We start from the raw sequence: 72,089 nt of genomic DNA on the forward strand, positions 1-72,089 counted from the left end.
GAAAACATGATGCATGCTAGTGATAAGTGGAAATCACAGGATAACGATGATAATACTGATGGAAAATTAACACAAGCCAATACCAAACAAACATCCCTTATCTTTCATTTAAAGAAAATTTGATCCATTACATCGTCTAAGGAACAAAACACGCAATTCTGATGTACATCAATCCCGCACCCGGGCAATGAAAGATTTCATCTCTCCCACCAACCATTTACAATGATTAATAAACAATTCTATTTCCGCTGGTGAGTTACGAAAATGAGTACTTGCTTCAGCATTCGACACCATCCTGGGGATGTCTTTAATTACCCCATTTGCCAAAGCAGCCAAATGAGAAAAGCTTTCCTTCCAGTGCTTTACAGCCATTTCTTGCTCTGCGATGTGCTCTTTCATTCGCTTTATCAAGGCCTGATGCCTTTCTTCAAATTCCATCGACCTCCATCGCTCCTCATGCTCCTCGATGTAATCCTCCATTTTCTTTAACATGGCCCGATACTCCTTTTCAGCCTCCGCCAACTTCCAGTGCTCCTGATTCAACTCTACCTCAAATGATGTAGCCATCTCCTTCATTTGATGCCCCGCTTCTTGTACTTGGACCTGCGCTTCTCTTAATCTTTTTTTAGAGCTTCCCTTTTATCCCTCTTGACTTCCTCATAGAGCTGTTTCCACTGCCTGCCCTCTTCTAAAGCCACCCTCTTCTCATTTACCCTCATGGATAATTCCTTACTCGCGGCCGCTAGATCCTGTTTCACTCGAAATGTATAATCCCTCTCAGCCTTCTGGCTTTTGACAATGTTTTCATAAGCACGCGACTTTTCTTCATTATCATTTCTCATATCCACAAGATCATTACGCGCCCTTTGTAATTCGTTTTCCAACCTAGCATTCCTCACCCTCAATTTCTCCATCTCAGCCTTCAATTGTCGCACCTCTTCACTTTCTGGGGCTTGGGATGGTCCTTCACTAGCTGATTGATCCTTGATTGGCTTGAAAGGCAACTTGACGACTTCCACTCTCTCCAGAATCCAGGTGTGATAACTAACCCCACTATCCACTACTCCATCCCTCAAGTCCTTCTCTGCTCGAACAACATTTTCCCAGGCGCTTTTAACCTTTCTTAACAGTTCGATGAAATGCCCGTCTTCGTAATAAATGAATAGGGTAGCAAGGTAATCTGATGAAGGTGCCCCTCTCATGGGATGCCCGAATTGTCTTTGCACCAAAAGGGGGTTGTAATTGATACAGTATCGGGCACCTATGAGAGGCACATTAGGAAAACTACCACAATGCTGTATAGCCAGTTTATTTCCGAGCCAAGGAAGGCGCCATTTTATACTTCTTTCGCTCAAGCCAGCAAGGAATCGGGCCCAATCGTTTCCTCCTTTACCTTTAAGCCCTTGGTGTGACAAAGTCTCCGATAGACTCTTAACGTCGACCATTTCCTTAAACACGCGCGCTGTCATCCATGTATACAACGCCAGTAAACAACAAAGAATCTTCTTTCCCTTTCTCTCACGGCAAAAACTCAAGGTCCCATAAACATCCGCAAGGACTGCTGTTACAGGATTCTCTGATCTGGTTTTACTCACCACGAAGACGTCTATTGCGGTGTAATCCACGAATTCTTCTATTTTGGGAAACAAGACAATGCCATATATGGTGAGGGCTAATACATCCATGAAAGTTTCCCAATCCTCTTTATCAGCCAGGTGATGTAAATACTGCTCTAGATATCCCTGTGATAACCCATGCAATTGATTCCTCATCATCATCCTGTCTTCAAGCTCCTTGGGATGTAATTTCATAATGGCAGCAATGGTGGGTATAGAGGCATGATGCTCTAAATGTTGATAGGGAGAGGTGCCTTCCAGTGGCAAACCCAAGATATGCTCGAACTCCTCTATGGTTGGCGCCAACTGAAAGTCTTGAAATGTGAAACATCGAAATGGAGAATCATAATATTGTGCCAAGGCTGTGATAGCGGGTATTTGTACTTCAACCTCCATTAAATTCAACAAATTTCCATATCTTCTCTGAAAGGTTTCTCTCTTTATAGTCTTAAGCCTTTTGCCCAAGTTTATCAGCCCGGTCAAATTTCCAACATGGGTCCTTGATGGACAAATTTGTAAGCACCAAAATATGATGTCACAAACTTGTTTCACAATCGGCAAGTATGACCGAATCGTTCAAGTAATAAAACTTGGTAAGACCAAGTATCGTTCTTCCCAAAGGACTCACGGCCTAGTTTAGTTATGTGATTTCTTGATTAGCTAAGACTTAAGAAAACAATGATTGAAATTTTAATATGCAAGACGAAAATAAACATGTATGCATGAATTTGATCAATGGCAAAGACATAAGATAAACACTTTCAATGGATTAAATGAATGAATATGTTGTTGGGGGTCAATTTCATCTCATCCACTCTCATATATTTTAGGAATTCCTCTTTCAAATCATCATTGTTAATGCCACTCTCTAATGTACCATTCTAGATGGCTTCTCCCTAATCAAATAGTTCATACAATTCCTAGCATTCCTAATGATTAGTTCATGAGTGCAGGAGCTTAAGGCAACCAATATAATGTTGTCAGTAAAATATTGGGAGAAATTCCCCGGATCTAGATTTCCCCGTACGTGTCCGTATCAACAAAACCAATAATCATGCATTAGAATGAGTTAAACAATGCAAGCATTGAGCAAAGAGGAAAAACCCTAACTAATGATGAAAAGAAAGCATATGTCTTAATTCAAAGATGTATTCAACAAATCCATATATGAGAGCTTCAAGAGATTACATTGATTCCCCAACAAACATACAAGGTTTAGTTCACCATATTCATGGTGAACCTAGATGAATAACAATGAAAGTATGAAAGAATAAACCCAATAAAGGTGAAGAGGTAGCCTGAGCATCCAAGATCCTCCTTCAAAGGGGTGAAAGAGAGAGTGTTTGCCTCGTTTCTGCCAAAGATACTAACTATAGGACGTGCAAGCCCTTATATACTAATTTAGAGTTACAAAAGATTATAAAAGCCCAAGCCCAAAAAGTGCCGCTCAGCGGTATTTACCGCTCAGCGGTGGTTGCGCGTCTTCTTTCTTCCCCTCAGCGGCCATTTGCCCCTCAGCGGTTCCAACGCCACCTCCTGAGTGCCGCTCAGCGGTAGTTTGCCGCTGAGCGGTGCCTTCGACTTCTCCTTTTTGCACTCTTTCTTGTCTTTTCTAATGTCCTCTCTCTCATTCTTCACTTCTTTCACCAAATTCACCTTAAAACCTGCACAAAAACACTTAAATCAAGTGTAAACCTGTCCAGCTCTCTTATTTATGAAAATATAACTAAAAGCATTGATTTCAAGCTAGTTTCTAAGTCTAAAGGTTGCTTTTAATATCAATTTTAAGCATGAAAATAACAGTTTTTCAACTGTTATCACAACCCCAAACTTAGAACTTTGCTTGTCCTCAAGCAAACAAAATGTAACTCCATCTCCAACTAATTCATATGATGGTTCACTCATTCAAAATCCTCTTTTCAAGATAAGTAATAACTTCACTCAAACTTAAGACCAAGAGTTCAATCAAGATGTGCACATGCTTTAGTGTTCACAAAGTCATTTAAATTCCAACAAATGCTATTTTTCATGAATGATCAATCAATTAAGCATGGATGTTCATGTGCTTATGGAATCTTTCCTCACTAGGTAAAGTGTTTCACTCAACACACAAGTGTATAAGAGGTAAAGTGTTTCACTCATTCACTCCACTATCACAATGTCACATGAATCAACTTTGCCTTTCATTTAACCACAATCAAATACATTCACAAGCATGCATCATCACAAGGACTTTTCAATGGCTTATAATGTGGCTGGGCTAACAAGAAAATTGGTTTTTCTGGATCACAAAATCCTTGAGTTAAGAGAATCATAACAACACAATTATTCTTATTCATTCCCAACTTTCTTTTGCCTCTTTTTTTTTTTTTTTTTTTTTTTTTTGCATTTGCATTGAGCTTTGCTTCTTTTTCTTTTCTTTGCTTTTTCTTTGCATATTTTTACTTTTAGCTCTTAGCTCAATGCTTTTCCTTTTTCATGTTTCCCCAACAACCCCAAACTTGAACATTTAACAATACCACACAAGATCTTCTACTTAACTCAAGGTAAAGATTTTCAATCAAGGGTGTTCAGTGTATGTTTAAGGCTAAGGGTTCAAAGGATAGAACACAACGTGTTCTCTTTTAGTAGGCTAACTTTATGAATTTGGCCAATAAAATGGGTTTCAACAACACGGCCTTGATCATATGATGCAAAACAAGCAATTGATTCAATCATAGAAAACCTGGGCAAAATCATTCATGCTTTCAAAGTAATAGCATTCAACAATAATAACTCTGGAGCTCAAAACCTCACATATAAGCCCATTCACATTTGACATGCACATCCTGCTTAATTTCACAATCACAATCATGATATTATGCATTTGTTCACAAAGCTTGTGAATCACCTGTATAAGCATTTTAATGTGCACATCATCTCAACATCAATCAATCAATAAGCATCATCAAGCATTACTTATCAAACAATCACAGTTAATAGCAAACCATCATAAGAAACCAGATGTTCAATAGAGTACATCAAACCCTAATCTAAAACAGAAGTAAATAAGTTCAGAAAACTTAAACCAAACAAAAGCATAAGTCCTGCTCTAGTTATGATAGCATTCATCAGTAAATGCTATCTCAACTCCTCCTCAATCTGAGCTGTCCTCTGTATCCTCCTTCTTCTTGGATCTTATAGTCTTGATTCTTTTTGCCCGATGAGGAGGCCATCCCTGCATCAAACATAATTCACAAAACCAAAAGATACATTGTTAAGCATTAGTAAACCATAATGAAGAAATCAGCCCCTTCAATGATGCTCTCTCCCAACCCCAAACTTAGATGGAAAACTAGTGAGCAAGTGAGTGGAAGGGAGATTTTCTAAAGAGGGATGAGGGAAAAGTTGTAGAGAACCTTTGAAAAGGTATGTAAGAGTGTGTGTGCAGAGAAGAGTCTGAAAAGAGAAACCAAAACGCAGCTTAGGGTATAAAAATACCCTAATGGGCTCGGATCCCGCTAAGGGGAAACTAAAGTCCATCTGCGAGAGTACCGCTCAGCGGTAAGTTGCCGCTCAGCGGCACTTTCGTGAAGTGCTCTTCTCCTTCTTTTCTTAACCTACGTACCTCCTAGACATGCTCCTCACTGGTTCCCTACAATTCAATGTTAAAAATGCTTATGCAAACCCTAACTAAAATAAACAAACAGAAAACAATCAATCAACTGGGTTGCCTCCCAGGTAGCGCTTGTTTAACGTCACGAGTCTGACCCAAAATCCACCAACACCCATCTGTCGCAACCGGAATCGCGACGGGACGACGATCCAAAAAGAAACGGGTTTCGAAAAGAGATTTTGGAGTCGCCACCATAGTTTATTATGGAAAACTATGGAAAAACCTCAAAATGATAAAGCACGGTCCACGAAAACCATATTCTGGGTTCGGGAGTCGGTTACGTATAGGGAAGGTGTTAGCACCCTACAACGCCTGCCCTAAGGCAGTACCTTTAACTAAATGCGCGAATATGATGTGGTTTTCAAAATGTTTAACTATCCCCTAAAATAAAATTATAAATAAACAAAATATATTTTCTTAGTTTTTTTGGGCCCGACAAGGATTGACCTTGCTCCTACGTATTCTCATTCAAAATGAGAAATCAGGGTTACGTAGTTCTAGCGGAAAGACTGTTTGTTTGTTTGAAAAAGCAGATGTTTTTAATTTTTGGAGATTTTTATGTTTTTAATATTTTCGAGAAAAAGAAGGTAATGAGTACTAGGCCGACGCGAACGGTCGCACGAGTACTCATACCTTTAAAATGATATTTAAATATTTTTAATTATTTTTGAAAAGAGAGATAACGATATTAAGCACTAGGCCGATGCGAACGATCACACGAGCACTCATACCGTTATTTACTTATTTAGGAAGACTTGAGAGTATTGAGTGCTAGGCTGATGCGGACGATCGCACGAGCACACATACCCTCGTTTAATATTACGTAAATAAGAGAGAAAAGTATTGAACACTAGGACGATGCGAACGATCACACGAGTGTTCAACCTTTAAACGTATTTTTGAAATTTTATTTAAGAAAAGAAAAGGTTTTTAGCACAAGGACGACGCGAGCGGCCACACGTGTGCTTAACCTTCAAAACGTATTTCTTTTGTAAATTTATTTAAGGAAGAAGAAAAAGGTTTTTAGCACAAGGACGACGCGAGCGGTCACACGTGTGCTTAAACCTTTAAAACATATTTTTGTAAATTTATTTAAGAAAAGAAGAAGAGGTTTTTAGCACAAGGACGACGCGAGCGGTCACACGTGTGCTTAAACCTTTAAAACGTATTTTTGTAAATTTATTTAAGAAAAGAAGAAGAGGTTTTTAGCACAAGGACGACGCGAGCGGTCACACGTGTGCTTAAACCTTTAAAACGTATTTTTGTAAATTTATTTAAGAAAAGAAGAAGAGGTTTTTAGCACAAGGACGACGCGAGCGGTCACACGTGTGCTTAAACCTTTAAAACGTATTTTTGAAATTTTATTTAAGAAAATAAGAAGAGGTTTTTAGCACAAGGACGACGCGAGCGGTCACACGTGTGCTTAAACCTTTAAAACGTATTTTTGAAATTTTATTTAAGAAAAGAAGAAGAGGTTTTTAGCACAAGGACGACGCGAGCGGTCACACGTGCGCTTTAAACCTTTAAAACTTTTCTTATAAATTCTTTTTATTTAAACTATCAATATTGTATTATATATTTTAGGATAAGTGAATGTCTAAAATAAATAAATAGAACAAAATAAAATAAGACAATAAAGAAAGATAAATAAACAAAAAAAGAAATGGGAAAGGCTGGACGAACGTTGGGGACAGTATTCAGAATGACGAGCGTTCGTTGGGGAGAGGACGAACGTTGGGAAATTAAGGCTGAGTAACGAGCGTTCTTTGGTTCGGAAACGAACGCTCGTTCGTTTGGATAACGAGCGCTCTTCAGGGAGAAGATTTGAACGAACGGTCAAGAATGCTTAAGGTAACGAGCGTTCGCTAGTTTGGATAACGAGCGCTCGTTGGTGAGAAGGTTGAGCGAACGGTCAACAAGTCTTAAAGATAACGAGCGTTCGCTCGTTTGGATAACGAGCGTTCGCTCGTTTGGATAACGAGCGTTCGCTCGTTTGGATAACGAGCGTTCGCTCGTTTGGATAACGAGCGCTCGTTCGTTTGGAATGTTGAACGAACGGTCAAAAAGTCTTATGGATAACGAGCGTTCGCTCGTTTGGATAACGAGCGCTCGTTGGTGAGAGTGCCGAGCGAACGGACGTTTTGAACGAAAGCAAAATAACGAACGCTTGGATCGAAAGCAAAATAACGAGCGCTCATTGGTAAAGATAGTGAACGGACGTTCAAAAATGCAAGCTTAAGGACGAACGCTCGTTGTATGAAAAGACGAACGGACGTTCAAAAATTGAAGCCTAAGAACGAACGTTCGTTATTGAAATGGCGAACGGACGTTCAAAAATGGATGCTTAAGGACGAACGTTCGTTATTGTCATGACGAACGGACGTTCAAATGTGGAAGCTTAAGGACGAACGGTCGTTCGTTTGTATAACGAACGCTCGTTAGGTAGAAGCTGACCGAACGGTCAGAAAAAAGCTTAAGTTTTAACGAACGCTCGTTTGTTTGGATAACGAGCGTTCGTTGTGGGGGAATGGTGAACCGACGCCAACTAACGAGCGCCCCACAAAAGGCCCAATGCACAAGACGTACGCCCATTTCTGGGCTTGGCCCAGTCCAATGCTTTCTAACCTAGCATTTTCCAGGGGTTCAGGAGGTTCATCCTCATTCCCACTCCCCAGCTCACGTCTTCTCTGACCCAAGGTCCCCAGCTCTGCACCACGAACTCACCACCGCCTCTACCATAACCGGCCACCGTCACTTCAAACAGAACGCGCCTTAGCCTCGCCGGCGACACCTCGCGCCACCAGAACCACCACCAGCCACGACGTCACCGTCTCCGCCTTTCTCCTTTCGACAACAGCGATTCTCAGGGAGGGTCCTCCTCCGCGTTCATCTCCACGGCCACCAGATTCCCTTTCAACAGCTCGGGCTGCCGGGACTCAACGCCGTCGCGCCCCTAACCTCACCGGTGCCATCAACGCCACTCTTCTTCTTCCCCATTCGAGGATTTTCTCGAATGCCAAATGCTCCCCGCAACACCACTTTTCCTCTCTGCCCCTCCTAATCTTTATTGTTTATTGATTGATTTTAATGTTGATTGAATCTTGTCCATTTGGTATCGGAAACGATGAGTGCGTAGTGTGCATATGAGCATGAGTGAGATGGATGATTCTGTGACAATGGTATATGGGCTGGCTAGACAGGGGTGCATGGAGTTTATGCAGTAAGCATACATGACGAATCTGGATGCACAGGTGAAACAGAGACTTACCTGTAGTTATGGCCGCCGCTATCGCTCTGTATCCGGTGACCTTCTCTAGCTTTTCGTCTTCTCTGCCTGTGTCAATGGTGAGTCTGAATGATGATTCCCCAATGATGGTCCTCGTGTGCCCTTTTTCCTTTTTTCTCTCTCTGATCCAACCAAATCCTCTGCTCCCAAAATCTTGGAAAAATATTCTTTTCTAACAACCTGTCCCCCCTCCTTCAGACACGCATCCCATATACCCATTTCCCACGTTTTTTCTCTTTTTCCATTTCCCTTTTTTTTATTTTTATTTTATTTATTATTTATTTTCAGTTTTAATTTCATTTTTTAATTTTTTAATTATTAACTCTATTAAAACAAAATTGGAGATAAGAAAAGTAAAAATTGAATTAAAAGCAAAAATCTAAATACATAAAAATAGAATAAAACAAAAAGGTAAAATAAAATAAAAAAAAAACCAATAAAAACACTTCTTTTTTTCAACCCGGACAAAATTGAGTGTTGACAGCTGCCCCTCTTTACTTAGATATTACTAAATAATATGAAAATTTAATCTTTTCTTATTATTTAAGTAAAGCTAAGTAAAGATAAAGACACTAATTTTGTCCGGGTTTCAATCATGAAAGAAAACGAACAAAATAATTCAAATCACAATGCCAAATGACCAATGTCAAGTAGAGTATCAGTAACAAAAACTAAAACCTGGATTTGACCATTGCCTCGCAGAGGGCCAAAATCACAGCACAGAAATTTAAACCCGACCATTGCCATGCAGAGGGTCGATAACAGAAAACTAAAACCTGGATTTGACCATTGCCTCGCAGAGGGCCAAACTCACAGAACAGAAACTTAAATCCGACCATTGCCGTGCAGAGGGCCGATAACAGAAAACTAAAACCTGGATTTGACCATTGCCTCGCAGAGGGCCAAACTCACAGAACAGAAACTTAAATCCGACCATTGCCGTGCAGAGGGTCGATAACAGAAAATTAAAACCTGGATTTGACCATTGCCTTGCAGAGGGTCAAACTCACAGAACGGAAATTTAAATCCGACCATTGCCATGCAGAGGGTCGATAACAGAAAATTAAAACCTGGATTTGACCATTGCCTCGCAGAGGGTCAAACTCACAGAACGGAAATTTAAATCCGACCATTGCCATGCAAAGGGTCGATAACAGAAAACTAAAACCTGGATTTGACCATTGCATCGCAGAGGGCCAAACTCACAGAACAGAAATTTAAATCCGACCATTGCCATGCAGAGGGTTGATAACAGAAAATTAAAACCTGGATTTGACCATTGCCTCGCAGAGGGCCAAACTCACAGAACGGAAATTTAAATCCGACCATTGCCATGCAGAGGGCCGATAACAGAGGAGAAAAACTTGAATTCGACCATTGCCACGCAGAGGGTCAATATCGTAGGAGAAAAACTTGAATTTGACCATTGCCACGCAGAGGGTCAATATCGTAGGAGAAAAACCTGAATTCGACCATTGCCACGCAGAGGGTCAATATCGTAGGAGAAAAACTTGAATTCGACCATTGCCACGCAGAGGGTCAACAATACAGAGCAACGAGCTGAAATTGACCATTGCCGAGCAGATGGCCAGTAATACAACAACGAGATGGGATTAGACCATTGCTTAGCAGAGGGCCATAAAGCAAAAACTGGATTCGAAACTTTCTGAAACGTTGGTAAACACTTAGCAAAACATTGAATAAACTTAAAAGCAAATGTTGTATTAACCTTTTCACAACTTCTCTTGTGCCTAAAGGATTTTTCCAAACAAAATACCTTGCTTATTATGAAATGTATGATGTAATGTCATGAGGGTGCATGAATGAATAAACACATGAAACCTTTGCTTTGTTTTTTTTTTTTTTTTTTTTTTTTTTTTTTTTTTTTTTTTTTTTTTTTTTTTTTTTTTTTTTGCCACTCTCTCTTAATTAGACTGCCCATGTTTGAAACTCATTGTCAACATTGTCATCAAACCTAATGTACGTTCAAAACGTAATCATAAAATGTCAGGAGACAGTGAGCCCTCTAATGAGAAAGAGAAGGGCGTAACCATGAGTTCAAGTTCTCTTTATCGCTTCCTGCAATCCAATTTGGCCTGAACCCGAGAAAATAGGGACGAGAAGTAGATAGCTGAATGATTGTATGTGGAGCTAACATTTGTGTTCTCCTCATCTGGGGAGATATGGTTAACATAGAAACATGTAGGGCCCACAAGACTGCCCCAATTTTGTTGTGCACAAAAAGTATGATTTGGGGAGGTGAAAAGGTTTGGGTAGGAAGGATTGCCCCAGTTGAGGGTTCCTTCTTGACATGACGATTGACGGGGAGACTTTACATTGTATTTTCACTTTTCATTTTCAATGTCCTTTCTTTTCTTCTAGTGATGATATCAGTCACCACATCATTCCTTCCCAGAGTTAAGTTCGTAAGAAAGACCAGGACGAACAATCTTCAGTCGGTGTGGACTTTAATCGGCTTGTAACGTGGCTAAAAGGCAAACGGGTTATGAAAGAAATGGATAATGAAGGCCCAAATAAGTGTTTGACGGTTAAAGTTTTTAAACAAGAATCATTTGCAAGGTGCCCAGTCAACTGTCTTTAGAGATTTGAACTTCAGGCATCCTTTATTGTTGTTTTTTTCTTTCTTTTTGGATCATTCTTTTTGTTGCCCCTGCTGTGGTCCTTTATGATACTTTCCTTTTCATTTTTATTTTTTTTTTTTTTTAGAGATTTCCTCCTCAACTTTGGATGCTTATGATGTATGTTTTTGAGTTGACGTCGATATGCTAATGATTCTTGTCTAGGGTAATGAAAAATGATTACGACTTACGGCTCAAAGTGGGTGCAATTGATTAAACCTCTTTTATCATTTGGATAAAGAAAACGGCCACACGTCATCCTGAAGCTTGCTTGACTTGCTTTCCACAACCTTAACCATGAGACGAAATTCTGTAGCGGTTGACACATCGACTTCATTTTTTTCGGTTTTTTTTTTTTTTTTTTTTTTTTTATTTTTTGCTCCCCGATCGCGGATCATTGGGCATGGGTACAATGATGACAACTGCCCCAGTGTTCTATCCACGACAATCCTTTGTTTTGAAGGGAAATGAAAAGGTTAGGGGTTCACGCAATAAGAAAGCGGATGCTTTAACGAGAAATGAACACCGGTTACCCCCGAAACTCTGAATCAGGAGAAGACTCTGCATCTTTGCCATTTCCAGTTATTGTTGTTTTTTTTTTTTTTTTTTTTTTTGAACGTACTATGCCCTAGACAACCTAATTGACAAGGAATTCAACATGTGCATTTTTATTCCCTCCTTTTTTAGTCTTTCACGACATCCCTCAGGAACGAGCTGGTGCCAACCGAATATACCCGTGATGCTTTTACTCATGTGTGCTTGATTATCATTACCTTTATTTTCCTTTATTTACCTAAAAGCTCAGCGCGACATGCAATATTTCAAGAAGCGTGCAAACAAAAATTATGAATGAAACCATGCAGTATTTATTGAATGAAATAACACAGAGTACAACAAACTAGATTATCACGCTGAGCCAAAAACTAAACGTCAACCCGTAAGTCATGAATCCTAAAGCCCCGGGTGAAGCTATAGGATTACTTAAAACTATTACATTTTACTCAAATTAAGCATCACGGGTAAACTCGGAGTTCCAATTGTTGAGTGGTGCATCTGGGGAGCCGGCCCGCACGAAACTTGAGCATTCAAAGCTATCTTCATCCTCCATGGCTGTTATATAGCCCGTGTTGATCCAACCAGCACTACGAAATTTCTCCCTGATGTCACGAATACGAATCTTTTCCACCCTGGGCTCACGCCTTTCTACACGAGCTAGACCGCGCTCTCTCCTTTCTTCCATCAGCCTTCTCGTTTTGTAAGGAAAGGGAGACGGCGCCCGGATGATGACAGACAACTTTTCTTCAGCCTCTGGCACAGGGGTGGTTCTAGTGAAATGGATCACCAACGGCTCAGGCAGAGTTACGTCGGATTCTCCACCAATCTGTGTAAACACTTTCCCCTCCTTATCCTTGTAGCATACTTGCATCAAACCCCGATCCAGCAGGTCTTGCAAAACATACTCAAATTCACCACATTCCTCAATAGAGTGCCCATCATCCGGATGAAGCGCGCATGTTACATCCTCGTCATAATCACCTTTTAAAAGGCCCACCTTTATTAGCGCCTTGAAGATAAACTTTCTGGAACTTCGGATTCCACCCGCATCCCTTATCAACTCATATTTTTCATCCTCGATGGCATTCGTCGAGGCACTCTCATGCCCAGAAAGTGGGTTAGTCTCAATGCTGGGTTTATCTTCTTGAAACTTTAACCACCCAGAGTCGATTAGAGTCTGTACTTTGTGTTTAAAAGCCAGACATCTCTCAGTTGAATGACCAACACCTCCCCCATGATAACTACATTTGGCCTCTGCATCATAACCCCTGGGATACGGAGGTTGCATGGGCTTCATTGGACAAATAGCAACCAAACCCCTTTGGACGAGTTGGGGTAACAATTCTGTGTAAGTTGTAGGGATAGGGGTGAAATTAACAAATTGGTTCCTTCTTGGGTAAGTATTTTGGCCCGCATTCTGATTTGGACCTGCAATTGCCCCAGCCCTCCAAGTATCAGTTGGGAGCAATGGCGGTTGATAATACCCTTGTTGTTGTTGAGGCCTGGCCTGATGAGCAAATGCAGTATTAGCTGTAAGAGGGGGTTGCCCCAAGTATGGTCGGAAGCTATGAGCGGGAGCTTGACCTCTCCATACAGGCATTGCCGATGCCGCATGCACATCCCCTTCCTTCTTCTTTCCCGCATTGAAATTGGTTTTTTTGTAATTTGCAGTTGCGGGCGAACTGTATGCAATTTTCCCACTTTTAACCCCAATTTCTATCCTTTCGCCTATTATAATGATATCAGCGAAATTGGCAGACACGTTCCCGACCATGTGCTCGTAAAATGGTGGCTGTAGAGTGTTCACAAACATTGCCACCATTTCTCTATCATACAAAGGTGGTTCGACTTGTGCAGCTAACTCTCTCCACCGTTGGGCATATTCTTTGAAAGTTTCGTTGTCCTTCTTTGACATATTTTGCAGCTGTAAACGATCTGGTGCAACATGGGTATTGTATATGTACTGCTTCACAAAAGCATCAGCCAAGTCTGCCCAACAACGAATACGAGTCGGCTCCAAATGGGTATACCAGTTTAACGCCACTCCAGCCAAACTATCTTGAAAAACATGGATGAGCAGCTGCTCATCATAAGCATATGCAGCCATCTTTCTACAAAACATGGTTAGATGGTTCTTTGGGCATGTATTTCCCTTATACTTCTCAAAATCTGGCGCCTTGAACTTATGTGGAATTTTGACGCCAGGAACCAAGCTCAATCTGGCAACATCTCCGAATCCATAACTTTCATACCCCTCCACAGCCCTCAATCTTGCCTCTAGGCTCTCCAGTTTATCTTTCGCCCCATCAACATTACTAATTACCCCCTGAAACGAAGTATGTGGTGCAGCCCCTGTAGAAAAGCCCTCTCCGGTAATCACAGGCGGCACCGGAGTTACTCGTATTCCATCAGACATGCTTGCATGCATTCCTTCATTTATCATGGGTGCGGACATTACAACAGGTCCCTGAATACTGATTGGCGGAATGTTGACAGTGGTAGGGAAAGAGAATGAAGCCTGCTCCCCTTCTGTGTATTCTCCCACAGGTGGGGTGTAACCTGGAGGTAATCCATACATTGGGAACGGAACAGATTGACTCCCAGAACTGAACACCGGAGGGTAATATTGAGCACTTCCCTCGACTTGCGCAGGCGTCGCCCCTCCCGTAGTCTTCAGGGCTTCGAGAGCCGCCAAAATTTGGGCCATCTGATCCTTCAACTGGTTGACATCAGCCTTAATAGATTCGTGTGACTGCTCCCAATTCTCCATGACCTTTGAGTTAGCTCTGGTCCTGTACGGATGTCGTGGAAAATTTGCCGTTGTTTTCTCACTTGTACTGCTGATTATTATTATTATTTTTTTTATTAAATTAAATTAAATAAGGATGAAAAATGCAAAACAAAAGAAAACATGATGCATGCTAGTGATAAGTGGAAATCACAGGATAACGATGACAATACTGATGGAAAATTAACACAAGCCGATACCAACAAACATCCCTTATCTTTCATTTAAAGGAAATTTGATCCATTACATAGTCTAAGGAACAAAACACATAATTCCGATGTACATCAATCCCGCGCCCGGGCAATGAAAGATTTCATCTCTCCCACCAACCATTTACAATGATTAATAAACAATTCTATTTCCGCTGGTGAGTTACAAAAATGAGTGCTTGCTTCAGCATTCGACACCATCCTGGGGATGTCTTCAATTGCCCCGTTTGCCAAAGCAGCCAATTGAGAGAATCTTTCCTTCCACTGCTTTACAGCCATTTCTTGCTCGGCGATGTGCTCTTCCATTCGCTTTATCAAGGCCTGATGCCTTTCTTCAAAATCTATCGACCTCCATCGCTCCTCCTGTTCCTCGATATATTCCTCCATTTGTTTTATCAGAGTTCGATGCTCTTCCTCTGCTTCTGTTAGCTTCCAACGTTCCCTATTCATATCCGCCTCAAACGACATAGCCATCTCTTTCATCTCATGCCCCGCTTTTTCTATCTGAATTTGCGCTTCTCTTAATCTCTTCAGGGCTTCTCGTTTATCTCTTTTGGCTTCTTCGTAGAGGTGCTTCCACTCCTTTCCCTCTTCTAAAGCCACCTTCTTCTCATTTACCCTCATGGATAATTCCTTACTCGCGGCGGCTAGATCCTGTTTCACTCGAAATGTGTAATCCCTCTCAGCCTTCTGGCTTTTGACAAGGTTTTCATAAGCCCGCGACTTTTCTTCATTATCATTTTTCATATCCACAAGATCATTACACGCCCTTTGTAATTCGTTTTCCAACCTAGCATTCCTAATTTTCAATTTCTCCATCTCAGCTTTCAATTGCTGCACCTCTTCACTTTCTGGAGCTTGGGATGGTCCTTCACTAGCTGATTGATCCTTGATTGGCTTGAAAGGCAGCTTGACTACTTTCACTCTCTCCAGAATCCAGGTGTGATAACTAACACTGCTATCCACTACTCCATCCCTCAAGTCCTTCTCTGCTCGAACAACATTTTCCCAGGCGCTTTTAACCTTTCTTAACAATTCGATGAAATGCCCGTCTTCATAATAAATGAATAGGGTAGCAAGGTAATCTGATGAAGGTGCCCCTTTTATAGGATGCCCAAATTGTCTTTGCACCAAAAGGGGGTTGTAATTGATACAGTACCGGGCACCTATGAGAGGTACATTAGGAAAACTACCACAATGTTGGATAGCCAGTTTATTTCCAAGCCAAGGAAGGCGCCATTTTATACTTCTTTCGCTCAAGCCGGCAAGGAATCGGGCCCAATCGTTTCCTACTTTACCTTTAAGCCCTTGGTGTGACAAATTCTCCGATAGACTCTTAACGTCGACCATCTCTTTAAACACGCGCGTTGTCATCCATGTATACAACGCCGGTAAGCAACAAAGAATCTTCTTTCCCTTTCTCTCATGGCAAAAACTTAAAGTCCCATAAACATCTGCAAGAACTGCTGTTACAGGATTCTCTGACCTGGTTTTACTCGCCACGAAGACGTCTATCGCGGTGCAATCCACAAATTCTTCTATTTTTGGAAACAAGACGATGCCATATATGGCAAGGGCTAATACATCTATGAAAGTTTCCCAATCCTCTTTATCAGCCAGGTGATGTAAATACTGCTCTAGATATCCCTGTGATAACCCATGCACTTGATTCCTCATCATCATCCTGTCTTCAAGCTCTTTGGGATGTAATTTCATGATGGTAGCAATAGTGGGTATAGAGGCATGATGCTCTAAATGTTGATAGGGAGTGGTGCCCTCCAATGGTAAACCCAAGATATGCTCGAACTCCTCTATGGTTGGTGCCAATTGAAAGTCTTGAAATGTGAAACATCGAAGCGGAGAATCATAATATTGTGCCAAGGCTGTGATAGCGGGTATTTGTACTTCAACCTCCATTAAATTCAACAAATTTCCATATCTTCTCTGAAAGGTTTCTCTCTTTATCGTCTTAAGCCTTTTGCCCAAGTTTATCAGCCCGGTCAAATTTCCAACATGAGTCCTTAGACTATACTTCTTTCTTAAATCGGAAGAGTCGGCATGCCGTGTAGCATCGGATCTTGTGTTAACATCCATCTCGTATGAAGTCAAGTAGGTACCTGTGATTTCCCTTAAAATTAACATGTTACTAAATGATGTATGAATATGATGCATGATAATAAAATAACATGACAAAACAAAACACATGCATGGTATGAAATGTAATATCATAAAGAAAACGAACAGCGTGAGGGTTACAGAAGCATATATTCCTCCCATCGTGCCCTACCAAAGGTTCACTGCTTTGAGTTCAAGGTCAAGTATATGCAATCTCACAAGGATGATTTCCTGAACCTAAAGGTCAAAGGTCACTAGAGCTATGGCCCCCTTCATAGCATTTCCACAACAGTCGAGTAATCAACTAGGTGTGAAAACACATATGAAGAGAACAGACTCTAGCTGGAGTTCTCACGATAGCCAAACAGGAAGTACATCCCAGAGTGACACCGCTACACAACTCCTCTAATTCTAAGCTACGCTCAGACCCGGGTATAGGGCCCCACTCATGATATGCCAAAAGTGTGTGTGTGAAGGGAGGAAATTATGCACACCCAAACCCTCACCTGCAAAACAACCAGAAAAATTCCCAGGCAGATATAAACATATTGTCTACCCTAGGGTTCAATATTCCACAGTTATTGCAGTTATTCCAAATATCAAACACAGATAGAGAAAGGGGAAAAAAAACACAAAGCAAAACCACACCAAATTCGCGCATCTAATTAAATGGCTCGACTCTCTAGACCTCCCCAGTGGAGTCGCCATCTGTCGCAACCGGAATCGCGACGGGACGACGATCCAAAAAGAAACGGGTTTCGAAAAGAGATTTTGGAGTCGCCACCATAGTTTATTATGGAAAACTATGGAAAAACCTCAAAATGATAAAGCACGGTCCACGAAAACCATATTCTGGGTTCGGGAGTCGGTTACGTATAGGGAAGGTGTTAGCACCCTACAACGCCTGCCCTAAGGCAGTACCTTTAACTAAATGCGCGAATATGATGTGGTTTTCAAAATGTTTAACTATCCCCTAAAATAAAATTATAAATAAACAAAATATATTTTCTTAGTTTTTTTGGGCCCGACAAGGATTGACCTTGCTCCTACGTATTCTCATTCAAAATGAGAAATCAGGGTTACGTAGTTCTAGCGGAAAGACTGTTTGTTTGTTTGAAAAAGCAGATGTTTTTAATTTTTGGAGATTTTTATGTTTTTAATATTTTCGAGAAAAAGAAGGTAATGAATACTAGGCCGACGCGAACGGTCGCACGAGTACTCATACCTTTAAAATGATATTTAAATATTTTTAATTATTTTTGAAAAGAGAGATAACGATATTAAGCACTAGGCCGATGCGAACGATCACACGAGCACTCATACCGTTATTTACTTATTTAGGAAGACTTGAGAGTATTGAGTGCTAGGCTGATGCGGACGATCGCACGAGCACACATACCCTCGTTTAATATTACGTAAATAAGAGAGAAAAGTATTGAACACTAGGACGATGCGAACGATCACACGAGTGTTCAACCTTTAAACGTATTTTTGAAATTTTATTTAAGAAAAGAAAAGGTTTTTAGCACAAGGACGACGCGAGCGGCCACACGTGTGCTTAACCTTCAAAACGTATTTCTTTTGTAAATTTATTTAAGGAAGAAGAAAAAGGTTTTTAGCACAAGGACGACGCGAGCGGTCACACGTGTGCTTAAACCTTTAAAACATATTTTTGTAAATTTATTTAAGAAAAGAAGAAGAGGTTTTTAGCACAAGGACGACGCGAGCGGTCACACGTGTGCTTAAACCTTTAAAACGTATTTTTGTAAATTTATTTAAGAAAAGAAGAAGAGGTTTTTAGCACAAGGACGACGCGAGCGGTCACACGTGTGCTTAAACCTTTAAAACGTATTTTTGTAAATTTATTTAAGAAAAGAAGAAGAGGTTTTTAGCACAAGGACGACGCGAGCGGTCACACGTGTGCTTAAACCTTTAAAACGTATTTTTGAAATTTTATTTAAGAAAAGAAGAAGAGGTTTTTAGCACAAGGACGACGCGAGCGGTCACACGTGTGCTTAAACCTTTAAAACGTATTTTTGAAATTTTATTTAAGAAAAGAAGAAGAGGTTTTTAGCACAAGGACGACGCGAGCGGTCACACGTGCGCTTTAAACCTTTAAAACTTTTCTTATAAATTCTTTTTATTTAAACTATCAATATTGTATTATATATTTTAGGATAAGTGAATGTCTAAAATAAATAAATAGAACAAAATAAAATAAGACAATAAAGAAAGATAAATAAACAAAAAAAGAAATGGGAAAGGCTGGACGAACGTTGGGGACAGTATTCAGAATGACGAGCGTTCGTTGGGGAGAGGACGAACGTTGGGAAATTAAGGCTGAGTAACGAGCGTTCTTTGGTTCGGAAACGAACGCTCGTTCGTTTGGATAACGAGCGCTCTTCAGGGAGAAGATTTGAACGAACGGTCAAGAATGCTTAAGGTAACGAGCGTTCGCTAGTTTGGATAACGAGCGCTCGTTGGTGAGAAGGTTGAGCGAACGGTCAAAAAGTCTTAAAGATAACGAGCGTTCGCTCGTTTGGATAACGAGCGTTCGCTCGTTTGGATAACGAGCGCTCGTTCGTTTGGAATGTTGAACGAACGGTCAAAAAGTCTTATGGATAACGAGCGTTCGCTCGTTTGGATAACGAGCGCTCGTTGGTGAGAGTGCCGAGCGAACGGACGTTTTGAACGAAAGCAAAATAACGAACGCTTGGATCGAAAGCAAAATAACGAGCGCTCATTGGTAAAGATAGTGAACGGACGTTCAAAAATGCAAGCTTAAGGACGAACGCTCGTTGTATGAAAAGACGAACGGACGTTCAAAAATTGAAGCCTAAGAACGAACGTTCGTTATTGAAATGGCGAACGGACGTTCAAAAATGGATGCTTAAGGACGAACGTTCGTTATTGTCATGACGAACGGACGTTCAAATGTGGAAGCTTAAGGACGAACGGTCGTTCGTTTGTATAACGAACGCTCGTTAGGTAGAAGCTGACCGAACGGTCAGAAAAAAGCTTAAGTTTTAACGAACGCTCGTTTGTTTGGATAACGAGCGTTCGTTGTGGGGGAATGGTGAACCGACGCCAACTAACGAGCGCCCCACAAAAGGCCCAATGCACAAGACGTACGCCCATTTCTGGGCTTGGCCCAGTCCAATGCTTTCTAACCTAGCATTTTCCAGGGGTTCAGGAGGTTCATCCTCATTCCCACTCCCCAGCTCACGTCTTCTCTGACCCAAGGTCCCCAGCTCTGCACCACGAACTCACCACCGCCTCTACCATAACCGGCCACCGTCACTTCAAACAGAACGCGCCTTAGCCTCGCCGGCGACACCTCGCGCCACCAGAACCACCACCAGCCACGACGTCACCGTCTCCGCCTTTCTCCTTTCGACAACAGCGATTCTCAGGGAGGGTCCTCCTCCGCGTTCATCTCCACGGCCACCAGATTCCCTTTCAACAGCTCGGGCTGCCGGGACTCAACGCCGTCGCGCCCCTAACCTCACCGGTGCCATCAACGCCACTCTTCTTCTTCCCCATTCGAGGATTTTCTCGAATGCCAAATGCTCCCCGCAACACCACTTTTCCTCTCTGCCCCTCCTAATCTTTATTGTTTATTGATTGATTTTAATGTTGATTGAATCTTGTCCATTTGGTATCGGAAACGATGAGTGCGTAGTGTGCATATGAGCATGAGTGAGATGGATGATTCTGTGACAATGGTATATGGGCTGGCTAGACAGGGGTGCATGGAGTTTATGCAGTAAGCATACATGACGAATCTGGATGCACAGGTGAAACAGAGACTTACCTGTAGTTATGGCCGCCGCTATCGCTCTGTATCCGGTGACCTTCTCTAGCTTTTCGTCTTCTCTGCCTGTGTCAATGGTGAGTCTGAATGATGATTCCCCAATGATGGTCCTCGTGTGCCCTTTTTCCTTTTTTCTCTCTCTGATCCAACCAAATCCTCTGCTCCCAAAATCTTGGAAAAATATTCTTTTCTAACAACCTGTCCCCCCTCCTTCAGACACGCATCCCATATACCCCTTTCCCACGTTTTTTCTCTTTTTCCATTTCCCTTTTTTTTTATTTTTATTTTATTTATTATTTATTTTCAGTTTTAATTTCATTTTTTAATTTTTTAATTATTAACTCTATTAAAACAAAATTGGAGATAAGAAAAGTAAAAATTGAATTAAAAGCAAAAATCTAAATACATAAAAATAGAATAAAACAAAAAGGTAAAATAAAATAAAAAAAAAACCAATAAAAACACTTCTTTTTTTCAACCCGGACAAAATTGAGTGTTGACACCATCAGTAGGTGTTTCCAACTTACCAACACCCATCAGTAGGTGCAAAATCTTCTCACCAACACCCATCAGTAGGTGTTACAAACCTAGTATCCTTCAGTAGATACTTGTCCACATAGCATCCTTCAGTAGATGCTAAATCCAACAAAATAATGTCCACAATAATGTTCATAAATTACAAGTTACACAACCAAAATAAAACAAATCAAAAGTTTGTAAATCCATTGGGTTGCCTCCCAGCAAGCGCTTCTTTAACGTCACTAGCTTGACCCTGTTAAAGCTCACGTTCCATCTTCTTTATAGTTGATATAGTCCTTCCACCAACCTTTCAACTGCTTCCTTTGGACTGTTTTGGACTCTCTAGAATATGGAGACTCTATCTCTATCATCTCCTTCTCTTTAAAGCCTTTTATAACCCACAACTTGTTCTTGAGTCTTACAGGTGTGCCAAGTTGGAGTCTTAATTTTTTCCAGTCTCTAGGAACTTCTTCTCCTTTTCCAATCTCTTCTACCTTGGGTGCCTGAAAATACAAACAATGGTTATCAGAAACCTTAAGATTTTTATTTTTACCTCTAGTTATGGGTGCATCTCGAAATGCAGCTTTATAACTGGCTTCTTCCTCCTTTGCTTGTATCTCATCTTTGAACACATCCACCACCACTCTCTCCTCTCTGTCTTGGAGAACCACTATACCTTCATTCACATCAATGATAGCCCTAGTCGTTTTCATAAACGGCCTTCCAAGTATGAAAGGTATTTTCTCAGTTTCCATCTTCATCACCACAAAGTCTGCCAAGAACTGAAGTTTGCCAACACAAACTACAATGTCTTCTACAATCCCACATGGCTCCTTTGAAGATCCATCAGCCATTACAAGATTAACCTTTACAGGTTTTATTTCAACATGGCCAATTTGCTCCAATAGAGAATAAGGCATCAAGTTAACACTTGAGCCTAAATCAAGGAGAGCTTTCTTTACCTTTTTCTTCCCTATAATGCAAGGGATAGAAAAACTGCCTGGATCTGCTGCTTTTGGTGGGAATGATTCTTTCTTAACAGTTATACACTTTTCTTCCTCATCCTCTCTACGTCTTCTTTTTGTAGAGGTTCCTTCATCTGATTTGGTGTAAACTGCTATTTTCTGTAGAATTTGTTCCCAAGGAGCTTCATTATCAACCATTTTGAATAAATCTGTGAAATCCATTGGTTTCTCCTGATTTGTTAGAAAAGGAAAAGTTTCCTTTCTTTCTTCTTCTCTTCTCTCTTCTGTTTCATCTTCTTCCAACTCAATGATCTCTTCATTTACACTCTTGACCACTTTGCACTCTTCTCTGGGGTTAACCTCAGTATTAGCCCCAAAGTTTCTGTTGGGTCTTTCTTCCAATTGCTTGGTGATCTGACCCATCTGAATCTCCAGATTCTTTATAGCAGCTTCAGTGCTCTTTTGAGAAGATTCAGTTTTCTGGATGAATTGCTGAAGAGTTTCTTCCAACTTTCTTGATCTGTCATTAAGCATAGATAATTGTTGCCACAAGGTTGGTTGCTGCTGCTGCTTATTAAACTGATTAGCCTGCCCAGTTTGTCCTTGGCCAATGCTTGGATGTGGTTTCCAACCCTGATTATAATTCCCTTGACGGTATGGAAACTGATTAGCCATGAAGTTAACATCCTCCAAGGCCTCCACTGGAAAAGCACACTGGCCATTTATGTGATCACCTCCACATAGTTCGCACAACTGGGTTTGTATCTGGGCAGCAGACTTCAACTCTTTAGGTAATTGAGCCAAAGTTTTTGTCAGAGTCTCTAGCTGTTGAGTTAGAATTTTATTCTGTGCTAGCAGAGCATCATGCGTTTGTAATTGTAGAACCCCTTTCTGTTGCATAGGGGCGCCTCTTTCATTGTGAAGCTCATTATCACTTGTAGCCATATTTTCAATAATTTCAGTTGCTTCCTCTGGAGTCTTCCATTTGATATTGCCTCCAGCTGAGGCATCCAACATCATCTTGGTTTGTGAACCAAGCCCTCCAAGGAAAGTTAGGACTACTTCTTGATCTTCAAAGCCATGCGTGGGAGTTTTACGTAACAAGCTTTTATACCTGTCCCATGCATGTCCCAGTGATTCCTCCATGCCCTGCTTGAATGAAGATATCTCTTGCTTTCCTTTAGTCACTTTAGATTGTGGGAAGTATTTGCTTAGAAACTTTGTAACCACTGCTTCCCACTCCGTGAAACTTTCTTCTGGAAAAGAGTTCCACCAAAGCTTAGCATTGCCCCCCAATGAGAAAGGAAACAAGCTAAGTTTGATAGCTTCGTCTGGCACCCCATTGATCTTGACCGTGTTACAAATCTCATTAAATGTTGTAAGGTGCTCATATGGGCTTTCATGTGATAACCCATTAAATTGATTACTCTTTACCAATTGAATTAATGCTGGTTTGACCTCCATGTTGGCTGCATTGACTCTAGGCCGAGCTATGCTATTGAAGTGCTGAGGTCCAGCAAGATTAGTGTAATCTGCAAGAGTTCTTCTAGCATTATTATTGTTCTCCATACTCCCTGTGCTGTGAACAGAACCTTGTGGTGATGATTGTAGGAGAGTTTCAGGAGAAGGGAAAAGTTCTCTGGACGTTCTGATTCTTCTCCTCCTTCTACTCTCGTCTAGTCCTTCAAGTAGTGGTTCTGTTGTTTTCTTACTTCTAGTTCGAATTGCCTTCTGCATGCACAAGAAAACAAAACCCTAGAAAAGATTTGTTAGCACAAAAAGATATAGAAGAAAATAAAGATTGAAAAGATATAAGAAGATAAAAGATTTAGAAGATAGAATCAAATAAAATAGAATAAAACCTAATCTAAAAAATAAAATCTAATCTAAAAGATAAAATAAAATAAAATCTAACCTAACCTAAAAGATAGAATAAGAATAAAATAAAATCTAACCTAAAAAGATAAAAAGATAAAATCTAATAAAATAAAATAAAATCTAATCTAAAAAGATAAAAATAAAATCTAACCTAAAAAAAAAAAATCTAATCTAATCTAACCTAAAATAAAATCAAATCAAATAAAAACCGAAAAATAAAAAACAGAAAATAAAAATAGAAAACAGAAAAACAGAAAACAGAAAAACAGAAAACAGAAAAATAAAATAAAATCAAATAAAATACAAACTGAAAAATATAAACAGAAAAATAAAATAAAATTAAAAAAAATTCGAAATTTAAATTAAAAATAAAAAAAATAAGTCAAAGATAATCAATAATCACACAAATTAACCAGTTAAACCACGAATCCCCGGCAACGGCGCCAAAAACTTGATGGACAAATTTGTAAGCACCAAAATATGATGTCACAAACTTGTTTCACAATCGGCAAGTATGACCGAATCGTTCAAGTAATAAAACTTGGTAAGACCAAGTATCGTTCTTCCCAAAGGACTCACGGCCTAGTTTAGTTATGTGATTTCTTGATTAGCTAAGACTTAAGAAAACAATGATTGAAATTTTAATATGCAAGACGAAAATAAACATGTATGCATGAATTTGATCAATGGCAAAGACATAAGATAAACACTTTCAATGGATTAAATGAATGAATATGTTGTTGGGGGTCAATTTCATCTCATCCACTCTCATATATTTTAGGAATTCCTCTTTCAAATCATCATTGTTAATGCCACTCTCTAATGTACCATTCTAGATGGCTTCTCCCTAATCAAATAGTTCATACAATTCCTAGCATTCCTAATGATTAGTTCATGAGTGCAGGAGCTTAAGGCAACCAATATAATGTTGTCAGTAAAATATTGGGAGAAATTCCCCGGATCTAGATTTCCCCGTACGTGTCCGTATCAACAAAACCAATAATCATGCATTAGAATGAGTTAAACAATGCAAGCATTGAGCAAAGAGGAAAAACCCTAACTAATGATGAAAAGAAAGCATATGTCTTAATTCAAAGATGTATTCAACAAATCCATATATGAGAGCTTCAAGAGATTACATTGATTCCCCAACAAACATACAAGGTTTAGTTCACCATATTCATGGTGAACCTAGATGAATAACAATGAAAGTATGAAAGAATAAACCCAATAAAGGTGAAGAGGTAGCCTGAGCATCCAAGATCCTCCTTCAAAGGGGTGAAAGAGAGAGTGTTTGCCTCGTTTCTGCCAAAGATACTAACTATAGGACGTGCAAGCCCTTATATACTAATTTAGAGTTACAAAAGATTATAAAAGCCCAAGCCCAAAAAGTGCCGCTCAGCGGTATTTACCGCTCAGCGGTGGTTGCGCGTCTTCTTTCTTCCCCTCAGCGGCCATTTGCCCCTCAGCGGTTCCAACGCCACCTCCTGAGTGCCGCTCAGCGGTAGTTTGCCGCTGAGCGGTGCCTTCGACTTCTCCTTTTTGCACTCTTTCTTGTCTTTTCTAATGTCCTCTCTCTCATTCTTCACTTCTTTCACCAAATTCACCTTAAAACCTGCACAAAAACACTTAAATCAAGTGTAAACCTGTCCAGCTCTCTTATTTATGAAAATATAACTAAAAGCATTGATTTCAAGCTAGTTTCTAAGTCTAAAGGTTGCTTTTAATATCAATTTTAAGCATGAAAATAACAGTTTTTCAACTGTTATCAGTCCTTAGACTATACTTCTTTCTTAAATCGGAAGAGTCGGTGTGCCGTGTGGCATCGGATCTTGTGTTAACATCCATCTCGTATGAAGTCAAGTAGGTACCTGTGATTTCCTTTAAAATTAACATGTTACTAAATGATGTATGAATATGATGCATGATAATAAAACAACATGACGAAACAAAGCACATGCATGGTATGAAATGTAATATCATAAAAAAACATGAACAGCGTGAGGGTTACAGAAGTACATATTCCTCCCATCGTGCCCTACCAAAGGTTCACTGGTTTGAGTTCAAGGTCAAGTATATGCAATCTCACAAGGATGATTCCCTGAACCTAAAGGTCAAAGGTTACTAGAGCTATGGCCCCCTTCATAGCATCTCCACAACAGTCGAGTAATCAACTAGGTATGGAAACACATATGAAGAGAACAGACTCTAGTTGGAGTTCTCACGATAGCCAAACAGGAAGTACATCCCAGAGTGACACCGCTACACAACTCCTCTAATTCTAAGCTACGCTCAGACCCGGGTATAGGGCCCCACTCATGATATGCCGAAAGTGTGTGTGTGAAGGGAGAACATTATGCACATCCAAACCCTCACCATGAGTACTAGGCCGACGCGGACGGTCGCACGAGTACTCATACCTTTAAAATGATATTTAATTATTTTTAATTATTTTTTAAAAGAGAAATAACGATATTAAGCACTAGGACGATGCGAACGATCACACGAGTACTCATACCGTTATCTACTTATTTAGGAAGACTTGAGAGTATTGAGTGCTAGGCTGATGCGGACGATCGCACGAGCACTCATACCCTCGTTTAATATTACGTAAATAAGAGAGAAAAGTATTGAACACTAGGACGATGCGGGCGATCACACGAGTGTTCAACCTTTAAACGTATTTTTGAAATTTTATTTAAGAAAAGAAGAAAAGGTTTTTAGCACAAGGACGACGCGAGCGGTCACACATGTGCTTAACCTTCGAAACGTATTTTTTGTAAATTTATTTAAGGAAGAAGAAAAAGGTTTTTAGCACAAGGACGACGCGAGCGGTCACACGTGCGCTTAAACCTTTAAATATTTTTGTAATAATTTTTATAAGAAAGAAGAAAAGGTTTTTAGCACAAGGACGACGCAAGCGGTCACACGTGTGCTTAAACCTTTAAAAATAATCTTGTAAATTCTTTTATTTAAACTATGAATATTGTATTATTAAATATATATTTAGGATAAGTAGATGTCTAAAATAAATAAATAGAACAAAATAAGATAAGAGAATAAAAATAATAAAAAAATAAATAACAATAAAATAAATAAACAAAAGAAATGGAAATGGCTGAATGGACGTTGGGGACAGTGAAGCTTAATGACGAACGCTCGTTATTGAGATGACGAACGCTCGTTATTGAAATGACGAACGGACGTTCGTTGGGGAGATGGCTATCAAACGGTCCGTCCAAGAAATGGCCGAACGGACGTTTGGATAAGAGGCTAAATAACGAGCGTTCCAAAAAAAGGCCCAAGGTTCCCGGACGTGCGTTTAATTCTGGGCTTGGCCCAGTCGAATGCTTTCTAACCTAGAATTTCCTAGGGGTTCAGGAGGTTCATCCTCATTCCCCACTCCCCAGCTCACGCCTTCTCTAGAGACCCAAGGTCTCTTGCTCGGCACCACAAACTCACCGCCGCCTCTGCCATAGCCAGCCACCGTCGCCTCAACCATAACACGCCTTGGCCTCGCCGGCGACAACTCGCGCCACCAGAACCACCGCCAGCCATGACGCCACTGTCTCCACTTTTCTCTCTTCGAAAACAGCGATCCCCAGGGAGGGTCTTCCTCCGCCTTCATCTCCGATCCCTTCGTGTCATCAACACCCATCATCATCAACTTCACTATTGCTAAAACCTCCACGACGACCACGACCACTGCCACGATGAGGCCCCCCGTGCCTATCCTCGTCTACTTCCTCGGCCACCTCCATGGCCACCAGATTCCTTCTCAACAGCCCCCAGGCCGCCGGGACTCAACGCCATCGCGCCATTAACCTCACCGTTGCCACCGACGCCACTCTTCTCCTTCCCCATTCGAGGATTTTCTCGAATGCCAAATGCCCCCCGCAACACCACTTTTCCCTCTCTGCCTCCCCTAATTTTTTTGTTTATTGATTGGTTTAATGTTGATTGATTCTTGTCTATTCGGTATTGGAAAAGATGAGTATGTTGTGTGCATATGAGCGTGAGGGGGATAGTTGATTCTGTGATAATGGTGTATGGGCTAGCGAGATAGGGGTGAATGGAGGTTATGCAGTAAGCATACATGATGAATCTGGATGCACAGGTGAACAAAACACTTACCTGCTGCTATGGCTGCTGCTATTGCTAGCTGTGTATCCGGTGACCTCCTCTAGCCTTTCTCTTTCTCTGCCGGTGCCAATGATGAATCTGGATGATGATCCCCAGATGAAGGCTCCCCGTGTGTCCTCCTTCTTTCTTTTTCTGTCCCTTATCCAACAAAATCCCCCTTCCCAAAATCTTGGAAAATATTCCCTTCTAACCACCTGGTCTCCCTCACCCCAGACACGCCTCCCATACGCCACTTCCCCCACGTTTTTTTATTTTTTATTTTTTATTTCAATTTTATTTTATTTTTTTACTTTATTTTTAATTTTAATTTTATTTTTCAATTATTTTGATTAATTAACTCTATTAAAAAAAATTGAAGATAAGAAATAAAATAGAAATTGAATTAAAAGCAAAGATCTAAATACATCAAAATAGAATAAAACAAAAAGGTAAAATAAAATAAAAGGAAAATAATAAAAAAACCAATAAAAACACATTTTTTACAACCCGGACAAAATAGAGTGTTGACAACAAGCTAAACGCTATCTGTCTAAAAAGAGACAAAAATTAAAGAAGCGTTTACTTGAACAGACAATACCGTGAGCTAAACAAGTACCTCATCTTATGATGAAGTGTCTATCTATGCTTAGTATCCGTTGAGAAAATAGTTTAATTGAAAAAAAGTTATCTAATGGTAGAAAATCAAAAAGAACTTCATTGGTCCAAGAAAGCATTGAATGACATTAAATGCTCAATGGTGAAAAACAACAAAATTGATATCTGATAAAATTGATTGCATATTGTAGATATAGATTGGCCTAGTTTCTCAACCAAGAGGGGGTGAATTGGTTTTGTTTAATAGAAATTGTTCTTTTAAAAACTTTTCAAAATCTTTGAACCTTTCTTGGAGTGCAAGCAAATAAAGAATGTAAGGAAATAAAAGAGTGAAAGGATAGAAAGATCAACACCACAGTTTATATTGGTTTGGCCTCAATGCCTACATCCAGTTTTCTTTCAATCAACCTAAGATTGAAAGTAAATCCACTATATAGATCGAGTTCTACAGTAAGAAATATAGAGACACCCTCTCAATGTACTCTCCTCTCTAATTCCAGATCTACTATAGTAGGAAGTCCTTGAAGTCACACATGAAGGAACGGATGAAGTAAAGAGAGCCAGAAAGAATTCTCTCATACAGGAATATGAGTTGTTCAGAATGAAAGCGGGAGAGACTATCTATGAAGTACAGAAGTGATTCACACACATAGTCAATCACCTCATGGCTCTTGGAAAAGTGTTTGACAAGGAGGAAATCAACATCAAAATATTGAAAAGCCGCAACAGAAGTTGGCAACCGAAAGTCACTGCAATAACTGAATCAAGATACTTGACCAGCATGAACATGGCCACCTTATTTGGAAAACTCAGAGAACATGAATTGGAGCTTGGAAGGCTAAAGGAGGAAGAAGAAATTGAAGAAAAGAAATTAATTGCTCTAAAGGCCATAAGCAAGAAATCTGCAAAGAATCTTGAACCTGACACTGACTCAGAAACAGAACTGCATGACAAAGAGATAATGAACATGGTGGTAAGGAAGTTTAATCGATTTATGAAAAATAAAAGTTTCACCACTGACTATGCAGGTCATGTAAAAGGAAAGAAAAGTTCAAGAACCAATGTTGTCCAATGCTACGAGTGTGGAAGAGAAGGACACATCAAACCAGATTGTCCAGACTTGAAGATCAAACAAAAGGGAAGCAGGAAATTTTCCACAGGACAAGGGAAGGAAGCAAAAGAGTGCATACATTGCCTGGGAAAATAGTGATTTTGATTCTTCAAGCGATGAGGACTGCAGCATTGAAGAAGAGTCAAATATTTGCTTCATGGTTGGATCTGCACGGAATGATTATGACAATGACGAGGAATTTGAAAATGAGCCGATAGAAGTAAAGTATGACATGCTACTAGATGCGTTTCAGGAAATACACGCAGAGGCTATGCTACTCCAATATAAGGTAAATCGACTTACCTCTGACAAAAAGGATTATGAACATAGGATCAATAATCTGGTAAAGGAAAATGAAAAATTGAAAAAGGAGTTAAAAAATGCCTTAGAGTATGTTAAGATAGTCAAAATTGAAACAAAGATAGTTGAAAAAGAATGTGAAAAATGTCTTGTTCATATTGAAAAAATTGATTACTTGACTACCACTCTAGCAAAGTTCACACAGGGAAAAGAAAACTTAGATGTCGTTCTAAGAGCTTCTGGTAGAGCTATCTACAGACAATGAATTGGTTATAAGGCTCAAAGTAATTCAAAGAAATTTGTTGATCTTAGTAAACCTGTTACTCATGCATGCTTTTATTGTAACAATATTGGTCAAAATGTTAGAAATTGTTACTATAGAAAAGTTGGTGTTCCAAAAGGAAAGTACAGGTGGATCCCTAAGGAACAACTCTCTGAAACTAACAAGACAGGACCCAAATTCAAATGGGTACCAGCGTAAAAAACGTTTAACTATTTTGCAGGGTAGTAGCTGTTGCTGAAGCGGTATTCAACTCAAGGATGAACTACCATGATGAAATCAAAAAAATCTTGAGATTCTGAAAGTGGTAACTACTGTATTTTCATTGCATCATGCATAATAATTGTTTGTATGACTCATTGATGAATGCATGTTTGTTAAATGATTGTTGAGTGATAGTATTCTGTGAAAAACAACTCGCTCGAGTTTTAATCGATTATATTAAGTATAAAGTTGAATATGTTTGAAGTATGTATGTGTTTGTTTCTTAATCACTGTTGATACATGTAATCGACTTTGGATTTAATTAAACCGATTAAAAATCTCTGTTATGGACTTTCTATATTTGAAAATTTAAATTGGGCCTGATTGAATCATTGTTGTTCGCGCCCTTTTATATATATATATATATATATATATATATATATATATATATATATATATATATATATATATATATGTTTGTATACTCTGAATCTGCTTCATAGTTGTGACACACAAAACCCTTATCTATATCAAAGTGTCTCTACACATTCCATTATTTCTACAATGGCCACCTCATTTAAACGTACCAGGAAAGTTCCTCCATTCGAAAGAAATGCAAGTCCTTCAGGGTGGATTAGTGACAGCACTGCTAGAGAAAGGTTCATGGGTTGGAAAAGTGTAAAAAGATGTTGCTCCACACAAATCAATTAAGTTATCTTTGTTCAAAAATGAAGGATTTATTTTTCCAGAAAAACTTGAGAGCATCAAGGTTTATCTACCTTCATTCAGATGAAGGGCGATTGCTATCCAGAACTTGTTGGAATATTTTACAACAATATCAAAGTAGTTGATGGCAACATCCACTCATGCGTAAAAGGAGTAGACATTGTTATCAACAATGATACTTGGCTACAGGTTGCTGGACTCAAAGATGAAGAACGCATGTCACACCTACCCGACTGTCTGCAAAATAGGTGGACTAAAAAGACAAAAATGTTTAAAGATTGTATGAGGTATCCAGGAAGGTACAAGAAGGAAAAAGGATTTCTACATAGGTGGCTGGATAAAGAAGAGAAAATCATCGCATACATCATTGATTGGGTTTTGTTACCCGAAAGGTTTCATTATGATAAGTTAACATCAAAGGATCTATATCTGCTAAATGCAATAATGTTCAGGATACCAACAAACTGGGTAGCTATGTTCAAGAAACATATCATCGATGTTGGTAACAACGACTAGTGTAATCTACCATATGGTGTGTGCTTAAGCAAAATTTTGTCTCTTAGTGAAATTGCTTTTACTGGTGAAATCAAGATCACATGCAACAGAACCAATCAAATTGAAAAGGTAACTCTAACATGCATTGGTTTAAAGAAAACTTCTTTAGGATAGATATTCAGTGATGTACAGAGTCCAACCAAAGATCAAGATGATGTACCTGATTTTGATAGTGAACAAATCTTACTATCTCCTAAGTCTAAGTTTGAAAACATTTTGCTAAATAAGTTTGAGAAATTCTCCAAGAGAGCTAGCATGATGAAGAAATCACTTATGAGAATGAATGAAAAAATGGACGAAATTATCAAGAATTATGTGCAAAGCTCCACATCAACATAAGGATCAACTGATGAGGTTGTCGAGTCATCTGAAACAGAATAAGGGTCTTGTGATTACAGCTTTTAGTTTGTTTTGATTGTAGTTGTTTATTTTCTGTGTTGACTATATTGTTGTGTTTTCTTTTGTAATAGATGGCTTTATATGCCATTTTTGTCTTGGCTTTATCTAATTGTACTCTATGGTTGATTTTAATGAATTAAACAAATTAAAATCAGTTATGCTATGCCTGTATGCGAATGAACTGTTGATTACTGTTACATTCATACATTTGCATACTTATATTATACTTGTGTTAATTCTTGTATCATATTGATTCTAAAATGCTTGATCTAGAAAGATCTTGAAAGGTTTTGCAGGAACAATGCTTACTGGATGGATAAAACTGGCAAATCAACTCACGGGGAAGCAATGAAGTCGATTATGATTGAGGGCAAATCGACTGTATATCAACAGGGGTTAAAGATTCCAATATTTGGATATCTGATATCTTTAACTATTGATATATGTGTTATTAACTGTTTACTTTCAATATATCTCTTTGCTATAGTTGACTTGAAATGATTAAGAGATTATATTGCTTTTGATGAATGATATTGTATCATTTTTGCATTGATATTTTTGTATTGTTTATGATCTGATACAATTTTGACATATGTTGATATATGCTCTGATATATAATGTGAATATTGTATTGTGTATCTGTGTTTTGAGATTAAAACATGCATAATGACAAGGGGAGCATTGCATATACATTGAGATGTTTCACATGCCTACATTTAAGGGGGACAGTATATATTAAATCATGTAAATATATTTGATGAGTCAACATTTTCTTGATTTCACTTAGTTTATTGTGCTAGAATTAATCAGGGAATTGTGCTTAAATGTATGGTATTTTTCCGTTTTTGCTAACTGTGCTTAATTTGACCAGAAATTCTTATTTTAATTAATTTGAATTATCTGAGCTAAATATTTTCATTATTGATTGCAGGAAAATTTTTGGAAATACAATTTGGGACAAAAGGAGGGCACTACAGTGATTTTAGTCTTTGGACTTTTGAGAAAGGGGTGTTTCAATTGAAAAGGGGAGTGACGTCCAACGAGGCCTAGGAGCAAGGTTTTATTTTTTATTTCAATTGGAGCAACTTAAACTGAAAGGGGGTGTCACGGCCTGCTTGGTTTCAAATAAAAATTGAATGAAGTGCTGTTGGTTTTTGGCTAAGAAAAGCACACTCATTTGAAGAGAAGCGGCTACCGAGCGTCCAGCGTGGATAGGCTTTAGGTGTGTGCTTGGAGAGATTTTGAGGTCCAGCAAGTGAAGGGTGATGGACAAATTTATGATCACCAAATTATGATGTCACAAACTTGTTTTTCTATCGGCAAGTATGACCGAATCGTTCAAGTAATAAACTTGGTAAGACCAAGTATCGTTCTTCCCAAAGGACTCACGGCCTAGTTTAGTTATGTGATTTGTTGATTAGCTAAGACTTACAAACGAAATAATTGAGATTTTATATGCAAGACAGAAAATAAACATGTATGCATGAGTTTTTGATCAATGGCAAAAACAAAAGATAAACACTTTCAATGAAATATATGAATGAATATGTTGTTGGGGGTCAATTTCATCTTATCCACTCTCATATATTTTAGGAATTCAACATTCAAATCATCATTGTTAATGCCACTCTCTAAAGTACCTTTCTAGAAGGCTTCTCCCTAATCACGAGTTCATACAATTCCTAGCATTCCTAATGATCAGTTCATAAGTTCAGGAGCTTAACGACAACCAACATAATATTGGGAGAAATTCCCCGGATCTAGACTTCCCCGTACGTTCCCGTATCGACAAAACCAATAATCATGCATCGAATGAGTTAAACAATGCAAGCATTAAGCAAAGAGGAAAAACCCTAACTAATGATGAAAGAAAGCATAAGTCTTAATTAAAAGATGTAAAAACAGATTCCATATATGAGAGCTTCACAAGATTACATTGATTCCCCAACAAACATACAAGGTTTAGTTCACCATATTCATGGTGAACCTAGATGAACAATAATGAAAGAATGAAAGAGATAGAAAAACCCGAGAAAGAGAATAGGAGAGCTGTCACCATCTCCCAATCTACCCCCAAGGGGTGGAAGAGAGAGTGTTTGCTTCGTTTCTGCCAAAGATACCAAACCCTAGGACGTCCTAAAGCTTATATACTATTCTAAAATTACAAAGAATCTAGGCCCAAGCCCATAAGTGTGCCGCTCAGCGGTAAAGTACCGCTCAGCGGTGAGTGCGCGTCTCGTTTCTTCCCCTCAGCGGCCATTTTGCCCCTCAGCGGACCTCCCGTGACCTTTTGAGTGCCGCTCAGCGGTAAAGTGCCGCTGAGCGGTGCCTTCGGCTTCTCCTTTTGCACTCTTTGATTCCTTTTCTAATTCCATCTCTCTCATTCTTCACTTCTTTCACTAAATTCACCTCAAAACCTGCACAAAAACACTGAAATCAAGCATAAACCTGTCCAGCTCTCTTATTTCTGAAAGTATGGATAAAAGTATGATTTCAAGCTAGTTTCTAAGTCTAAAGGTTGCTTTTAGTATCAATTTTAAGCATGAAAATAACAGTTTTTCAACTGTTATCAAAGGGGCAGCAACGTGAAGAAAGCCCACGGTCCAGCTAGGATGAAGCACGTAACGAGTAGCCCATCCAGCATTGGAGAAAAGTGTGGCGGACAGCGAGAAGTGGAGTGGCATCCATCAGCCTGCACGGTCCAGCAACTCCCATCCAGCAAGCTTGGAGAGGTGCACACGTGGCCCAGCAGACAAGGGAGATGCACTGTGGGCTTATTCACGTCCAGCATGGAGAAAGGTGTCACGGCCTTGGTACAGCAAGAAGTCCAGCACGCTCATTTTGAGGAGAGCAGCAGCCACCGAGAAAAAGGGGATGGTCCAGAGCTGGGACGTGTGGAAGGGCAGCCGCCACCTTCATTTTGGTTTTGGCTTGAACATTTTTACGGGATGAATTGGAGAGAAGCACGTTGTTTTTCAGCCAGCATTTTTTGGCATTGGTTATTTATTTCATTCTGATTCCAGCGTTGATCTGCACACGTTTTATTCAGCTACTGTTATATTGATTTTAATTTTTTTTTCAATTCGAAGAGGATGTGTGGACTTCATTATCTCTGATGTTTCTTTTCTTTGAGATGCTGAAATAGTGATGATTAATTTTAAAATGAAATCTTAGAAGCTTTCATTTTTTCTTTCAAATCAAGGAAAACGTTCATTTACTTAGGAGGTGTAGCAGGTGGAATTTCATTTTGGCTTTGGAAAAAAAAACACACGCTAATTTAGTTTTCCATGATGGCACATGGTTTACTTTAATTTACACTTTGCATTTGAGGTGCTGATTTGCTGAAGGGTCATGTCAATCCTAGCTGGAAAATAGAATAGCTCACGGACTCAAAAAGGGGGCTTCCTTACACTGCTTTCATTTGGATTCAGAACTTTTGCATTGGAAATACGTAGGTGTTGATTCATTGGGAGGTGCACTGTCATGGCTGGCTGGAAGAAAAGTGTGGGTGTGCACACGGAAATGAGACTCTCGGTCTTTATTCCAGCGAAGGGAGGGCTCCAAGAGGTTTTTCAGTTTTTCTTTATTCACACTTGCACCGAGAATGTTTTATAGTGTATACATTGAAATGCATTTAGCTTGGAAGCAACCTGCTCAATTTATTTCAGCTTATTGTTCACGCATTTTATTTTAAGTGTTAAATCTGTGATGAATCTTAATTTATTTTACAGCAGCTTATTCACTTATTTAAGTTAAATGTTCAAGCGTTTTTTCTTGCGTCATTTCTGTGATGAATTGCTTTTCATGTTTAGCTTACTCGTTGAATTGAATTGGATTTACTCACTTTGGTATTTCGTTTTATTCCAGCTGCACGGTGTTTTAAATGTTCCAGTTGAATGTTTTCATGAACTTTAATGCTTTCAATTATATTCGGTTGTGTTTAATTTTCATTTTTTTTTAATTTAGTTCATCTGCATTACAAAAAACTTTCAAAACCCCCCACTACGTGTTCGACCTAAGTCTCGAACCACATTTGGTCCTTGAGAGACGACCTAGGAGTCACTTCCTAGCACTATGCTACATTCTTTAATGTACATCAAATTTGATGGGCCGCGACAGCCGCATCAATCTTTGACAAGGGGAGCATCATTATTTGTTTTTTGATGATTATCTGTTTACCAATACCATTGTATTTACCTTTTTTTGCTAATGCCCAAAGGGCGAGAATTATGTTGATTGGTAATTGATTGATAATCTGTATTGAGTTGTGCAACATGGTTGATTATTAATCATGGTTGTGCATCATCAAAAAAGGGGGAGATTGTTGAGATTGTTGATAGGGGGAGCACTGGTTTAGCTAAACCCACAATCTCAGTAATATCTTAGTTTTTAATGATGACAACGCATAATTAATAACACATGTCTATTATGTGTTACATGTTCTATGCTTACATGTTATATGCGTATATGAGAACATGATTGTGTTGTTGTTGTGTTGTTCATTGCATTTCACTGCATTTCACTGTGTTATATATGTGATTTTATACATGAATGCATGACACATGTTTTTGGATGAGAAAAACTACAAGCACTAATGTTGAATTTTAATTTTGTGGCAAAACAATAGTTTTAAATCGATTAAAACTCATGTCTTTCCAAAAACCTTTTTCAAAGTGTGCTGTGAGTTTTTCAAAGAGAAAGTTTTTCAAAACTATGATTTACACTGTTACATAGTTGATTATATGTGTGTTGCATTCGACTAAGTCTATTACTGTTTTGAAATTCTATTAATGCTTGATATAGCTGTCTAACGGTCATATTTTTAAATATGTTGACCAAGCATTAAATGTAATTCGACTGCATTAATTGCGCATTCAATTAATTGCTTTGACTGCTGCTAACTGCTATAACAGAATTGTTATATTCGACTGCATTAGTAGCTTAGTCGATTAAAATGCGTCAGAGATGTGTTATACTATAAATTGACGCGAATTTGATTTCTGTAAGAACTTTTGTGAATCTAACAGTTTTTGTGATATTTTTTAGAAAGTGTTATCTTGTATAAAGAGGAAAAGAGCTCCAAGAATCAAGAAGTGACCGTGGTGATAATCTCCTTGTGATTTCTTGAAGAGCAAGTTTGTTGTGTATTCAAAGAGCTAATCAATTCTGTACATTTGGGTGTAATTGCGAGATCAGAGTCTACAATCTTGTGAGGATTGGATTGAGGTTTCCTGTTGTGACTACAGGAAGAAGAGCGTGCGGCGTTCTTGACTTTGAGAGGTGTCTCAAAAGGTTTAGACAGTAGGAGAGGGGATTCTTGTTGTTGGTCTAGTTATTGTACTGCCTATATTTGATTAGAGGGTTAGAGAGTTGTTTTATATTTTTTATGTGAGCTCTCTATAAAAGTCTTGTTGTAAAAACCTTGATCATTATAGTGCATTTGCTTCCCGTGGTTTGAAGGACACTGGATGTACGCAGGTTGGCCGAACCAGTATAAAAAGCAGTGTTTGAATTTTCTGATCCTTACTCTTTTACTTTTAATCGACTTTACTCTGTACTTATTCGATTAAGTTTTCGCTGCATTAGAAAGTCTTTTACCTTGCATTTCAAGAAAGCTTTAAAGGCATCACCTTTTGCGAAAAAGATTTTGAAAGACTTTGTTTTTACGTTTCACCAATTCACCCCCCCCCCCCCCTCTTGGTGTGAGAAATTGAGTCATTCTATTTTAACACAAGGAATCAAAAATATTGAATCTAACAATAATTACCATCATGGACATCAATCTTGGTTTAGGTAGTCCTTAAAAATGGTTTGCCTAAAATGATTAGGACAGACCCATGCGAAACTCCCTCTTCCATATCAAGAATATAAATAATCAACAGGAAAAATCAGTTCACCAACCCCAACTAAGACATCCTCTATGAAACATGCAGGGTAGGCAACACTTCTAGTTGATAATTGAATGACCACACACATAGGTTGCAAAGGTCTAAGAAAAAGAGAATTAAATATGGAAAAAGGCATGACATTAATTGAAACTCCTAGATTAAGCATGGCATTTTCAAACTTATGAGTTACTTTTGATGATAATTTGGCACGCACTTATCTTGTTTTGATTTTGTTATATCTATGTTAATAATCTCAATTTTACTTGTTGAGCATGTTTTGTGAATTTTGAGAGTCAAAGTTGAATTATGAAGAAAACTGGAAAATTTTGAGCAAAATACACCAAGCTGACTTCAATGCGGCTGCACCATGAAATATGGGGCTTGAACCACCATAGAAAACCCACCTTGGAAGGAAACCTCAACCCTTGACCTGAGTCTTAAGCCATGAATAATCCTTCACGTAGAATCAATCCCATGATGAAATGACGAGAAACATTAGACGGGGGGTTGAATACCATTTCTGTACATCTTTTTCGAAGTTGATGTCTTGATCGTAATCATTAAAAGTTGAATGATCCTCATAAGCAATTTTTCTTTTACTCTATAAACGTTGTTCTTATGAACACATTTATAGTATCATCTCCTAGCTTATCTTTCTAGCGTTTGGAGGATGGCGTATGTTACTAGGCGTGCATGTTGAGGATTAGATTTCTTTATAGGATGAACGACTATAAATCAGAAACATAACAAGCAGACAATTTATACTAGTTTACTCAACTAAGCTACATCTAGTTCTCCTCTAAGACAACTTAGAGGGTTTCATTAGATTTTCAGTGAAGCACATGTGAGTATTCTAATCACTCCCGATACCCTAAACATTTAAGGTATCCTCCATATACAATGTCTAGTTGAGTTTACTCACTCTTGGTTGTCATTCTCAACCCAGTAACCCCCGTTACTGTGACCTTGACTGAGTTTCACCCACTCTTAGTTATACAGTATTCTTCACCACTCTTGATATCCCTAAAAGCTCCTTGTATCCTCTAAATACATTGTCTAGTTGAGTTTAACACATTATTGGTTGTCGTTGTCAACCTAGTAACCCCCATTATTATGACCTTGACTGAGTTTCACCCACTCCTAGTTGTGTAGTATTCTTCACCACTCTCGGTATCCCTAGATGTTTCTTGTATCCTCCAGATACATTGTCTAGTTGAGGTTAACCCACTTATGGTTGTTGTTGTCAACCTCGTAACCCCATTATTGTGACCTTGTCTGAGTTTCACTCACTCCTGGTTGTGTAGTATTCTTCACCACTCTTGGTATCCCTAGACACTCCTAGTATCCTCCAGATACACTTGTCTAGTTGAGTTTCACCCACTCTTGGTTTTCACTAGACACACCCATTTAGCTACCGTTTAACTCCACCAAGTTAAACATCAAAGTTTCACCCACTCCTTGTTTCCACTAGACAGACCTTTCAAGTTATCGTTTAACTCCTCAAAGTTAAACGTAAAGTGTTTTAATTCTCTTGACAATTTACAATAAAAGGATTTGTTACAAGTCCTTAAATGATAACTCTCGCAAAGAGGATATATGTTTAATACAAATCAATCAAATAGACTCATTGAGTGTTTTCTCTCTTCTCTCTTCTTACAACTATAAGCTTGTATATCAATGGAGTTTGAGAGTAATTCTTCTTTCATTTTGGTGTTTTTCTCATTGTCTCTCTTCTTTCTCAAGAGGATTTGACTTTGAATAGTTTTAAGAGAATTCTTGATCTTCCATGAGAATGATTATTCATTTCATTCCTTATGTTTCCATCCTCTCTCTTCTTCTTCTCAGATCTTCTATTTATACACCTTTGATAATATAGTCGGTAGACGATGCTTGTCCTGGAGATTTTGTGATAATATAGTTGTTGGACAAAGTTGGACAAAGTTGGTCCTCGAGATTTGGCTCTTCATGACTTTTATCATAGGTGGAAGTCATAGGTTGATGTCTTTTTGTCAGAGTAGGCTTTCTTTTTCCGTAATTTATCATAAGTGGATTAGATTGTTCCTTTTGGCGTGACTTTTGATGTAAGTATTGTTCCTCAAGTATCTTCTTGTCTCTAACGTCCATTTCTGATTTGTATTTGATGGAGTAGGTGGATGCATATAATAGGAAATCTGCACAAGGTAGAGTAGATATGCATGCAGCATATATGTCTTTTCTCTTATCACTTTTGTTCTTTTTAAACATTAAACATTTAATGGCATTTAATGCCTATTCAAAACAATAAAGTGTTTTTTGTGTCTCTACCATTCAGGTAGAATTTTATCATTTAAGCTTATAGTAAGATATCAAGTAGTTGATTGAAAATTTCACTGTTGGATGAAGTGGATCGTTTAGTACATGGTATCGTCTAGCCTATAAGAGGCCTTTCCTAACTAGTGCTTGTTGATAACTTTTTGGCAAGTATACCAAATCGTTCCAAGTAATACAGTGAATAAGTTAAAGAGTATCGTTCTCCCAAGGGAATTTGAGTTACGTTAATCAATTATAATTGTTTATCCAGGTCAATTACTGATGAAAATATTTATGATTTTGGACTTAAACATGAAATTAATCAAGTAGACAAAAATTAAGATTGAACAATGCGACAAACGATCACTGGAATTGGTCTTTGACTAATATTAGAGTAAAATCCTGGACAACATATATTTTCTGTTCAAGCATTCACATGAAAGTATCTTGGTTTAATTCCTTAAAACAAGTTCTAAAATTATCTGTTGAACTATTAATTCCTTAATTAATTCATCAAATAACTTTGCATTAAGATCAGATGTTGAGAATGACCAAAAGCACAGAAGCCATTCCTAGCGTAGTTACTTTTAGTTTCTTTTCTTACGTTTCTGGTTCTAAAAATACTTCCCAGTACAAAAGAACCTTTAAGAAGATTAATACTTCCGTATAATCAAGAGTAAGTCAAGAAAAGAACAAGAACAGAAACATATATTGCACAGGAAATTTACATTAATAATTTGTCATACAACCAATTCCAATGAACAGAAAATTTAGCCTATCCTAGACATCTCAAACGTACTCTTTACAGCAATTCCTTGCAGAAAGTTCAGTCTTGATGTCTTGATAAGTCTCCTCTTGTCTCCTGAATTCTCCAGTATTTTTCTGGCTATGTTCGTGTGTCAGAAGATCCTTTTTCCTTTCTGTCAAGTCTTTAAAAACCAATAACTTCCTTAATTCGCACAGCGCACAGGTGTGTGTGCGCTATGCGAATTTCGTGTAACTGCTGCCTCTCAACTGATGTTATTCGCACAGCGCACAAGTAATGGTACGCTATGCGAATTTCCGTTTCCTGGCAGTGCGAATTGAGACTTGCGCTATGCGAGAATTGGCTGACAGACTCCCAATTATACATCTTTCCTGTACAATAATTTACAAAACAATCTACTTCCTATTACAACATTTCACTGAGTAATAACATGAAAAATGAGAAGATTAAGATCATTTATAAGTGTAAAAACAACTCTTTTTCACACTTATCACTTGTTTGGTAGATGCTCGTTGAATTCAAGAGCACATTTTAGTATGATGTCTTTTTGGTGTGTTTACCAAACTCGTTGTTTTATGGTGAGAGTTCGTCTAGCTTATGTAAACGGTTTAGATTTCTCTGACATATGTGTTTAGCACGATGTCTTCCAACATAGGTTTAGGAACATTATTTGAAGTTTTTGTTCAGCGTGCTTTCTAACGGCATCATTTAATACTTTTATCAATTAAAGCCTATTGATAGTTTGATTATCATCTAGTTGTGTGTAACACTTGCATTCAGCAAGACTTTTATTGACGCATTTAATGGTGTGTTTTGTTTACCATATGCATTTCGCAAGATTCTCATTTGATATGAATTTTTGGACTTTCTTCTTTTCGACCCTTTGATTTTTCCCGTTATGCCTAGAGTTTGTTTGATCATTGTTTAGTGATGTTTACTTATTGATGTATTTCCTAAAGAAGTCGTTTAAAGGTGATTCTTTACAAAGCCCTTTATTCCTATGGTGTTCTTAAGCCTTCTTTTCCCATGTCGGCCTTCTTTTGTTGATCCATTGGATATACTAAGGTACTAATTGATTTTGGCTTTTCCCTTTAATAGCCTTTTTTTTCTTCCTAGTGACATTAGTTGTGTAACTTCTCTTCCTATTGAATTCTTATACTTTGCATATAACATTCTTTGGATTCCTAGTGTTTTATTATTTATACTTGAATGTTTTTGGTACGGATTAAATGTTTTAGCTCTTATGTTGTTTCATTTTTATTTTTATTATTAATTATCGTCTTTTTAGTCTCAGCTTTTAATTAGACTTGTTGTGTAGATGCCTTCTAATCTATACTTAGTGTTTCTATGTTGTTTTGCCAATGTTTAGTGTTTTGACTATTGAAACTTGTTCTTTGTTTATATTCCTTTATATATTTGAGGAGTCAGGACTACACTCAAGACTACTTTGTTTAGTGTTGTTTGTTAAACTTCAAAACCAAAGATGTCATAGACGATCTTAGTCTTTCTTCTCAAACGAGCTTGTTTTAACACAGGAGACTCCATCCTAGAAACACAAAGCTTAAGCCATAGAGGAAACCTCGGGCTGGAGCCATGGAAGCCACCGTTGAAGCCAAGATGTCAGATACTATAAAAATAGCATTTCACCTCTATTTTAGGCAAAGCTTTTTGGAGAACTTTTGGGAGACTCTTTAGAGGGATTTAGAGAGACTTTAGAGAGTCTTCTCATAGACTTCTTCTATATTTTAAAGAACATCACTAAAGGACTACGAGATGGAGTTTCTTCCATGTATTAACATTTTTCTATCTATTATGAGGATCTAAATTTCCTAAGTGTTGAACTGAGATATAAACCACTTTGAACTTTCTTGTATTCGATACTATTTCTATTTATGAATGTTTACTTTTTATCACATATTTGTGAATTGATTTATGCTTGTTGTTAGATGAACTGATCACTCATCTTATTTCACTAGCTTGGGATTGAGTGGGCACTAGTTTTAAGTTGTGGTTCAATCAATTCTTCTGTATGCTTTTAGATGCTAGGAATGGATATATAGAGTCTTGATCTTAGTCCAGGTGATCACTCAAGCAGACACTAATGAATTATACTGAAGTTTGGTGATCCTAGACTCTAGGTGCCAAGAGTGGACCTAGAGTTACATTCAAAGAGAACTCCTAGGATTTGGTTATTTGCAACCTCATATTTAATATAGATCTAGTACAAGAGACGGACAAAGTGGTGGAGTGAACTTCAATGTGGTTTAATCATCTAAAAGTTACTCGTTTTGTAATTGAAATTGTTTTCCAACATCTTTCACTTTATTTTCATGAAACAAATTTGTTTTATTCATTTCACAATCATTTTTAATGTTTTAACAATGATCAAGCTAGGTAAAACATTGTGATTTTTGTCAAATAATTGTGGATGATATACTAACAAAATTTGACTAAGAATTAAATTCACAAAGTTCTAAAGAAGATAAACTAAATTGATCCAAAGTTTCAAAGAAAGATTAATTCTAATTTTCAGTAAAAGTTAAAAGAACAAAAACATATTTAATTATTTTATGAGTGAAATTTTTTCACTTTAATATTAGGGTGTTTCAGTCAACAATAATGAGATTTTTTTGTTTAACATTGCTAGATTTATAATTTGTTTCTCCATGACCAAAGTTATTTTTGGATTAACTTTAGTTAGGATTTTATCAACCAATTGTTTTCTAACTAATTTTAGTTTAGATTTTATTAGCCAATTGCCAATAGAACAATATTTTGATGAATGTTAATTATATTTTATTGGTTGACGACTTTCACGAATAATTTTAGTCAACATCGATAAAAGAAAATTAACTAAAAATTCTAAACGTTACAAAAAAAAGTTAAATTTGATCAATTTTAACTAAACATTTGTTAATCAATAAAGACCCTTATCATGAGTAAATACAACCAAAAACATCCGTAAGTAAAAAAACATTCAATATTAAAATAATTTAACATTTAATTATTAATATTATTTAATATTGGAATATTATCGTACTTAGGAATAATTGAATTATTTTTGTAGGAAATAAATTTAAAATTCAATTCATGTGAATTATTTTATTAAAAAAATTATAAAGCATATAAAATAAAATATATAAATTTAATATATATAAATTCCCTGAAAATTATGAAATACCCTTATAAAAGAAACTGTGGAATTTTATTTCAGTTTTACATTCTGAGTCTTGCATAAAGTACTTAAGAAATCCTACGTGGGATACGGTAGCCGATGATGGCGTGCATCACATTAGATATCAAGTCATCGAACAAATCTGTATAAACCTTATAAACATGAAGGCCAAATATATATCACTATGTAGATATTTATAAACCTCAAACTTCAGGTAAAGAAAAACAGTCTGTTTAATGAACCATCGGTAACAGTGGACTTGGAAATATGAAACTAATATCAAGTCAAGTATATGATTATAACACTTGCACCATCTTATCTAAAGAACTCCAAAAAAGGGATTCTTAATTGCAGAGTCTAGTTCAGATCCGGCTGTGTTCAGGATCGCCATCTCAACTTTGTCCCTAGGCAAAAACAAGAACTCGCCACCATCCATCTTCTCAAACCCGCAAATTTCTAGAAATTCAATGCCCCCTTTCAAGGAACCAACTCTGTCCTGTAAAACACACCCAACATCAACACAACCTTACCGTAAAAATATCTAGTGGAAAGTAGATATTGAAAAAAATTCAGAAAATGGGGCAATATCTAACAGAGTTTGATACCTGAAAAGATTGGTTACTAAGACGTATCTTTCTGAATTTTTCCTCATCGGGATTTCTGGCAACATTCCCTACATAAGTTAGAAGAGTTTGGAATGCTTTCTTTACTCTGGACTCATTCTCCTGCTCCAAAAATAAGTTAACATGTAAAAAGGATAAAAATCTAACAATGTTTAAGCAGAAGACACTTTTTAACAAAAAATATTTGAGTAGTAATGCTGTGATGTACGTAATCAAACTCCTTTAGCATAACGTAAAATACGGCTGACATTATCACTAATGCGTACTAAAAAGGCCCCGTTTTTCCACATTGCAGGATCAACTAGATATATCTTTCTGTACTTTCAAAGACCAAAATGAATGTTCTACTCTCGATTTTAAGTGGCAGTACATCTTTATTCTGGAAAACACAATTTTATCACTTTTGCCTTTTGCCATGAAAAATTATTAAATTTATTAAAACCAAAAGGGCATGTCCTAAGAAACAATTATCCTTCATGAACACACAATGGTCAGGCTATTGCAGTAAGAACCTAAATAGGAAGATTCAGGAGGCAAAGTATTTTAGGATGTAAAGTTATATGCACAAGTTGCACTAAAATACGTATTTCTATGCTATTTCTAATTCTATTCACCGTTAGATTGGCATCAGTTCATCAACTATCAAACAGTTATTAATACTGTCAACTACAGAGGTGTTCCCAGAAATGTACCTTGTGGTTCTGCTTGAGAGAACGGAGGCACTCTCTCATTTGCTCAGCTTTTGTGGCAGGCCTAACAGGCACAAAACTCTGCATGCACAAATTTCAAATAGACTAACAGAAAAAAATTTCCCATAATTGTTTTTGGCCAAGCTCGTACCTTTTTCTCCTCCACAACAGGTGCAGCTGAAGATTTGGCTGCTGAAGGTTCCTCTGGCGGCAATCCAAGCCTCCGCCTTCTTTCTGCCTGTCATTATAGATAAACAAGGTCACTTGATTTAAATCCCCCGATAAAAGATATTTGACTTCCTGTGCTATCTTTTGGAAGAAAAAGGCTTGTCGTACTCCTCAGGTTTTTCTAAAAGTCTTGGACATTAGTCCATTAAAGCTCCTGCAGCCATAAATGCAGCAGTAGCGAACTCCAAGTTTTTCGTTACCAACAGTTTTGTTCAAAATGCATAAGCTCCCTCCCACCTTATTAGTTTGATCAGCAATAACAAAAAGTAGACTGTCATTTTCTGAATGGATGCTTCTGGTATAGCTTATATGGAAATGGGCATTCCATAAAGTGACGACCAGAACCACCGGTTCAAAAGCAGAAAGCAATGCAGGCGGAGGCGGGCCGAGTCGCGGAGTGCGAACTCTACCATATCCAGAATATCTCAAGAGGCGAGAAGGAGTTGATGGCCCTGGTGTTGGCCATTCAACACTGTCGTCCGTATCTACTGGGGAAGCGTTTCAGTGTTTTTACAGACCAGAAAAGCTTGAAGTATTTGTTGGAGCAGCGCATAACAACTCAAAACCAGCAAAACTGGTTAGCAAAACTCATGGGATGAGTTTGATATATATTATAGGACGGGCGCTTCAAACAGGGTGGCTGACGGATTGTCTAGGAAAGGAGAAGAAGGGGGAGACGGGGATAAGACGTTACGAATGATAACCAGGCCATATTGGCCTGATTTTCAAGAGATAATAGAGGAAGTAGAGAAGGATGAAGGGCTGAAAAAGATAATGGAAGAGATAAAGAATGATCCCGATTCACATCCTTCTTACACCATGGAGAACGAGAGGTTACATTTTAAGGGAAGGCTCGTGCTTTCAACAAAGTCTGAATGGATACCAAAGATTTTAGCAGAATTCCATGATTCTACTCTAAGGGGTCATTCGGGAGGCATACAGAACGTATAGAAGACTTGCCCAGGCTTTTCACTGGACGGGTATGAAGAAGAGGGTGACAGACTATGTAGCTTCCTGCTTGGTCGGCCAACAACACAAATATATGGCATCCTTTCCCCAGGGACTTCTGCAGCCATTGCCTATTCCTAGGGCAATCTGGGAAGAAGTAAGCATGGATTTTGTGGTTAAGTTGCCAAAATCTCTGGGATTTGAAACAATAATGGTGGTGGTGGATAGGTTGAGCAAATATGGGCACTTTATTCCCATAAAGCATCCTTATACAGCAAAGGTAATTGCAGAAATCTTTGTAAGGGAAGTGGTGCGCTTGCACGGGATACCAGTGTCAATTGTTAGCGACAGGGATCCTCTTTTTATCAGTACATTTTAGAATTCAAGGCACCAAATTAAGAATGAGCACCGCATACCACCACCCAGAGACGGATGGTCAGACTAGTGCCGTCAAAATGGGTTGAAACCCGTGAGCCAACCCGGCTCATCACTAAGAACCCGACTCACACGGGTTGAACCCGTGGTGGATCGGGTTGGCTCACCAACCCACCTATTTTTTTTTAATTAAATTAAATTAATTATTCAAATCCTATTTTTTTTTATTGAAATCAAATTAATTAAATTAATTATTCAAAATGCACAACCTTTACTTAGCAATAGAGCCTTTCGCGCTGCAGTCTTTCCAAAAGTTCTCCTCTGCAAATAAAACCCTAAGATTATAGATTGGATAATATTATAGATGGAGATAAAGAAGATGTTTCAAGAGAGCATAATACTGTGGATTTATCCATTCAGAACTCCAATTTAATAGATGGATAATATTATACATTGGATAATTCAAGAATATATCATTTGTTTTATCTTGTTTTTAGACCTATCTACAAGCATGACAGTTTTATCTTGTGCTATATATTTTTGTTAACGGCTATATGTAGTTTCTTGGTCAAACAGTTGTGTATGTCTCATTAAACTAAATTAGCAAAATTTTATGCTTGATAACTTAGAATATATATAACAATATATTTCTTTTGTTTCATTTTCTTTTATATCAATTGGTCCAATTATTATTGTTTCAATTTGATCGATCAAAGTAACATATTATAAGAATCTGACAAGAGGGTGAAAAAAAGTTAATTAAGTGAGCCAATCAGCCAACCCGTTTAACCCACCAACCCGTGGTGGGTCGGGTCAGGTTACCCGTTTTGACAACTCTAGGTCAGACTGAGGTACTGAATAGGATACTGGAAACCTGTTTACGGTGTTTCTGTTCAAAACAACCTAAGGCTTGGAGCACTGTGTTACCATGGGCTGAATACTTGTATAATACCAGTTATCAGGGGGCGGCGAAATGCACTCCTTTTGAAACGGTTTATGGTAGACCCCCGCCAACATTAACCAGATTTATTCCAGGAGAGACATTGGTAGAAGCGGTGGCACAGGACTTGCAGACGCGAGATGAAGCTATCAAGCAGCTGCAACATCACCTGACTAGAGCATAAGAGCGGATGGTGCAATATGCGAATAGAAAGAGGAAGGAGTCCAGTATAAAAGAAGGGGATTGGGTCTTTCTTAAGATAAGACCCCATAGGCAGGTGTCGATGCCAACTAGGTTGCATCCCAAGCTCTCTGCTCGATACTAAGGACCCTTCTTGGTTTAAAAACAAGTAGGTCCAGTGGCTTTTAAATTGTAGCTGTCAGTGACTGCCAGAATACACCAGGTTTTTCATGTGTCCAATTGAAGAAAGTTGCGGGGGAGAATAAGGTGGAAGGGGAATTGCCAGTGGAATTACAGGTGGAAGGTCCATTATATAGACCTTTAAAGGTATTACAGAGGAGAGACAAAAATCAACAAGGAGAGGAGGTATCTCAAATTCTGATCCAATGGCAAGAAGGTGGCGTAGAAGGAGCAACTTGGGAAGAAGAGATGTACATCAAGCAGCAATTTCCGAATTTCAACCTTGAGGACAAGGTTGCTGAGATGGAGGGGGTATTGATAAGGGGATAAAAGTATACGTGAGGAGAAATAAAGGCGGGAAGGAGAGCATGTCTGTCAAAAATTAGGAGGGAGTTTCTGTTAGAAGTTACTTAAAGGAAAAGGGCAGTATAAATAAGAATTAGTGGTAAAGGACGGGGATTATGAAATGAATATTTTGTTGTTAACTGGAACATAAGTCCAGTGGAGGGAGATCGGGCTTCCTTGGGGGGTGATTACTATACAATTGTATTCTTGTTCATTGAATAAGAGAAGTATATTCAGATAAGTGTGTTCCGTTGGTGTGATTTATTTGCTTTCTTGACTTCTTGATTTAAGAAGTCCAACAATAGCTCAAATCATTCAATTCTTTCATTAAAACAATAAAACTGGCAAAACAGAAATTAGATTTTTCACCAAACTTTTCTGAAATAGAATTCCATAATATGCATATTGCAGAACACTTGATTTGAGAGTTGGAGCATAACTCAACCATTTTTATCTAACCTATAATTTGAATAACCTAAATGCCAAAGCAACTCCAAAATGTAAACAATATTGCATAATTCAAAAGAATATAAATCTATCAGATCCAAACTTTTTATCCCTAAACTACAACTTTTATGGACAAAAGTGATTCATCTTAGATATCTAGACTTCTATTTTTTTGTGATCTTTTAACAGAGACTGAGACAAAAAGTTAAGTAATCATGTCTTGAAAGGAAAATATCTTGAGGGAAAATAAATCCAAATCCCAAAATGTATTATCAGTATTCAACAACAGCCACATGACAAACGATCAGGATTAATGCATAAGGTAAAACAAAATCAAATGGATGTAAGCAACAAAGATTTAGGACTGAGTTTGGACTCATATTTCTCTTGCATATTCTAATTAAAGGCAGATAAGAGCTTTCTCAATAAGAGAACAAGAGAGTGAACAAAATGGTTAGCAAATGTTGAAACCTTGTCTTCTTCCAACTTTTGCTTGATTTTCTCCCTAGCCCTTTTCTCTTCCTCTTTCTCTGCTTTTCTCAAGGCCAACAACCTGCAAGAGGAACAAAATTTTCTTGTAGCCAACTGCACTAACAACAAAACACAAGATGTGCAACAGTCAATTTATTAGCTAAGCCAGACCGTTTCCTCTCATTTTCTTCCTCAATCCTCTTTGCTTCCAGCAACTCCTTGCCAATGCGAATTCTCTCCTTCATAAAAATAAAGAAAATGACAATCCAAAGTAATTAACAAATATGGACAAACGTATTTAAAATACTATATTACTATATTATAACCTGGTCCAACATAAGCATCCATGGGAATAACTAGACTTATATACAGCAGAAAAATTGGTAGAAAAGGTGCCCAAAAAAATTCTAAGCCATTGATAGAGTAACTCTAACTTCAAACATAGAAGTTTAACATAGCCATTTAAGCCTATGTGAAGCTTCTTTTAGCACATTTTTATGGAACCTTGACTGGCTTCAAGTTTGTCTCTTCTATTTCTTGTCTTTGACTTCAATTGATTCCATTAGTTAAATTTCACAATAACCTATGAATATACCTAAAGACTCCGATCAGATCAAATTAATCAAATACTTCGCCAACCTTCTAAGAATACAACTCTAAACCATTTGTCTTTGACTACATAACCTGGGTGCCAAAACCAATGTATTCATCATACCTTCAAGGACACACCAATGGGTAACACGACAAGATAAAAAGAAAATTAGTTATTAAACAATACAGGAATAATGTGCTAAAATTGGGCAACATCCAAAAGTATCATGTTCTGAGCATGGACACATTTTTATCTTTCCCAAAATCAAAAATAGAGGGTTCATAAAACTACTAGGAAAATCCACAAACCACCTTGGATGCAAAGTAAGAAAAAAAATCCCCAAAAAACTATTAAACAGCATAGAAATAACTTTTTTTACACTTAATAATGTGAACCTCAAATCCTAGATTATACTATATAGTTCATCCTTACTTTTAATCAACCTACTTTATTGACATGGAGACAACAACAGTCCATTTACTGTATTCTCTTCAATATAATTAAATCAGTAATCAAAGAAAAAAAAAGTGGAAGCTCAAAATGCACCTTACAATCATTTGGAATTGCAATGTCACTGACTAGCTCACTATCTTGTTCTAAAATTCAACCCTTCCATAACCAATGGGTCATAGAGTAATACACCATGTCAAAAAGACCATCTTTCCCAATACCAAAAGCCAAAAAATTAACATGAGTTTTATAGAAAAAACCCAAAAATATTACATGGAGAACCACGGTTGGTTTTACATCTCTAACAAAGTCTAAATACAAGCACATCCACATATTTTCCATGATTTAAAAATTTCAAACAAGTGTATTTCAGTAAAGAAAGTCAAAAGAAATAACTGAGAAGCAGATGGATGAATACACAAAATACCTTTTCTTTTTCTCTCTCTGTTCTCTTCTCTTCCTCTTCTTTCTTCTTGCGAGCTCTCTCCCTTGAGATTATAGTTTTGAAATAAATGAATTACACAATCTAAAGATATATAAGCAATAATAAATAGGCTTAAAAAGTTAACTCCATCTACACTAGCTCTGGACACATGTGAGCATGAGCTAAACCCCATAATATCAAATATCTATATGTTGGTGTATTAATGGCCAGAACAAAAGACCATTATGTCATGACATTATCAACTGAACAAAAGGCCAAAAATCAATACATCGACACAAATTTCAATAACATTAATATTGTTGTGTATTAATGGCATTGTATACAACTAACACGAAATGATAGAGGACACAAAAGCAGACACATTTCTAACTTTTAATAATTAACAACTTCAGGACTACCTAAAATTTTAAATCAGGGACTCAGGGTCCAGTACACATTCGCATTAGGTGTTCACTTGATCATCCTACGCCACTTAGCAAATTCAAAATTCATCAACTGTGTCATTTACAGATCAAGTGAAATGAAATTAGGGATTACCTTGGTTCATCATCAAATATTTCTTTCATCAAGTGAATCAATACATTTCTAAAATTCTCAAGTCCTTTCTCCATAAAAATATTAAAACTCTAAAATAGCTTCATAAGTTCACCCTTTAGTATTACTTAAGACTGAAAGTGAGAAAAAGAACTTAAGAGACTGATCATCTCTGAGTTGCTAAATCGGGCAATCACATTTTGTTTCTTGATTTTCCAAGAAATAATGTTTCCTCGAATCAGAACACAATACTCTGAAGTGAAGCATGTACCCACAAAAGATCCTGCCCAACGAGCATCACAATACCCAAAAATTTGCATATTACATTTATCTTCATACATGAGACCTTGCCTTGGAGCCCTTTTGAGGTATCTTAGGATGTGGACGATAACGTTCTAATGATCAATACAAGAATATTGCATAAACTAACTAACACCCACAACAAAAGATAGGTCATGTCTAGTAATAGTGAGATAAATAAGTTTCCCTCTCAAGTCTTTTATATCTCTCTATATCTCTCTATATCTCTCTATATCTGTGTGAGGTTCACCTTGATCTTCCATTAATTTTTTATTTGGATCCACTAGGCTATCTATTGGTCTACAGTCAGTCATGTTTGTTTCTTCCAAGATATCTAAACAATATTTCCTTTGAGAAACTAAAATGTCTTCCTTTAAATCATTTCAATGCCTAGAAAGTACTTGAAACTTCCAAGATCTATGCTTTGAAAGTGACTACATAAGTGGCCATATTGTTTTATGTTTTATTAAATCAATTTACCATGCCCCATCTTTTTCTACGCTTCTTCTTTGGAATAGTGGAGCAAGTAAAGTATTATTAGAATAGCACAACAAAGTGTTCCTCATCATTAATATGTTTCAATTGCAATATTCTAGTAGCATCATTTCCTTTAATAGCTATGTCATCAACATACACAGTGAAGTAAACACGTTCTCCAAGCAAGGTATGACAATAAAAAACTAAATTATTTGCCTCACTGCATTTCATTACAAAAGTTTGAGTAATATAAATCTCCTCGTTTAGACCTCCATGAAGGAAAGCATTTTTTTATATCTAATTGATGAAGATGCCAATGACGTATAACTCACATGGCAAAGAAGAGACGCATAGTAATCATTTTGGCTACAAAAGAAAATGTATTACCATAATCAAGCCCATATATTCGAATATATCCTTTGGCCACCAATCTAGCTTTTGGGCACTCAACTTCACCATTTGGCCCAACTTTAATGGCTTAAACCCAAGGACAACAAACAAACCTTTTGTCTAGGTGGAAGAGGAACTAAGTCACATGTACCATTACATTCAGGAGTCCGAATTTTATCAATCATGGCTTGTTGCCATCCAAGATGATCAAATCCCTCTTTCACATCATTAAGAGTTGTGATGAAAGATACAAAGGAGATAAAGGATTAAGAAGGCAAGAAAACAATTATGGCTTAGAAAATTGTGAATGGTATGAGAATTGTGTGCACAGAGTACTTTTTCGAATAATAAGAGGAGAAGAAAACAATGATGGCTTAGAACAATGTAAATAGGATGAGAATTGCATGTGTAGAGCGGGTACTTTTTCAAATGGCAATAGGCCAACTAGAATCTTCATTATCAAGCAACATAGTATGGAACTACAATGGCTACTAAACTTCAAAACTAAGATATTCTTGATATTCTTTGTTAGAAAAATGTGGTTCAACCTTCTTAGATTGGAACATGTTTTGTGTCGTACTAGGAAAACCATGTAAGGAAAAGCACTAACTTTAAGTGTTGCCAATTCTCTTACTAAAGGAACATTGAAGTTGTTTGTATCCACTTTGAGAAAAGGAAGACAAATTGAAGGAAGAATTCACTAACAATAAAAATTAGAGCAACAATCTATACTCCATAACCAATGCCAAGTATAAAAGACAATAAACAAATGGTGGAGGAAGAGTATGAGAAAGAGAGGAGAGAGGAGCCTCTTAACCAAAGCTAAAATCGGAGAAACAAGAGTCAAAACAAATACAAGGATGCTAGTGAGCCTTATGGAGAAGCCGAGTAGTTGTTTCGGTGACAAAAAGGTGGTTGACAAGTTATTCTCTAGTCCTTTATCCATAACAATATTAAAACTCTAAAATAGCTTCATAACTACACCCTTTAGTATGAATGTTATCGGAATTTTGTTTTATACCTTAGTTCCTGTTGTTTGGCCTTCAGTTCTTCTGGGGTAAGAGAAGGTTTAGAAGCTTCAATTTTGGTGTTGGCAGGTACCTGAGATAATCATTCGTCAGCAGGTTACAAACTAGATATGCAACTTAATCACACTAAATAAAATTTGGCACTTATTCATTACTTGGAGTAGACTTATTTTTGTTTAAGTTTGCAACATAAATTTGCTACTTATGCAGAAATCAACTGTTAAGCACACAGTGACAGACAGATATCAATAATATAATAGTGTACCAAGGGCATCTGATCTATGTCATGATCATTCTCATGCTCTACTATCCAGTTTACAGCCGCCTCAAGGCCAGCATTACCTGTCAAAGGGAGAAACCAAGTTTAATAATATCTAGATGTTGACAAGTATCAATGTTTAGATACATATACATATTAACAATGTATTGCAAATACTTTTGAAAATATGACTAAAACATTTCCCAAACGTCAAAGAATGTCCTATGACATAAAGCACTATTATAATCAATGGTACTCACTTAAAGATACATAAACAGTTAACATACTCCAGAAATGTGCGATGATGCAATAATATTCACAAACTATCCCATCAAAATAAAATAATTATCAAGGCAGGCAGAAAATTAAAAATTTACAATAGCAATCAAGTTGCATCACACTAGGTAAGGTTAGCTTCAGGATCAATCAATGTTGATAGGCTCTATTGCAAATCACATTTGCAATAAAAACAGTCCCATACAAGGTAAACATAATTGGTCCTCCTCTATTTCTTTTACTCCGATGATCCCAATTTCATCCACTTAAACTACACAAGCCTTTATTGGTCTTCTCACATGAGACAGCAAAGTGAAACAAGTTGGACTCTACACAACTATGCTCAATATCAATATAACAAGACTGCAAGTAAGTTCACCAGAGTAATGAAGCGCGCGCGTAGCCCGTGCCGTTGAAAAACCCATTGATTCGAGTTCTTCAAGCAGTTTTTTGTCCACTTCAGGAACAACCATTTCTGCATTTCCCAACATACATCACAATCAACCAAAAATACAATCTAAAACCACATCCCCATACACCACCTTCAAAATCATTCTTTAACTAAATATCCACATCCCCATACACCACCTTCACAATCATTCATTAACTAAATATCCACATCCCCATACCTTTACTTCATAACTCTACAATTTTAGATTAGGAATATCCCATATTATTTAACTTGGTTTAAATTAAAAGGTACCTTCATTTTGATCAGTTGATGCGGTGCTGGAAGGGTTTTCCAACGCATCCACCTTCGGTACCTCCAAACTAATCGGTTTCACGGTATCGGAAGTCCTGTCAACAAACTCAGTGTGACCCGTTCTTTTGGTGTGCAGATCACTCTCCTGTGTACGTGATCCAAACAACAGAAACAGTAACCGTACAAGATTCAGTTAATAATATAAAAGAAAGAAAAAATCGTTGAACCCTAAAAAGGGAATCGATAATTGTGGATGGGACTAACAGTTTTGGATCTGCAGGGTTTGGAGCAAGTGGTGCAAACGAGGTTGAGAACAGCTTCTGTGGATTCGGAGAAGTTGGAATGGGAAGTGAGTTCGGCGTGTTCTTGGGCTTCTTCTACCGTTCTCAACAGAGCACCGCAGTCACCGCACTTGAGAGAAACCCCGGCCATTGATACAAAGCAATGCAAGAACAATTATCAACAAAACAAAACCATTTATACTTTGACCAATAAGCACTTACTATGACTCTCTACTTTCTTTCTCGGGTTCAACAAAATGAATCCTAATGATACAACACTGCCCAGCTTCCTATATCTCATCTAACAAAAAAATTCAATATTCAAAATAAAAATATTTATATTCAAAATAAAAATATTTTAAATTTAAAAGATTTTTAAAAAATATTATGATTTTTAATGTTCTTCTAAAATGATTGTTATTAGAATTTTGCATTTTAAATTTATAACAAGTGCCAATTTTAAATTCATTTAGGCTTTGTTTTTTTGGGTGTATTTGGGGGAGATTATTTGGGGGAGATTATTTGAATGGATTTGAGTGGATTTGAGGGTAATTTTTTAGTTGTTTTTTTGAGTGGATTTGTGGGTAATTGAGAGTGAATTTGGAAGTAAAGTTGTGAGAATTAGTGTAGAATTTGATTGATGTGATAGATTTTAAAAATTAGTTTAATTGGTAGAAATTAAAAATTACCAAAATGCCCCTAGTCATACAGCTGTAACCGGTTACACCACTCTTGTAACTGATTACTCCTCTACTTTATATTTGTTCATGCAGCTGTAACCGGTTACACCACTCTTGTAACCGATTACGGCTTCTCCAGATCAATTGTGGGTGTATTCAATTGTAATAAAATTATTAGAACAAGGGCAATTCAGACTATTTCATCATCATCCCTCCAAATCTCTTCAGATGTGCAGGTGAATGAACAGTGGATGAATCCCGCAAATCACTTCATTTCCATCCGAGCTAATTAACTGAAGCGAACACAAAATTTTTTTGATTCATCGCTCGCAAATTGGCGCAAACAGTGCCATCCGCGGAACCGAACACAGCATTAATGTTCTTTTATCCACACAATTTTGGTTGTTTCCCGCAAAATTAAATCCTTACTAAATATATTTTTCGTTTTAAATATTATATTTCGTTCTTTAATTAAGTAATATATAATATTTAGTTTTTATATTTCTCAAAACCATTAAATCTATGCTGAGTGGAATCCAAGTGTTACTGTGAGGGTTTAGAAAATTCAGAAAGTGAAAGACAGGTGTGTATCTGGTTGGCCGATCGGTTTTTGACGGTGGTATATGTAAGATCCTTGAAAATATTTGTATGTTAAAATGTAAGATCCATGAAAAAAAAAATATTTATAATAGTAAATTTTAACATTTTATTAGTAATAATAATTTTAATGGATAGAAAAATGTAAATTTTTGGATATAAAGTTATAGTAATTTTAGAGGGAGAGCTTCAAATTTTTGATAACTTATTTAGGATTTTTTTTAGAAATGTGAATAGTGAATAGTAAATAGTAAATAGTAAATAGTGAATAGTGAATAGTGAATAGTTAAAAAAAAAATATTAAAATAAATTATGGAAGAGAACACTCCACGTAGAAGTAATCATTCAGAGATAAGAATGGTGAATAAAAAATAATTTTTGAATAGTAAAAATGAATAGTAAAAGTGAATAGTAAAAATGAATAGTAAAAATGAATAGTAAAATTTTTGGCTATAAATAGCCAAGGGGGGGAGGCTGAAGATTTACACCAAAATTCTAGAGAAATTGTGAGAGAAGAGAGTTAGAGGAAATTCTAGTTAAAGAGGGGAAATTCTGGAAGTTTCCGGATAACGGTTTGAGAAGAGGAAACTAAGTCTGGAATAGAGGTAAGGGAAGCTAACTTTGAGTATTTCTTTTTGTATTATCTTGAGTCTTGAATATGTTATATTTTTCTTTTGTCTGATTTTAAATCTTAAATATGGAGTATTTTGTTTCTGTATGATTTTGAATTTTAAATGAGAATATGTTTTTTTTGTGTGTTAATATCCAAGTGTGATAATTGTAAAATGTGATATTGATTATGTTATGTCAATTGTATGTTATTAGTGGTTTATTTTTTTATTTTGGAAGGATTAGAAATTGTCTAACCGGCTCTGCCAGATTCAATTTCTTGTTTCCCCAAACATTTTATTGTTTTTCCTTATTTATTTTTATTGTATTTTGGAAGGATTAGAAATTGTCTAACCGGCTCTGCCAGATTCAATTTCTTGATTCCCCAAATTTTTTTATTTCCTTCCGTATTTATTTTATTACATTTTTGGAAGGATTAGAAGTTGTCTAACCGGCTCTGCCAGATTCAACTTCTTGTTTCCCCAAACTATTTATTTCCTTACTTATTTATTTTATTGCATTTTTGGAAGGATTAGAAGTTGTCTAACCGGCTCTGCCAGATTCAACTTCTTATTTCCCCAGACATGTATTGTTCTTGTTATTTAATTATATTGTATTGATGGATGGATTAGAAGTTGTCTAACCGGCTCTGCCAGATTCAACTTCTTGTTTCCCCATGAATTTTTATATTAAGATTATTTTTATGATTGTCAAATATTGTATTCTTCTATGACCATTTATAGTAATGTTTTATTATTGTTAATTGTTTATAATTATCTTGTATGAATTCTATTATGGATGTTTATTGTGATGATTTTATTGAATGAGTTTGTTGGTTGAAATTAATCTTGTTGGAAGGTTTGGAATAAGGGTTCTGTAATAGCTTGTATATGGGTATTAAATATATATACAGTGTTTGAGGTTGTTGTGAGAGGAAGTAAAATTAGGCATTTTAAGATTTAGAGCATAAGAAAACAAGGTAGATAAATTAAATAAATAAATTGTTAATTATTGAAGGCCTCCCTTTGTTGGTAGGATAGAGGAACCTTAAAAACCTGAGTTGGCACATCCCTGATCATAGAGCAGCCCTGGCCTGGTCCAGTCAGTTGTGACTAGTCATATGTGCTGGCGTCGAAGGTGAGTTTGATGCGTTCAGACATCTGGGTCCTCTCCGGTGACCAATTGGGGTAAAGAAAAATCTCTATTAGGATGAAAATAAAATAAAACAAGTTGATTGTAGATGCATAATATTATCATGGTAAAAATTTCATATATATTTTATTTATCATTACATTGAGCCCAGACTTTAATATGTAGTTCCTAAGATATGTTGATGTATTTTGGTTGATCCATGATCTTTGTTTGGTGAAAATATGTTGAGTTATACTCGTTATGGGCAAAATGAGTTTATAATATGAAGCATGATATCTGGCAATGTGTTTAATTTATCGATACCAAAACGGGTTATTATGAATTCATGATTAAAGAATGAACATGATTGAGTTAGGTGGATAAGAGGGTATGAATCGTTGGTTTTTATGAAATGTTGGAGTGGGTATGAGAAATCATTACTTATGAAATGATGTTTACTACCGGGAGTAGTATGTTCGAGTTATACCATGAGAGTTTGGTATGAGCAAAGTAACACCTGAGATTTTTGGAAGCAGGCAGAGAGGGGTCTGACCATAAGGCTTCAGAAAGTAAGACATAGTATGTAAGTGAGGCTTAAGGAAGCAGGCAGAGAGCGGTCTGACCATAAGGCTTCATGAGTAAGCATGGTACACTTGTAAGATTTATGGAAATGAGAAAGATGATTTTGATAATGATGAATTAATGACATCGGAATAATGATATTTTATCAATTGCAGAAATACCTGATTTTAATATTTTGTTACAAGTTTAATGATTTTATGATATGGTTGGCTTACCCTTATTTGTTTGTACTATGATCATATAACTCATGTTATATGTGATTAGATAATGTTGCAGATGCGGTTGAAAAAGCTTAGAGATGAGAGAGATGCGGGGAAAAACTTTCAGGGATTTTTGTAAAAAGAATAAATTTGTATTGGGAAGATTATGTTGTGTAAAATTTATAAGTTGAAATTTCAATGGTGAAGACTATATTGTTTAAAGTTTGTAAGTTTGGTATTGTACTTTGAAGTAATTGAAATAAAGTTTGATTGTTTATATGAGATATCAAATTAATTTAGTCTCTACTATCAGTAATACCCTTTAAAATATTCGGGTGTTACACTATGGTATCAGAGCAATGGTTTTCGAAAGTATTTTGGGACTATGGGGAGTGAAATTATTATTCTTAGTAAAACTATTAATGGTTATGATGAAAATGACTATTTGGAGGAAATTGATATCATATGCTAAATTGTATTGTTATCTTTTTGAAGAAATCATTTAAACTCGACAAAGATGCAGCAACAACAAGTTGATCAAGTACCTCAAAATCATTCTAGCTTGAATGACTTCTTAAGGCATGATCCAACTAAATTTAATGGGGAGGCTACTCCTGATGAGGCTGACTCTTGGCTAAGGCAGAACGAGAAGATTTTTCGGGTAATAACTTGCTCAGAAGAACAAAAATTAACTTATGCATCATTTCTTTTGGTGGGTGAGGCTGAATATTGGTGGGAAAGTATGCAACAGTTGATGACGGTTCGTGGTGAGACTGTGAATTGGGAGAACTTTAAGATAAGGTTCTTGGAAAAATATTTTCCAAACAGTGCAAAATTTGCAAGGGAGGCGGAGTTTCTGACCTTACAACAAAGAAGGTTATCAGTACAAGAGTACGTAGTAAAATTTAATTATCTCTCGAGGTTTTATACTCAGAATATCACAGAAGAATGGAGATGTCGAAAATTCGAGGGAGGACTAAGGCATGAACTGAAGAAGGTACTTATGCCATTGGAAATACAAGAGTTTCCAGCATTGGTAGAGAAAGCCAGAATGATAGAATTGTTGGAGTTTGATCCAAGTAGAGTTTCCAGACTTGCAAAGGGAGAATCTTCAATGAAATTCAACAAGAAACCTTATGAAAAACCACAATTATCATATCGAGGAACAGTGAAGTGTTTTGAGTGTGGACGGGCACATTTCAGACGTGACTGCCCTAAACTTACTGGGGAAAGAATTGAAGGGAAGAGATGTTTCATCTGCAATGATCCGGGACACTTTGCTAATGTCTGTCCAAAGAAAAAGAAGGTGGGAGAACCACAACAACAAGATTCTGCTGAAGTAAAGCCCCGGGCAACAGGAAGAGTATTCGCAATGTCTGCAGAAGAGGCTACTAAGCCAGGTACATTAATCTTACACACCTGTATGCTGTTAGGAGAATGCGTATATGTTTTGTTTGACTCTGGAGCCACACACTCCTTTATATCCCTAGCATGTCTAGAAAGACTCGGATTACCGATGCTTGATCTAGGGTGTGAATTAGTAGTTTCTACACCAGCATCGGGACCAGTTACGACCAGTTCAGTCTGTGTCGGATGCCCGATCCAAATTGCAGGACGCAAGTTCAAAGTGAACTTGATCTGCTTACCCCTTCAAAATCTAGACATTATTTTAGGAATGGATTGGTTGACTGCCAATCACGTTCTTATTGATTGTGGGAAACAAAAGATAGAGTTTCTAAATTTGAACAATTTAGAACTAAGCTCAACTCGAGTCGCTGCGAAGGATATCAAAGATGGAGCTACCTGCTATGTGGTGTTAGCTCAGGAGAAAAGAGAGAATACTGAAGAACAAATCATCGGAATACCTGTGGTAGAAGAATATGTTGATGTTTTTCCAGAAGAAGTGCCAGGTTTACCACCTAGTCGAGAGATCGATTTCACAATAGATCTAGTGCCCGGAGCTGGCCCGGTTTCTATGGCTCCATACAGAATGGCTCCTGCCGAACTAGCAGAGTTGAAAAAGCAAATCGAAGATCTGTTGGAGAAGAAGTTTATCCGTCCAAGTGTGTCTCCATGGGGAGCTCCTGTATTGCTGGTGAAGAAGAAGGATGGAAGTTCAAGGTTGTGCGTGGATTATCGACAGTTGAACAAGGTTACAATAAAGAACAAATATCCTTTGCCAAGAATCGATGATCTATTAGATCAGTTGAGAGGAGCAGAGGTGTTTTCAAAAATTGATCTCAGATCTGGTTACCATCAGATTCTTGTCAAGACGGAAGATGTACAAAAGACGGCTTTCAGATCTCGCTATGGACACTTTGAGTACGTGGTAATGCCGTTTGGTGTGACGAATGCCCCAGCGATTTTTATGGACTACATGAACAGAATATTTCGGTCATGTTTAGATAAGTTCGTGGTAGTATTTATCGACGATATTCTTATCTATTCAAAGAATAAGGAAAAGCATGCAGAACACTTGAGGGTGGCGTTGGAAATTTTAAGAAAACATCAACTGTATGGGAAACTATCAAAGTGTGAGTTCTGGATAGAGAAAGTACAATTTTTGGGTCATGTGATTTCTGCTCAAGGAATCTCAGTGGATCCAGCAAAAGTGGAAGCTGTGCTAAAGTGGGAGCGGCCGAAAACTGTAACTGAAGTACGAAGTTTTGTAGGATTAGCCGGTTATTACCGACGTTTTGTCGAAGGGTTTTCCAAGATTGTAGGTCCTCTAACTCAGTTAACTCGTAAAGATCAACCATTTCTGTGGACTGACAAGTGCGAAGCCAGTTTTGAAAATATGAAGCAACGACTAACGTCAGCACCAGTATTAATCATTCCAGACTCTAGCAAATCTTTTGAGGTGTACTGCGATGTGTCATATCAAGGATTGGGGTGCGTTCTAATGCAAGGAAGGAGACCTGTAGCTTATGCATCTAGGCAGTTAAAAGCGCATGAGAAGAACTACCCAACGCATGACATCGAACTTGCAGCAGTAGTATTTGCATTAAAGACATGGAGACACTACCTCTATGGGGCAAGTTTCCAAGTTTTTAGTGACCATAAGAGTCTAAAGTATTTGTTCGATCAAAAGGAATTGAACATGCGACAAAGAAGATGGATGGAATATATGAAGGACTATGACTTCGAGCTTTTATATCACCCAAGAAAAGCCAATGTGGTGGCAGATGCATTAAGTAGGAGACAAGCTCAGATAACAACGATGATGGTGAAGGAATTAGAACTGTTAGAAAAGTTACGTGATATGAACTTGGGGTTGCAGTTAAACCCAGATCACATATGGTGTAGTCATTTAGTAATCACTAGTGACTTCTTAGAACAAGTGAAGGTTGAGCAGTCGATGGATCAAGAGTTGCAGCAAAAGATCAGGTTGTTGGACACCGATCAAGCTAAGGAGTTCGTTCTAAGTAAAGATGGCATACTTCGATTTAAAAACAGAGTGTGTATCCCTGCAAAGAGTGAATTAAAACATTTAATTTTAGACGAAGGCCATAAAAGTCGTCTTAGCATACATCCAGGTATGACTAAGATGTATAAGGACCTGAAAGAGTCATTTTGGTGGAATGGAATGAAGAGGGATGTGGCCGAGTTTGTAGCAGCCTGCTTGGTGTGTCAAAAAGCAAAAGTGGAGCATCAAAAACCGGGAGGGATGTTACGACAGTTAGACATTCCTCAATGGAAGTGGGACAGTATCTCGATGGACTTTGTAACACATTTACCAAAATCATCAAAAGGTCACGATTCTATCTGGGTTATCGTTGATAGACTAACCAAGAGCGCTCACTTTTTGCCTATTAATCAACGTATGTCACTAGAAAAGCTGACGGAGTTATACATCGGGGAAGTAGTGAGGTTGCATGGCATACCTACAAGCATTGTGTCAGACAGAGATCCAAGGTTTACTTCAAGGTTTTGGCAGACGCTACAGAAGGCTCTGGGAACACAGTTGAAGATGAGTTCGGCTTATCACCCTCAGACTGATGGTCAAACAGAAAGGACTATTCAATCTTTGGAGGATTTGCTGAGAACTTGTGTATTAGATCATCTTGGAAGTTGGAATGAGATACTACCATTAGTAGAATTTACTTACAACAACAGTTATCATTCCAGTATTGGTATGCCACCATATGAAGCTTTATATGGAAGAAGATGTAGAACACCGTTGTGTTGGTTTCAAGATGGGGAAGCACTGACAGTGGGACCCGAGCTATTACAACAAACCACAGAAAAAATAAAATTAGTCCAAGATCGGATGAAAGCAACTCAAAGTAGACAAAAGTCATATGCCGACAAAAGAAGAAGACCGTTAGAATTTGAAGAAGGAGATCATGTATTCTTACGAGTAACGCCAACTACAGGAGTCGGGAGAGCTATCAAGATGAGGAAACTGACACCAAAATTTCTCGGACCGTATCAAATTCTCAAAAAGATTGGGCCAGTGGCTTATGAGATAGCACTACCACCTCGATTGACATATTTGCATAACGTTTTTCATGTATCCCAACTGAGGAAGTATATTCCAGATCCAAAGCATGTGTTAGAAGTTGATGAAATTCAGGTCAAGGAAAATTTAACAATGGAAGTTGGCCCAGTGCGTATACTAGATGTTCAAATGAAAAAGTTAAGAGGGAAGGATATTCGCACGGTAAAGGTACTTTGGAATGAAGACACACAGGAAATGACTTGGGAATTGGAAGAATTTATGATAAAGGAATATCCATATCTCTTTTGTAAGTAATTTTTTTTTGTTAAATAGTCTTTGTTTAAATAAATAATTTTCGAGGGCGAAAATAATTGTTGTTGGGGAGATTGTAAGATCCTTGAAAATATTTGTATGTTAAAATGTAAGATCCATGAAAAAAAAAATATTTATAATAGTAAATTTTAACATTTTATTAGTAATAATAATTTTAATGGATAGAAAAATGTAAATTTTTGGATATAAAGTTATAGTAATTTTAGAGGGAGAGCTTCAAATTTTTGATAACTTATTTAGGATTTTTTTTAGAAATGTGAATAGTGAATAGTAAATAGTAAATAGTAAATAGTGAATAGTGAATAGTGAATAGTTAAAAAAAAAAATATTAAAATAAATTATGGAAGAGAACACTCCACGTAGAAGTAATCATTAAGAGATAAGAATGGTGAATAAAAAATAATTTTTGAATAGTAAAAATGAATAGTAAAAGTGAATAGTAAAAATGAATAGTAAAAATGAATAGTAAAATTTTTGGCTATAAATAGCCAAGGGGGGGAGGCTGAAGATTTACACCAAAATTCTAGAGAAATTGTGAGAGAAGAGAGTTAGAGGAAATTCTAGTTAAAGAGGGGAAATTCTGGAAGTTTCCGGATAACGGTTTGAGAAGAGGAAACTAAGTCTGGAATAGAGGTAAGGGAAGCTAACTTTGAGTATTTCTTTTTGTATTATCTTGAGTCTTGAATATGTTATATTTTTCTTTTGTCTGATTTTAAATCTTAAATATGGAGTATTTTGTTTCTGTATGATTTTGAATTTTAAATGAGAATATGTTTTTTTTGTGTGTTAATATCCAAGTGTGATAATTGTAAAATGTGATATTGATTATGTTATGTCAATTGTATGTTATTAGTGGTTTATTTTTTTTATTTTGGAAGGATTAGAAATTGTCTAACCGGCTCTGCTAGATTCAATTTCTTGTTTCCCCAAACATTTTATTGTTTTTCCTTATTTATTTTTATTGTATTTTGGAAGGATTAGAAATTGTCTAACCGGCTCTGCCAGATTCAATTTCTTGATTCCCCAAATTTTTTTATTTCCTTCCGTATTTATTTTATTACATTTTTGGAAGGATTAGAAGTTGTCTAACCGGCTCTGCCAGATTCAACTTCTTGTTTCCCCAAACTATTTATTTCCTTACTTATTTATTTTATTGCATTTTTGGAAGGATTAGAAGTTGTCTAACCGGCTCTGCCAGATTCAACTTCTTATTTCCCCAGACATGTATTGTTCTTGTTATTTAATTATATTGTATTGATGGATGGATTAGAAGTTGTCTAACCGGCTCTGCCAGATTCAACTTCTTGTTTCCCCATGAATTTTTATATTAAGATTATTTTTATGATTGTCAAATATTGTATTCTTCTATGACCATTTATAGTAATGTTTTATTATTGTTAATTGTTTATAATTATCTTGTATGAATTCTATTATGGATGTTTATTGTGATGATTTTATTGAATGAGTTTGTTGGTTGAAATTAATCTTGTTGGAAGGTTTGGAATAAGGGTTCTGTAATAGCTTGTATATGGGTATTAAATATATATACAGTGTTTGAGGTTGTTGTGAGAGGAAGTAAAATTAGGCATTTTAAGATTTAGAGCATAAGAAAACAAGGTAGATAAATTAAATAAATAAATTGTTAATTATTGAAGGCCTCCCTTTGTTGGTAGGATAGAGGAACCTTAAAAACCTGAGTTGGCACATCCCTGATCATAGAGCAGCCCTGGCCTGGTCCAGTCAGTTGTGACTAGTCATATGTGCTGGCGTCGAAGGTGAGTTTGATGCGTTCAGACATCTGGGTCCTCTCCGGTGACCAATTGGGGTAAAGAAAAATCTCTATTAGGATGAAAATAAAATAAAACAAGTTGATTGTAGATGCATAATATTATCATGGTAAAAATTTCATATATATTTTATTTATCATTACATTGAGCCCAGACTTTAATATGTAGTTCCTAAGATATGTTGATGTATTTTGGTTGATCCATGATCTTTGTTTGGTGAAAATATGTTGAGTTATACTCGTTATGGGCAAAATGAGTTTATAATATGAAGCATGATATCTGGCAATGTGTTTAATTTATCGATACCAAAACGGGTTATTATGAATTCATGATTAAAGAATGAACATGATTGAGTTAGGTGGATAAGAGGGTATGAATCGTTGGTTTTTATGAAATGTTGGAGTGGGTATGAGAAATCATTACTTATGAAATGATGTTTACTACCGGGAGTAGTATGTTCGAGTTATACCATGAGAGTTTGGTATGAGCAAAGTAACACCTGAGATTTTTGGAAGCAGGCAGAGAGGGGTCTGACCATAAGGCTTCAGAAAGTAAGACATAGTATGTAAGTGAGGCTTAAGGAAGCAGGCAGAGAGCGGTCTGACCATAAGGCTTCATGAGTAAGCATGGTACACTTGTAAGATTTATGGAAATGAGAAAGATGATTTTGATAATGATGAATTAATGACATCGGAATAATGATATTTTATCAATTGCAGAAATACCTGATTTTAATATTTTGTTACAAGTTTAATGATTTTATGATATGGTTGGCTTACCCTTATTTGTTTGTACTATGATCATATAACTCATGTTATATGTGATTAGATAATGTTGCAGATGCGGTTGAAAAAGCTTAGAGATGAGAGAGATGCGGGGAAAAACTTTCAGGGATTTTTGTAAAAAGAATAAATTTGTATTGGGAAGATTATGTTGTGTAAAATTTATAAGTTGAAATTTCAATGGTGAAGACTATATTGTTTAAAGTTTGTAAGTTTGGTATTGTACTTTGAAGTAATTGAAATAAAGTTTGATTGTTTATATGAGATATCAAATTAATTTAGTCTCTACTATCAGTAATACCCTTTAAAATATTCGGGTGTTACAGTATATAAGCAAAATTTTCAAACATTGAACCACTTTTGCATGCACCTCTTATCTCAAAAATTCTAAGTTTCTCCTCCTTCTCTCTACAATCCTCCTTCTTCTCTCTAAAAAAATCCTCACTTTCTTCTTCTACTGATCATCATTTAGGCCGTGTTTGAGTTCTTCTTTGGTGGCAAGAAGTTCTTTTTCATCAGTCTAGTTGTTGTGGGAAGTTGGTAAGTAAAATAATTTTCCTTTTTAAGTTTCGGTATTTTCTGGAACATGCAAGCACTGTTCCGCTTGCATGTGTTCGTCATTTATCTCTCTCTGAATCTGTTTGTCTTTGATTCTCTGGTTGGTCCCTGTTCACCGATCATAAATTCTAGAAGGTTGCTTTAGAAGTGGTTGCTGGTTAGTCCAAACGGTAGAAGCTTAGGAAGTGTCAGGTGTATTCAAGGTAAGGGAAGCTAGTGATTTAATTATATTTTTTCTGTGTTTGAAGTTGATGTGTGAACGTTTGCATGTATGAATGATGGTATGTTTGATTGAATTGTATTCAAATTTTGTGTTTGGCCGAGACTTGTGAACTGGATTTGGAGTTCCTATTGTAGAACGTTCGATCAGTCTGGGTGAGAGAAGAAAGTGTGTGAAAATGTGAGTGGTGAGCAGTGTGTAATAAGTTCAGTGGAATAGGTTTTAAAATAACTTAGAAATCACGTTTGGAGGGTTAGAAATTAAGAAAAATATCTTGTTTTGGTTTAAGAAGTGTTATTCAGAGATTTGTTTTGGTGGTCGTTCGGTCGTGTTTCGTACTTAGTCATTAATTGGGTTCGGTCTAGTGGCAGTACTATTTATTCATGACCGATCGGTCTAGTCACAATTTTTGATATTAAACTAGTATCCAGTATAATCCAAGTGCTCAGTCTAGTATAAACATTCGGTCTAAGTTTTTAAGAGTTCGGTTTGAGCTATAGTGTTCGATGTAAGGTCTTCGGGTTTGGTCTAAGTTCCTAGTAGTTAGTTTTTCTATAGTGGTTGGTCAGTAATAGTGTTTGGGCATTTCTTTTGTTTTGTCTCTTATAAACCGTTCGGTTTTTCTCTCAGTTGAGTAGTGTGAAGGTGTTCGGTCTTCAATGTTCACAGGTTTACTCTTTATTATACGTGAAAATTTAATTGATGAATGATTGTGTATGTTAAGAATTTAAGATTTATACTTTCAAATATTGTGGAAGAGAATTCCAAGGAGGAATGTCTCATGGATGGTTGTGGAATTGTAAAGTATGAATATGGATATGTTAAGCTGGTGTTCATCCTGATATTCTGTGATTACTTATTCTCAAGTAGAGAGGAGTAATTCATGGGTGAGAATGGCAGGAGGTCCTACCGTCTCAGGGTGTCGAGGTAGGTAATATGGGATTAACCTTGGGTAGTAGCTTGATTGGTGTCAGTTGTTACACTACCACAAGTGCAAGGACGACTGTATCTACATATTCATACAATTCGGATGGTCAAGTCATAGTGTTCGATTTATGTATATTTATATGAATTATGATGTTTTGGATGTATGTGATGAATTGTATTCACTGTTGTATGATGTACCGTTCGGTTTCATATGGATTGAACTTGCATGAAATGTATATATGTGTTTATAATTAAATTACAATACCTTACCCTATTTTCTTGTTTTGTCTTGTCTTGTCCATTTGTTTTTTTTTCCTTTGCGATGATCATCCTGTGGATGTGAGCAAAAGGTGACGAGTGTTCGGTGGAGCAAGTGTTGGAAGGCGAAGATCCTATCGCTTAAGTTATGACTACTCGGTCATTGGTTGTGTATAGTTTTGAATTCGACCGTTCGGTCAATAGGGTTACTTTATCTTCTTGTAAATCGATCGGTTTATACAGTGTGTTGTATAACCGTTCGGTTTATTCCTATATTTTGTATCAAACTTATGATATTCTGTAAAGTTTTTAGTTTTATGGTTGTTTTGGATAACTGTAATTGTTAAATATTTTGCTAACTCTTAATGAACAGATCTATCACATTATTATATGTGATTAATCTATGATATAGTGTTATGTTATATTTTGGGATGTTACAATATTTTATAAAAGTTAATAGTACACATTATTTTAATTTATTATAAAATTTTATTTATCATGAACTCCTTTGTTGGAAATGATACTTAATATTACCTTTTATGAAATCCAAACTAAATATTTTATAATTTAATTTAAGAATTAAAAATATTTTTTTTAATTTGAAAACAAAAAATATATCTAATTAAATGCTATTTGAATTAAAAAATTATTTGCTTAATTTAATTTATATTTTACCATCAACAAATAACTCATAATTCAAATTGTTTAGTTATCTATCTGATTCAAGTTCATTTATTCTTATATTTATTTATGAGAATATGATAATTAATCAAAACTATATTAACATATTTGTGAGTTGTTTTTAAAAATTAATTAATATTTTACCTATATCTATAATTATTAATAATGGAGATTGTAATTACTTGTACATATTTTATTACTGGTTTTATCCATATTTATAATATTATATAAAGATATTTTTCTTTTTATTTTTGTCGACATTTTTTTTTAATTTTATCCTTCAAGTTTATATTTTCTTCTTCAATTTACTCTTCAAGTAACATTTTTTTTTTCTAAATTTAAGTTTTCTTTATTTTTTTTTTCTAATTTTTTTTACATTAAATATATAAAACTTATCTTAAAAATAAATGAAATTATCAATAACTAAATTGTAGATACTATTTATAATTATATTTTTATTATTATTATAAAAAAATAACACACGTGTTTTTATTAATTATTTTATCCTTTAAATTCTTAATTTATTTATTTATAATATTTTGAGAATATATTTGATCCTATCTTGCATCCTTTGCTTTCATAACACATGTAGAAGATTCGGGTTTGGTCGACTGCTACATCATGCTCTACAACTTTCTATCTATATTTTTCACTATAAATAAAGCCACAAAGTAATATCTTTAAGAAGATGAGCCACGAGATGCAAGAGACAGAGGCACATGCATGCCGACGATGGAGCGTGGTCGTAGGGCTATGATCTTTGATGATGACAACTCCAACTCCATCATCCATACCAATGCTAGATCCACAATCATCACGAGCTTCGAGAACCCTTTTCAAGCCTGTATCTGTGAGGAACACGCCTAGCCCGCCATCGTCCTGCGGTTCTCCCTCAACGACGAGCAATTTGGCAACGAATAATAAGGATTAACTTGACGTTCCAACACTTGAGTACTTGAGCAAGAGCAATTCAACATTCCAACACCCGAGTTCAAAGGTAAGAGCAACTCAATATTCCAACATTCGAGTACAAGAGCAAGATCAACTTGACGTCATAATACCTGAGTAAAAGAGCCTCTCATTGTGAGTGTACCTGAGAGTGCAGCTCGACGTGAGAATACTTAAGTGTAGAGTAAGAGTAACTCGTTGTTCTAGAGCACAAGAGCAACTCAATGTTTCAAAACCTGAGTATAGAAAAGAATCAATGCTAACATTATGATAATATTAGAACTTGGCGGGACATCCTTGCATCGCCAGTTCATATTAAGAAAATAGTAGTCTAACTAATGACAACCCAATGAGCTCCAAGAGATAACTTGAATATCAAACTTGGTGAGACTGTCATGTAGAATAGGCAGTGGCTAAGCAGACAACAACTCAAGGTTAAAATAGCCAGGTTCAAGAAAGAACATTCCAAATTCTATACCTAGTACGGAGAAAGTCCAACAACGCTTGAAACATCAAGCAGAATGAAAGTTTGCACCCAACTGGAACAAACCATATTGCATTACAGACTCCCTCTAGAATGAAACCTATAAGCTAGAAGAACTCAATGGAAAGCTAATTACCGAGGTCACCCAACTCTCAGGTCAGTTACTTCGATCCAGGCTTATCTGCAAAGTCATATACTCCCGTACAAGTACGATCATCGTAGGTGGAAACCACAATGACAACATTTCAGGGTGAGCAACCAGAAATATCATAACACACAATATGCAATAACCATTTAAACACATAGTAACTAAATCATTAACATATATCATCACAACATTAACATTCCAACTTTATCATCGTAACACTATCGTCACAACATTATCATCACAACATAAACCAATGTTGTTTCTTCTACACTACCACACCACCTAATAATCATAACCAGTTCATTACGAATCACCCAACGTCCTTTCCCCGTATCACACAACCAACGAGAACCTCTTTTTCCACATCACACGGCCAAAAGAGTCGTCCACGTTTGAATCCCTCATATTTTACTTAACCTCAAAACTCGCTTACAACCCTTCACAGTTTCCTCCCTCTTTTCCCCACTTGCGATACCCCAATCTATATTACACATATAATATTCATCTCTCACGAGCTTAACCTCTGCATGCCACTGACACACCATTGCACACACCAACATAAAGTTCTTACACATCTATATTTAATATATAATATATTAACATCACATCCTGAGCCCACAATAACTCTTCCACACTCCAAATTTATCCCCTATTACAAAACTTTTTCTACCTTTCTTCTAATTCTTTTCTCTCCCATAATACATAAAGCTACCCCTACCAAGATCTCACGGCCAGTGAACACGAAACAACAAACAACAAATTTAATGTATTCTAACAAAAACCACAATTTATTCAACACTATAAATAGCAAGAAAAACTCAACAAATATTCTCATCATGCAACCAAACTACAAAGGTTCACAATAAAAACTAAAACAATTCTAAAATAATTTACAGATATATCGCCAAACCATATACAAATAGAAACATTAGACTGCTTGATAACAGATTCAACAACGATACACATACGAATGCAATCAACAAAGTCATATATATACACATGTAATTCACAACAAAAGCTAGACGAGCTCACTCCCCAAAAGATTTTCTAAAGCCAGGCTTTGATACCAAATGTAACACCTCGATTTTCGAGA

At 37.0% G+C, this 72,089-nt stretch overlaps 2 protein-coding genes across 2 annotated transcripts; both read right to left on the reverse strand.

Moving 5' to 3' along the window:
- Window positions 1-12,202: 12,202 nt before the first annotated feature.
- On the reverse strand, window positions 12,203-27,697 carry LOC148206094 (uncharacterized). The gene is made up of 2 exons (XM_088106460.1): window positions 27,455-27,697; window positions 12,203-14,077 (listed from the first exon to the last, which is right to left on the reverse strand). The coding sequence occupies exons 1-2, from the start codon at window positions 27,695-27,697 to the stop codon at window positions 12,203-12,205; spliced, it is 2,118 nt and encodes a 705-aa protein (XP_087962586.1).
- A 16,919-nt stretch (window positions 27,698-44,616) lies between these two features.
- LOC124819849 (ubiquitin-associated (UBA)/TS-N domain-containing protein) lies at window positions 44,617-55,893 on the reverse strand. The gene is made up of 12 exons (XM_047291444.2): window positions 55,614-55,893; window positions 55,350-55,494; window positions 55,026-55,121; window positions 54,377-54,453; window positions 54,105-54,184; window positions 51,365-51,425; window positions 50,067-50,134; window positions 49,896-49,977; window positions 45,933-46,019; window positions 45,785-45,862; window positions 45,075-45,194; window positions 44,617-44,965 (listed from the first exon to the last, which is right to left on the reverse strand). Exons 1-12 carry the CDS (start codon window positions 55,779-55,781, stop codon window positions 44,789-44,791), a joined length of 1,239 nt encoding a protein of 412 aa, XP_047147400.1. The 5' UTR covers window positions 55,782-55,893; the 3' UTR covers window positions 44,617-44,788.
- Between the last annotated feature and the right edge of the window lie 16,196 nt (window positions 55,894-72,089).

This window comes from Vigna umbellata, chromosome 1 (genome assembly GCF_029865625.1).
Source record: "Vigna umbellata cultivar VRB3 chromosome 1, Vumbellata_1.0, whole genome shotgun sequence".
NCBI lineage: Eukaryota > Viridiplantae > Streptophyta > Magnoliopsida > Fabales > Fabaceae > Vigna > Vigna umbellata.

Bases quoted from the DNA above. Each gene is read 5' to 3' on its own strand.
- LOC124819849 (XM_047291444.2), bottom strand. From the start codon at position 55,781: ATGGCCGGGGTTTCTCTCAAGTGCGGTGACTGCGGTGCTCTGTTGAGA. The intron at 54,185-54,376 runs GTACACTATTAT...TGATTATCTCAG, and splicing joins ACATAGATCAGATGCCCTTG to GTACCTGCCAACACCAAAAT. The intron at 51,426-54,104 runs GTATAAAACAAA...TATAATCTCAAG, and splicing joins GCCAAACAACAGGAACTAAG to GGAGAGAGCTCGCAAGAAGA.
- LOC148206094 (XM_088106460.1), bottom strand. From the start codon at position 27,697: ATGGGTGTTGATGACACGAAGGGATCGGAGATGAAGGCGGAGGAAGAC. The intron at 14,078-27,454 runs GTGAGCTGGGGA...ACTTCGTTTCAG, and splicing joins CTTGGGTCTCTAGAGAAGGC to GGGGTAATTAGTAATGTTGA.